At 42.1% G+C, this 72089-nt stretch overlaps 1 protein-coding gene across 2 annotated transcripts; it reads left to right on the top strand.

Annotated features, from left to right (window-relative positions):
* The first annotated feature begins 18770 nt into the window (after positions 1-18770).
* TMX4 (thioredoxin related transmembrane protein 4) lies at positions 18771-71888 on the top strand. Of its 2 annotated transcripts, none has more exons than XM_074989346.1 (8): positions 18771-19011; positions 40236-40351; positions 47338-47383; positions 48157-48285; positions 49626-49671; positions 54335-54436; positions 63629-63692; positions 66976-71888. In XM_074989346.1, exons 1-8 carry the CDS (start codon positions 18809-18811, stop codon positions 67275-67277), a joined length of 1008 nt encoding a protein of 335 aa, XP_074845447.1. In that variant the 5' UTR covers positions 18771-18808; the 3' UTR covers positions 67278-71888. The 2 variants fall into 2 exon arrangements, with proteins under 2 accessions (XP_074845447.1, XP_074845446.1); XM_074989345.1 differs by having other exon boundaries at positions 66973-71888.
* Positions 71889-72089: the final 201 nt, after the last annotated feature.

Below are 72089 nucleotides of genomic sequence, written 5' to 3'. Positions count from 1 at the left end.
TAAATGCTGCTTTTGCTACGCTTCCCTTATCTTTGAGTTTATTTTTGTGGAAGATGAAGCATGAATTTTGTATATGTGAAAAAATCTTCTCACTGTAAAAGCAGAGAGAAAGTGGTGCACATGCTCCTACTGAAATAATGGGGAAAATTCCAGTTCACAGCAAGGGGAGCAGATGGGGCCCTATCCTGATAATTCATTTAAGCTAATGTGGCTATTTGGGTTTATGTCCGAGGTAGGGGAACAACAGCGGCCAGGAGAAATCTACTGAGTTTTCTGCTGAATTGCAGCCAGTTTGGTCTCTGAAATGTTCAACACTGATGCCTTGGAGGTGTAATCTTATTTCCTATCTTTATATGTAACTGAATTCTCCCCAGGGTACAGAAATAAGCCGACTGTCAAAGGACAGGAGCTGCAAAATCCAGACAGGACATTTGCCAGTTCCAGTTTTATTTACCTTGTTTCTAAAATGAGAACACGTAGCAAATGGTGATCTGATTAGGGTCCCCTTTGTCTGACTTTACTTTTACTGGGATTCTCATTTATCTCCTATGTCTGCAGAAAGGTGTGACTATGACACAAATTCATACACAAGACAGTAGTAGAGACATGAACTATTGTTGGTTTGGAGCAATTCTCATTAAGGTCACAGGTAGGTGTTTAAAGGACCCCCTGGACTTCGAAAGCCCCTTCTTCCTATTTGGTTTCAGGAAGAAGGGACTTTCAAAGTCGGGTGGGGGGGTCCTTTCAAAAGGCCCCTGTCTACACGGGCAGCATGCGATTTGAAAGCGGGGCTTCCAGATCACACGTGGTTGCCATTATGTGAATCAGGTGCTGCATATTCATGGCAGTGCCTCATTAGCATCTTCCCAACTCGCTCATTACCATGCCCCTTCTGAAAGGAGGGGACTAGTGTAGACGTGGCCACAGTCTTTCGCCCCCACAACAGCACAGCTGCTGAGTTAAAATGTCCCATCAGATTGGATTCCCTGCCTTTTTCAGTGTTGTAAATACCCTTTTCTGCCTTGCAGTACATTACACCGCTGAATTGTTTGCATCCTCATTATGCAACAGCCATTTTTTTAAATGTTACTTTCAGCATCCAGGAGTCAGTGGTATTTTAACAGGGTTTTTCTTGTATTTGCTAATTGAGGGGAAGGAACAGGGAAGTACTCAGAGAGTTCAAGATTATTATTCCGCTACCCATTCTGCAAACAGAAAATTGAGGCAGTTTTCTTAAGTACGTAAGAGTCTGATGAGCTGAGGGTAAAATCCCAGGCCATTTCAGTAGGTATGAGATACCTAACTACCTATGAGGATCAGGTTCTAAGCCCATATTTAATTTTCTAATTATAGACTTAGGAGTCTCCTCCATTCCTGGAAACCTAAGCAGAGACCCCCTGTTCTATTCCACTAAATCAATGGGGCCAGAGTCACACTGGTGCAGCCCTATTGACTTCTGTCCTGAATGGAAGAACAAGCTAATGGGGGCTATCCTGTGCTGAAGACAGTTTGTGGAAGGTGGGGAGCCCAGAGGCGGTTGATGGAGCCAGTCTTGGGCTGACCTTTGGAAAATGTAGCGGCTGATTGGGTATTTGTGGTGGAGTTTGACAACCCCCAGCCTCTGTATGGGAACCACCACTCACTCCATTGGTGGATGCCACCGCCAGTCAAGTTACTGGGGGTCAGCGGCTGGTTGCAGCATAGCAAACCAAGAGAGAACATTCCTGTAAGTAGATTCAAACTGTGCTACGGTGTCTGTCTTGCCCCCGCTAGAAACATTGTCACCAGGCCGCCCAAGCTGCCCCCGTAGGCACTGCAGTCCTCTGGCTGCGCTATCCTGAGCCGGAGCCTTCTAGGATATTTCAGCTTGAATGACGAGGGGACCTTGGCTTGACCCTGAGGAGTCTTAGCAACAGTCAAGCCTTGGCTCACAGTAAGGTAGGGCAGAAAAAGATTGTTTCACAGAAGGCAAAGGGGGCTTGTAATGGGGTGCAGTTCCCATGCTGGCCCTGAGAGGATAAATTAGGCCCAATTAACCTATAAGTGTTATCTGGAGGAAGAACCAGGGAGCAGGAGTTGATTAGTCAGACATAAAAGGCTCAGCTAGGGGAGAACAGACGAGGTAACAGGCATCAGCAGGGGTAGAGGGGGAGTAGTCTGCAGTCATTCTCTGGGAGGAGGGAGTTGGGAGGCTGGCAAAAAGCTCCAGGGGAAATCAGCAAGACGGGCAGTGACTAGACTTGACTGCTGACGAGAGAGGCCCAAAGCAGGAACATGGAGGATGAGTCTATGTACCCCTACTAGCTACTGAGGGTGTGGCATAGACCAGGCAAAGGGCAGTAGACTGTGCTGTATGATTTATTCTGAAAAGACTTTATTATCCCCCACACACACACACGCACCAGAGAGGGTAACCACAGAGTAACTGGGTCAGAGTGCTGAGTCACAAGTAGGAGGCTGCAGTTACTGTAGTAACTGGGGAATGCAGGGTGTGAAGATGAGGGGAAGGACATACCCATTGGTGGGCACAACGCTTGAGAGAGTGAATGCCCAGAGCAAACAAGAGGATATACCTCCGGCAGTGGGTGGACCCCATGGCAGTGCTGTATTAATTTTACCTGAATTTCCTCTTCTTGTGATGTGGGTTTGTTCACGATCCTGACAGGACACATAGGCCACGGCTATGTCTACACTTGCTCCCTCCAGTGAGAAGCAATGGCTTCATTGTCTTTCAAGAGTTGGATAACGTCCTTTGATCTCAGGGGATTGATTCCACAGTTTCTTGGGCCATAAACAGCTTTGGTAGCATTGAAGAAACGTCTTGTACCATTAATGTCTATGAGATGCTGGAGTTCTTGCCTCTTGAGCTCAGTCAAAACAAAAGTGTAGATGCTTTGCTGCAGACTTCAGCAAGGACTGAACTTATCTGCCTGACAACCCTCATCCTCTCCTGGGGTACATATCTGTCTGGACCACAGGCACTGAAGCATACACCACAGCATCCTCGTTCTACTTTTTAGTGAGATAACGAGAGTGCAGCTAACGTACATACATATACATAAGCCACAAATCACACCCATGGCTGCAGCATAACTGCACCATCACAGTGCACCTGAAATATAGCTGTCACTCCATCATTTATTAGCTTTTTTCTTCCATCATAAATCCCCTCTCCAAAGCTTATTGTCCAGAAATGTGCCAGTGCCTGGAGGAAAGTTTTCAAAAGGCATTACCTTTTCATTTTACATTCCCTTCAGTTTTCCAGACATAAGATGAGTTATTCTGAAACCAGTTTAGAGTCCAAATGATCTGCTAGCACCTTCTTGTTGTTTACTACATTTCAGGTGCACTTTCTCTGTGTCCATTCTTTGCAGAATACACATGGATAAGGGTCCTGGCTGGATGTTCCTTTAGCAGAGGACAAGAGACAAATGAAGGCATAAAGTATCTTAGGGTGTGTCTACACTTGCATTCCTCTTTCAAAAGAGGTATGCAAATGAGGCATAAATTTTGCATATTTGACATTTCATTTGCATATTCTAATTTCGAAAGAGCTTTTTTCGAAAGAAGAAAGCTAGTGTAGACGCTGCTCATTCAAAACTAAGCCCCATATTTTTCCCATTAAATAAAGGGAAGAAGGATTCTTTCAAAGATGGGTTTACTTTCAAAAGAGCAGCATCTACACTGGCTTTCTTCTTTTGAAAGAAGCTCTTTTGAAATTAGAATATGCAAATGAGGTGTCAATATTCAAATTTACACTTCATTTGCATTTTCAATTTACCTCATTTGCATACCTCTTTTGAAAGAGGAATGCAAGCGTAGATGCACTCTGTATGTTCTATCTTTTTCCTAAAGCTGCAGCAAAAACCCTGAGTAACCCTCCAATCTTCATTTTTGCTCCCAATTTGTATTTTAACAAACACTTTTACTTTTTCCACCCCAAAAGTGGGTTGACGCTCAGAGCTGTGAAAGCAGCATGCCAGGGTTATTAAGTGCTCAAGGTTTGCTGTACTGGAGGAAGAGAACACACATCACCCTTTGGAAAGTAGAAAGCTGCACTGCAAAGTGAATGCTTTCCTGAGAAAGATAAGTGTGAATGCTCCTGTGAATTTGAGAGATAAGTGAATAACCTCAAGACTTTTGAAACCAAGCAGGACAAAATACAGACAAATGTAATCAGGAAAGTAACAGAGGTAGCTGTGCTAGTCTATATACTATCAAAACAAAAAAGCAGTCCAGTAGCACTTTAAAGACTAACAAAATAATTTATTAGATGATGAGCTTTCGTGGGACAGACCCACTTCTTCAGATCATAGCCGTACCAGAACAGACTCAATATTTAAGGCACTTTTATATTCAAATTCGACACATTAACACATGGTTTGAACCGGGATGTGAATTTTCTAGATCATTATAGAGGCTCTTTTGCATACTTGGCTTAATCTAATTCTTGACTCCCCCCACCCTTCTGCCCCTCTACTCTCTGATTTGCTCACCTTGATAATTTGGTGATTTAAGAAGATGACAAGTTTGCATTTTATCCTTGTGAAATACTGTGCAACATCTGTCAGTTAAGGAATTTTACTCTCTTACACCCCAGTGGGGATCAGAACCATCACCTATGGGAAACGGTGGCTTTTCCATCACTTCAAGTCTCCAAATATAGACCCAGTGCCTTTCTGGAAGACATACAAAATATGGGGCTTGGTTCAAGAGTCACTGGATAGACATATGGTCTGTGGCTATGTTTACAGTACCAGATAAATTCAATTTTATTAAATTGGATTTTATAACGCTGGGTTTTATAAATTTGATTTTGAGTATCCTCACTTCCCACAAAGTCCACACAAAGTCGAGTTTGTGCTGCCACACTGAATGGCCAAACATCGACAGTTACAGCAGTGCGTTGTGGGAACCTATCCCACAGTTCCCTCAGCCCCACTTTCTGCACCCTCTCCCGGGCCCTGCTGCGCCACCACCATGAGCAGCGCTCACCCTGCTGACTGGTTTCTGAGTCCCCATAGCTGGGGGAACCAGAAAACTCAGAAGTGCTGCCATGCCTGACTCATGGGAGCTGGGAGCCAGGTGCAGCAGGGAGTCAGGTGCAGCAGTGCCAGTCATTTTCCCAGCTCCCATGAGTGACGGAGCCGGGAGCCAAGTGCAGCAGCCCCAGTCAATTTCCTGGCACCCTCGCAGGAGCCGGGAGCCGGGGCAGCAGTGCCAGGCAACATCTAGAGGCTAATGAATTTGATTCAAAGGCATGGCACTTCCACACTGGCCTTCATTCAAACTTTTAAATTCAAACTTGATGATACACCCAGCCATTTCAATAATGTTATGCTATCAATATTAGTGCTCCCTAAATTGAGCTAATGGCAGTTACAGTGAAGACAGTCACTTGGTACAATCACGCTAACAGCCTTAAATTTGACTTTATCTGGTAGCGTAGACGTAGCCGGCATTGCACCGGATATCAGACTAGTTGATCTCTTATTCCCTTTCAGGTTTATAATTTGTCAATATTGTGGACTTTATCTGTTTATTGAAGTGTTTTCCATGAACAGTGGTTCTTGCTTCATGTTGTTTCCCATTTTTAAACGAAAGAAATGCAACTGTGTTTATAGCCTTAGGGATTTTGTGGAGAGTGTTTTTTGTTATTGTCTCCTGCAGCAGCTTTTCTTTCTCACACCCAGAGCTGAAAGCATTCAAAGCCTATTAAAACATCACAGATCTCTTTTGAGCCATGTAAAATTTCTGCAGCTGTGAGAGGCCTGGATGCATGAACCAATGTCTTCTTCAACAACACTGATTTGCTATTATTTAGGTAAATCTGCTAATATCCTGACTTGGCATCCAGTATAGGAAAACAAAAAATGCAGCAACCTGGCTATCAGCTAGCTCACTTACTACATCTCAGGTAGGTGCAGCTGGTAATGTTTTCTTCTGATTTCCTTGTTCAGCTCTCATGAGTCTAGGTATGACCCCTGGGTGCTGGAACCAGGAGTGCTTTGAGTACAGTGGTTTCCGTCATACGGGATATGTTTACACTATGTAATCTGTAGACAGAAGTTACTGTTGGAAGACATCTTCCAACAAAGCTTCTGTTGACAAATTGCCGCCACACGCACAAAAGCAGATCAACAGAATGGCCAACTGGAAGCACAGCAGACAGAGGGGCCCCCAGAGCAACCACACAGCATTTTTGTCCCCATATTCTGTCAAGAAAGGCTTTCTGCCTCATGGGGGAGAGGCAGAAGGCTGTCAGCAAAAGTGCCGAGTTCTGTTGACAGTATGTTGACAGAACTAATTTTTAGTGTAGACGCTCTGCAAGTTTTGTCGTAGACATAGCCATAGAGTTTACACTTTGGTTCAAACGCTCTCAGCGTGCTCACTACACAAATTCTTCCAGCACCCCAGGGCCACTGCTACTGTCCTCTGCAGCCATTTTCCAATCTCAAAATCTTTTCAGTCAGTCTCACAGTGCAGCTGAGAAGTTTTGAGGGCTATCTACGAGCATCTCCAGTGGGATTCATTTTTGTGCAGTGTTCCCAGCACCGGAACAATGACGTGCATCTGGATATTTTTCTCACCAGGTTCATTTGTTGTAGCCTGGCACTGTACCTGAGATGTTTACTGCTGTCAGCACAAATTTGATCAGTTTACGATCCAGGCATGCTCTGAGATGATGTATTTCTGATGTAAAATTGAAGACATAGTGCATCATTTCTACATTTACATGTTAGAATGCCTGTATCTCCATGGTTCGCCTCCAAAACCAGACAATTTTTAGGTAAAGAAAGCTGGGAATTTCAGAACAATAGCAGGTTGTATACATTGGTAGGTGTTACATTATCTTGTAAATAAATGTAAATTTAACCTGGCAGTCTGTCCCCCATTGACTGCAGTATTGCTATCTCTTATGATTTTATTGTGATCCTCTTCATATTCAGTAGGTTTTTTAAAATCCTAGCTCCCAGAATCATGTGAAAATATAAGTCTCTGCTTTCATTATTAAAAAATTGAGTTTCTATACTTCATAGTAACCTAGGAAAGCTTGGAAACTGTGACTCAAGTGCATATTTAATCTGAAAGAAATTATCTATGTCAGTTCATGCAAAGTTATTGGGCAAAAACCCTTCAACTTTTCTATGGGTTCAGTTGGACCTGACACCTTTCAATAAATTTTATTATGTTCAAATGCTGGGTTATCCATTAAAATTACTCAGTTCATCAAAATCTAATATGTTGTTAGTCTTTTTTTCTCTGCTAACATTTATCCAAGTATTAGAAAGCTACCTTTCTCTATAACCCCTTGAACAGGAGAGATTTCTTTCAATTTTAGATTTCATGGGGTCTCTGAAAATGAGTTCTACATGCTACTGGACTTTTTTTTTTTTCCACTTCTCAGAATCTTACTGGGTATTTGGGTAAAGAAACATGTGGGGTTACTTGCCAAGATCAATCATGACTTAATAGCTAGGAAAAGCCTTCCAGATGCAATGTGAGGTCCAGTATTCATGCTCTTTTCCAGAACATTATAAACTCATTCCCCGTGGTGCCTCCTAATGCAGCCTTTGGCAGAAGGAGATTCATTTCAGTAGTACTGATTGTTTCTTATATAAGTTCTAAGATCTGTTATTTCCTCCCTACTTTAAATGTTGGGAGTTGGACTGAGACCATGGCAGGCTAAATTAATCCCGCTGTAACTCTGCTGAAGACTGTGTGCTCAACTGTATCAGCATGAAACTTGTCTAACGTTTTTATTTTTAAAGAAACCTTCCTCTTAAAGTATTTGCTTACTTCTATCACAGTGTTTCTCCTTCTCTCAGTGAGGCTGGATGCTGCAAGCCTTGCACCTATGAAACTCCAAGGGAAGTCAATCGGTGTTATCCACATGGAGAACTTCCAGGATCGGGCCCTTAGTTTGACAATGCACAACTCAATGTATCAAATAGTTCCAATGTGGTTTGTAATGGCTGTAGTATATTTCCTTGCAGAGTGGTACAGTCACTAGATGTCTCTCTGTACCATGCACGTTGTGGCCTGTGGTTATTTTTAAACAAACAAACGAGCCAACCAACCAACCAATTAAGTTCACAGCTAGATGGGAGCTTGCCTGTTTGTGTGACTGGATCAGCTGTCTCCCATGCTCCTCCTCATGGCCTATGGTCATGTGACAGGCAGCTTGCCTCAGCTTCCCCTCTCCAGCTGTTCAACAAACCGAACCCTTTTATTCCCTTCCAATCCCTTTTCAGGTTCTACCTTTAAAAAACTAACAAACATTCAGAAGAAAGTTTCTAAGTACCTCTAAAAGTCCACTCCAAACAAATGTTCTCTTCCTCCTCACAGACCCCCCTGCCTGGGGTCTTTGCTATTTTGGCAGGCTCTACCTGCATGTAGTCTCAGTCCTAAATCCCAGAACTCTCAGCTAGGAGCCAAGCCTATTCTTTCCAGTATGGCAAAATGAAACCTGTTGTCACTATAGGGTAATCACACTGTTCTTTTTCCATGGTGCGGCTTAACGCTCATCTACATGTTCCACTAGGTCAATGTTCTGGAGATCAGTCTCCTGAGTTTGATTAGTGCGTCTAATAGGGACATGCTAAATCAATTGCTGATCATGCTCCCATCAAGCGTGATGGGAAAATTTCTCCCATCAACCCCCACAGTAGGGACACTGCAGTGAGTCAAACTAAGTTACGTTGACTCCAGCTCCGCTATTTACAAAGCTGGATTTGCATGTTAGTTTGACTTTGGCTCCTCGTGTACACCTACCCTTACTCTGAAATCACAGTTGATTGACTCTAGCCCTTCAGGGGTGAGCCAGCCTGTTCCAGGCTGGTTGTAGTTTTTGTTTTCTAGGTACCTTCTATTTGAGAAAATCTATCCTGTGCACCAATATAACAAGCCAGTAGGGAATGCTTTCACAATACAATGTTCTGTGGTCTGATCTGGCAGTAACTATTCAGCCAAAATTCCCCTTGAAGGTAAAGAGAGGTAGCCATGCTAGTCTATTTCAGCAAACAAGCAAACATGGAATCCAGGGCCCCCTTAAAGTTTACCAATTTTCTGATGCCATAAGCTTCCATGAGTAGCAACTACTCACAAAAGCATATGCCGTAATAAAATTGTTAATCTTTAAGGTGCCCCCGGACTTGTTTTTATTGAAGGTAAGGAGTTTTGTCTGAGTAAGGGCTGCAGGGTCATGCCTTTGATTGCTCTTTACTCTTCTGGTGACTATTCGAACAGTGATTGCAAGCTCCAGATGCTAAGTGGCTGAAAAGCTTCTTCCCGCAGCAGCAGCAGCCCTGCCTGGACCCCTGGCAAATATCACGAGCTAACAACCTGTTGGTTATGTCATCAGATTATGAATGGGGTTATCTAGATAAGGGGTGCACAAAGTGGGGAGCGGGTCCTCTTCGGGGAGTCAAATTTCATAAGAGGAGTGCAACACAATTGGCTGCTCAGCCTCAGGCTCATCTGTCTCTAAAAATGTTGAAATATGTTACTGTTTTTATGGATGTGTATTCACATTTATATTCTGATTAATAAATTTTTTACATTCTACAGACTTGTTTTCTTACATGAGCCAAAACGGTTGTGTTTTTTTTTTCCTATGAACATAACCAAAATTTCCATCAGATTGGATTATATTAAAGAGGTTGTGGGGAGGGGACCCTGCTAGTTGCAGGGACAAAAAGTGCGGCCCAGTGTAAAAAGTTTGCTCACCCCGGATGTAGATGGCACATCCCCTTTATACACTGAAGTCCTTGTGATTCTTTTGTCTCCAGTACTCTGAATCTTTTCTGTCCACCCTGAAGTATTTTCTTGCACAAAGCTCTTGAACGATTTGCCCACCATCCCCTTGATGGTGCACAAAGGAACACTTCCATGCCTGCATACATTACTAGGTAACCTAAACACTCTTCTCATTCCATTCTATTTTCCCTCTTGGAGAGAAAATCCAGTCTCTGCCTCTATCAACAGCAATAAAATCCTCTTGTCCTCCTGGCTTGCTGTGGGCTTCTGCGCTCTTTGTGTCTGACTTAGAATCATACCCTCAGCCTGCTTTACATCTCAATGTTAACTGAGCAGGGAGCATTTGGGGCTCGATCTTGTTCATTTTCCTCCCAGGAGTAACCCCCCCGCCTTAAAATCAACAGGGCTAATTGTGTGAGGAAAGAGAACAGGATTTTGCCATTTGATGTTCTGCTCCTCTCTTCTTGTTCTTACACAGAAGTGAGCAGACCTGTCAACGGAGAAGACACTTGGGCTACGTCTACACGTGAAGCCTACATTGAAGTAGCCTATTTCGATGTGGCGACATCGAAATAGGCTATTTCGATGAATAACGTCTACACGTCCTCCAGGGCTGGCAACGTCGATGTTCAACATCGACGTTGCGCAGCACCACATCGAAATAGGCGCTGTGAGGGAACGTCTACACGCCACAGTAGCACACATCGAAATAAGGGTGCCAGGCACAGCTGCAGACAGGGTCACAGGGCGGACTCAACAGCCAGCCGCTCCCTTAAAGGGCCCCTCCCAGACACACTTGCACTAAACAGCACAAGATACACAGAGCCGACAACGAGTTGCAGACCCTGTGCCTGCAGCATGAATCCCCCGCTGCAGCAGCAGCAGCCAGAAGCCCTGGGCTAAAGGCTGCTGCCCACGGTGACCATAGAGCCCCGCACGGGCTGGAGAGACAGCATCTCTCAACCCCCCAGCTGATGGCTGCCATGGAGGACCCCACAATTTCGACGTTGCGGGACGCGGATCGTCTACACGGTCCCTACTTCGACATTGAACGTCGAAGTAGGGCGCTATTCCGATCCCCTCATGAGGTTAGCGACTTCGACGTCTCGCCGCCTAACGTCGAAGTTAACTTCGAAATAGCGCCCGACGCGTGTAGCCGCGACGGGTGCTATTTCGAAGTTAGTGCCGCTACTTCGAAGTAGCGTGCACGTGTAGACACAGCCTTGGTGAGCAAAGTAGTTATTCATTGGGAAGTGACTGTTTCTTCACAGTATTGTTTTTCTTCATGTGAATTCATTTGACTTGTTCCTGTGATGGAGTGGGAGTGGCTCAAAAGATGATGATCACATGAAAGATAAATGGGCTGAAATCTTAATTTGCCATTGTGGTAGCATGGGGTGATGGTATGATAATGAACCCTTGGTGGTCTGGGTATTGGCATCATACTTTTTGAAAGAGGAATTAGATTAGACCTGAGTGTATTGCTGCTGCCAGCACTGATATAAAAGCACTGAACCAGTGCTTACATTGAACAAGACAATTACCTTATTGTAAAATAAAACAGGCCTTTTATTTGAAAGAAATGATTGTAAAGATTCCAAGGGTAAGAAGCAACTGTTGCATCAAATCTGGGGCTTGGCTTCAAAGGGAAATTGACCAGTATGACTATAGCTGTATCATTATGCTATAACAGGGTGAACCTCACTAATCCGGCACCCTTAGGACTGAGAGAATTTGCCAGATCATGGGAGGTCAGCAGCATAACCAACACTTCCCCTGCATCCTGGGCAGTTAGAAGACATTTAGAGGTAAATTAGAACTAAATAACAGCATGGAACACTGAGAGCCAGGATTGGTGGGTGGAAATAAATTTTATGGGACCACGGGGAATTTGGCCACATCCATGATAACTGATTGTTCAGCAAACTAAAATCGTCCCAGATTATGGATGTTTCTGAATGAGAGAGGTCCAGATTAGAGATGTTCTGCCTGTATAGCTAATCCAGTGTAACACCCCTGCCACTGTGGGTACCTTATTCAAGAATAAGTGACCTTACTCCAGTACAGAGTAACTACATGGGAAGTAACATCAGTATAGCCTACTCATACAGCTCTGTTTTTGCCAGTGAGTTTTTCCAGGTGACAATGCCCTTAGGGTCAGATTCTCCACTGCCTTGCACCTCATACAGCCAGTTACCCTAATCGTAAGTGGATGTAAAAGACAACCAGATGAAATCATTGGTGTTATACTCACTTTGGCCTGATGGAAATGCCTATCCAGTATGCAGGGCGATGGAAAATCAGGCTTTTACATTGTTGATGGTAGCAATGTTGAGGATGAGGAAATCATTCCAGTTCATGAAAGTGGACTCTTCAAACAGCTGTTGTCTTAGCAATACTGGCAGGACATCGGCCTGGCCCAGCCCTAAGTGCACAGGAGTGGGTTCCAGGTGTGTTTATTTTCATTGCATGTGGATGGAGGCATACTTTCTTGTTGTGGAACTGACAGAGTGACAAATGGGAATTGGCATGTACACGGGGCTGGGGTATAAGATGGGTTCTTTTTATCTGTTTATCTAGTTCCTTCCTTTCTTGAGCAGCTTCTGGATTTGGGGATTTAATCTGGCCTGTCATACAGGTGAAGGCCTGCAGCAAAGTTTATGAAAGTCTTGACTGGGATTAATTTCTGGAATTCAAGAATGTTTGCTACTGGGGTTTTGGTTCAGGACCATTCTGGGGTTTTGGTTCAGGACCATTCTTTCAGTCTGGATGCAGACTGTGAGCAAGAATATGGCTTGCAATGTATCATTTGCCATTATCATAAACATACAGTTTTTCAGGTGAGCATTTAGCTTTTCTATTAATGTGACATCTCAGAGCATTGGGTGACCTTTTTAAAAAATCTAATTTATACAAGGACAATATGTTGGCTGTATAATGTTGAGAGCACAGCTGACAGCATTCTGCTCTGCAGTGACACCCATGAGATTGTTGAATTTACCATGGATTTACACTAGTGCCACTGAAAAAGTGCATTTTGTCCAGTTTACTTTACTAACGACCTTTTTTAATAGACACAGAAGTACCTTAGGATGTAAATGCATATACAGTTACTATAAAGAAAACTGGCTGTTGCTAGAAACAGTGCAAGGGGTTGGTCTCACCAGCTGATGCAAAGGCACAGTTGTTGTATTTAATATTCAAATGTTCAGCAAGCTTAACAATTTTAATTACAAAGTTTCGTTACTAAACAAAGTAACATCATCAGTGCCTAGTGAGAGAGCCTCTAAAACAGGTCTTTATACAGTCCTTTTACATAGTCCTAATCAATGATTAGTTCTTAATTGGTTACTCATGCCTTCCAATTTAAACTGATTGCCAATGACCACATTCTCATTAGCTGTTCTTCTTCTATTATCGCTCAGTCTCATAGATTCAAACACCTTGTCCAAGTCAATATGCTGGTTAATTGCATCGTTTCCAGAAAACCACGCCTCCAAAAAGCGGAGTGTGAAGCGGAAGAGAAGCACTTTAATTATGTATTTAAGTTGAATGGCTATTCAATGAATTTTATTTGAAGATGTTTATATAAAAATCAAAAACCTATAACCAGGGAATCTCCAGTTAAAAGAATAGGATTACCATACATTAGAAATGTTTCTGAGATGACATTGAAGTTATTAGAGCTGTTTGGGATTAAAGTTGCACACAGACTGACAAATACATTGAGGAACATCTTATCTAAACCAAAAGACTTGGTTGAACATACATGTAAAACTAATGTGATTTATAAGATCCAATGCTCAAATTGTTCCAAACATTATGTTGGACAAACTGGAAGGAGGTTAAGTACACGTATATATGACCATCAAATGGCTGTAAAATGGTGTGATCCCTTATTGATTTCATTGCACGAAGATAACACCGGCCATAAATTTGACTTTAATAATGTGAATGTGGTAGGACAAGTTGGATCTAGGCAGGGAAGAGAATTTTTGGAGGCGTGGTTTTCTGGAAACAATGCAATTAACCGGCATATTGACTTGGACCCGGTGTTTGAACCCATGAAATCAAGAGATAGTAGAAGAAGAACAACTGATGAGAATGTGGTCACTGGCAATTGGTTTAAATTGGAAGACATGAGTAACCAATTAAGAACTAATCATTGATTAGGACTATGTAAAAGGACTGTATAAAGATAGGTTTTAGAGGATATCTCAGTGGGCACTGCTGATGTTACTTTGTTTAGTAACGAAACGTTTACAATTAAAATTGTTAAGCTCGGCGAACATTTGAATACTAAATAATTGTTGTACTTGCAGTGCCCAATTCTACCTTCACATACCTGACCTCTAAGCCCTAAAGTCACCAATTTAAATCTGGGCTCACAGCTGGGTTCACTTACCCTAAACGCAATCTCTCCCCCTCACATTCTCCAGAAGCAGAACATCTCTTTAATGGCACATATTTTAGGCGATTAATACTGTATTTGTAACCCTGATTTATTTTATCACTCAAATTGCAGCTTGATTTCTACAGTAGAACCCCGAGTTACATGAGGTTTGAAATCCTGCGCAGCCTCTCTTAACTCAAATTTAGCACAAGTTAGGGGTGAGAGAGAGCCAGGAACCAGGTGGCAGACTGGATCCTGGCACTCTTAAGCTTGCAGGAGCCAGGAAACTAACCAGTGCACCAGCGCTAGTCAGTTTCCTGGCTCCTGCGAGCCCAGTGGAGCTGGGAGCCAGGTTGCTGCCTGGTTCCCAGCTAGCCGCCACTCTGGGAGCCAGGCACGATTTTGTCTCAGTTTGACCATCCTGACATAACCCTGAAGGGCCTCTGTATATTCTGTGCAGCCTGGATCTGGGACAAGAACCTTATTATCTTCTGATCAGTGCAGCTGGCAAGCTTACAACCTGAACTATTCAAATCAGTAATATTTACCCTCCTTAAATCAGGCTTCACTTGACCTAGGTATGAGATCGGAATCAAACCTTGCTGCTGAGGGTTTGGGTCTGGAATAAAACGTGCTGGAGTTTAATTCTCTGCCACCACACTGATTTCCAGGAAGGCTGCTACTACTGGGGTAAAGAGGAACGGAGTTGTTACTGGATTGGGACAGCTGTAGACGGGCAAAATTTGGTCTGACATATTTGCAGCAGATTTACAGTTTAACAGGCACAGGCAGCAGGTGCTCGCCTCATAATCCACTAAAACTATGTTATCTAGCTCACATAACAACATATTTATCAGGATCCAGAGGTGTCAGATCTACAAAGAGAGAATGGTATCTCTGCCTCAGAGTGTTTTTTTTTAACTGCAGAAAAGAAGCAGATTGCTAGGAACGCTGCCTCAATCGGAAAGAGCACTCCTCCTTTTTGAAAGACTGAAGCAATAAAAATTCTTGTCAGTTCTGTTCTGATCTGATCCACTCAGAGGGGAAAGCTTGCTCTTATACCTCCTGCCATGACATCCTTCATTTCATGCTGGGGAGGCAAGGCAGGCATGCTGAGGGGACTGTGAGAGTGAACAACAGTAGGTGGAAGGACAGGGCCTGAATCCTGCAAAGAGACAGCTGCAGGGCTCTGCCTACGTGCAGACTTCACTCCAGCACAGGAGTTCCCCCACAGAGCTGGCTGCTCAGGAAGGTGTACAGAGCTAGGACTTTTTGGGCCATGCACTTTTATTTACTGTGACCACACTGTCCAATATGTCTGGCACTCTCACATGCAGTGAACAGGACAGTGCGTTGTGGCGAATACGGGGGTGGCTAACCTGCAGCTCTCAAGTCACATGGGACTCTTAGAGCCTTTAAATGCGGCTCCTCCTGAAAGCCACATGTGGGGAGTGCTATCCACCCACTGTATGCATGCGCCCCGCCACTTGGTGGGAGAAGCACCTGGTGACAATGGTGCTGGCTCCAGCGGTGGCTGTGGTGGCGGCCCCAGCAGCAGCCTCAGCAGCGGCTCCGGAGGCTCTGGTGAGTTGCCAGCATTGAATTAAAATGGGGGGGACTAGGGGTGCCTGGCTCTTGGGGAGGACGTTCAATTAGAGGAGTTGGGTGGGGCTGGAGGTGCCTGGCTCTAGGGGAGGGGGAGGTCATTTATTTAGATAATTATTTATTTAATAATATAATGTGGCAAATACGGAAAGATGACAACCACGACTGTGGCAATCTTTGAATTGCTATTGGATACCGCTGTACTACGCAGTCATTTGGTATAGATATGCTGAACAGTGCAAACTGACAGCCTAAATGTGTACCTACCTGTCTGCTAGAGACAGGGCGACGAGGCAGTCCCAAGGGGAGGCTCTGTCAATATGAGAGACACTGCTTTCTCTCCTGCGGGGATTTTATGTTGCTTGTTTCCCTGAAAGTAAGCTATCTAGACCTAAATCCTAGCCAACTGCATCCAAGTCCAAAGCAGGGAGTGGCTGGGAGTGCTGTGAACATTAACAGTCGGTAGTATGCTGGGTGTATAATACAATGGGAAGTAAGCATTGTAGGCTATCTAACCACTAGGCCCACATCACCTAATATCCTGAGCTCTTTTGAAAATATGGCTGCTTATCTGATATTTAAGTGGGAGCTGAAGGTGATTATAAAACCTATGTTTTCGCATAGACAAGGAGTAAAATAATGTACAATGTCATCTTCCCTGATTGGCTGTAGAAGACACGTGCCTTCATGGTGAAGAGGATTATAGTAGAAAAGCCTATTATATTGAACCTGTTGCTCATTACTGAGTACATTGTTAACCTCCAGAGCAACATCCTGCCAGATCACAGGGAAGGGAAGGTAGGACAGAAGGCAGCGCGGGCTGTAGTATGATAGACTGTGGTGATATTAATTTAACAAAATAATAACATTAAAGTTTAAAAATTAAACATTCTGCTTAAATATTACATGTGGCCAGGGCTGGCAACATCCTTTGCTGGGCCCTGGATAATGGGAGGTGGGACCGGGGCAACCAGCCATCAGCATCGTCTGGACCACACCACATCTCTCCAAGCCTGCTCTGAGTGCTTCCTGAACTGCACCTTGCAGGGTTCTGGTGGTGATTTAAAGAACTTAGGGCTCCATCCACCTCTGCTGCCATGGTAGCCCTGCTGGCAGACCAGACCCCCTTTAAATTCTTGGGCTTTGGGGATTAAATTGCACTCCCTTCCCCGCATCGAAGGCCCTGCACATTATGGTTTTCAAATTCCTATTGAAACAGGTTCTAAACACAGTTCCCTGTATGTTGTACAGATGTTATTATTTTCTACCAAAAAGTTTGCCTCCATCACTAGGACTGGAAACATGAATTCTAATTTATAATTTATATAGGATGAAATATTCTATGTTCCCACAAAAGTGGATGTAGCTTTCCTCCAGCAAAGCATCAACATTGCTGTTGTCCATGTGACAAGGGGGCAACTGAGTGGAAGTCACTTTCCTATTAACTAGAACATTGAACCATGACAAGGGAAAATGTCTGCTATTGTACTTTTGCTCCCAGACAGATTTTTCAGATCCGCTTTTGAAAAAGCAAAAACAAAACCCAAAACACCCGTGAAACTTTAGATTCACACCACTGGGAATTCAATATTGACCTGATAAAATTACACAGTTGATGCCATAAGGTGTATTTTAGGAAAATGAGTGTTACAATGATCTATTCTACTCCAAAGCAGTGTCATGAATCTGTCATGACACACAGTGAAAGACGCCATTTTGATTATACCTTACTTACCATGGAACTCCACCCCAGCCTAATAATAAAACACTGTGTAACAATGTAGGAAATAAATTTGACAGAAGGAAAGTTACAGAAGAGAGTTTCCAAACACATGATGTATCACACAGTTATATCTAGAACTGAGTATTCAGTTGACTCTATTTGGCAACAGCCAAGCAAACTTGGGCCCAGAGTTCCAAATCCTGGTTTGCTGAACAAAACATAAGTATGGGAAAGACAGGCGATGTTCTGTGTTAACACAGCTTACAACATACTGGTCCAGATGCATTCTGTTACTTTAAACTGTCTGGGATTTTCTGGGCTTGCAGCATAGCGGGCTCTGTAAGTCTGGGGAAGCATATGACCTGGTTGTGGCAGCAGAGTCAGTCAGCCAGCAGATAGCCCACTGTTTTGTGCCACTCTGTTTTTTAGGGAGCAGTCTGCTTTCTCTTTCTCTGGTTTTGAGTTATTGTGTGTTATCATTCTGAACTGTAAGAGTTAAGTGACGTTACGCTGCAGCCTTTGGGCAAGAGTATTTTCTTCGTATGGAACCTAAACCTCCCCTGGTCCAGTAAAATCTGTTGTTTGGGACTGCTGAGGTCCCAAGTACACCAGACCGGGAAGGTGCAACCCGTAGCTATGCCAGTATAACTATAGCAACAAATCCTCCAAGTAGGAGGATTTGTAACTGATACCAGTAAGAATTATTTTTTTTCCAGTGTGGCTTATACCAGTTCACTGAACGTAAGGCACCAACCCAGCAATAGGACACTTTGCTGGAAAAACTACACTGAGAAGAGGACTACGGCCAGCATAGCCAGATCTGCAGGAGCGAGGGCAGGCTGTGAACGGTGCCTCCCTGCGCCTCGGGGCTAAGGGGCTCTGGTGAACATTTCCGGGATTCAGGGGAGCCAAGGCAGGCAGGGAGCCTGCCCCAGCCCCCGCTGTGCCACCAACCAGGTGCTGAACAGCCCAATGAGCAGTGCCAACCAGAGCCGCCAGGACCCCGCTTTGGCAGGGCACTGGGCTTGCCGGCTGCCCGCACCGCGAGCAGGGCCTGGCGCTGGGCAGGCGTCACCCAGCCACCAAACTCCCGCCTTCTGCCCCTGCCCCGCCCCTATCTAGACCCCGCCCCCTCCTTCCTCCAACCACGCTCCCGCGGAGTGGCGCCCCGCTCAGTCCTTCCAAACCCCGCCCCCCGGCCCAGCCCCGCTGCCCAAAGCCCCGCCTAGTCCCTCTGCAGGCCCCGCCCCCTGCCGTCCCGCGCCGCGAGGCCCCGCCCCAGCCCGCTTCTTGACAGTCTGTGGGGTGGCTGGGTCGGTCGGGGGAATATGGCGGCAGTTGGCGGGCGGCAGCCGAGGCCTGGCGCCGCGGTGACAGCGCTCCTGGCCGCCTGGTTGGTGCTGGGACCAGGCCTGAGCTCCGCCGCGGCCGACTCAGAGCGAGGCAGCCCCGGCCAGCAGCAGAGCCGCGTGCGGGTCCTGAGCGCCGCCAACTGGAGCCTGGTGCTGCAGGGCCAGTGGATGGTGCAATTGTGAGTAACGGGCTCGCCGCCACCCGCCCCCTCCCCCACCCCTCCGGGGCCCCAGCGATCCACCCCTCACCTGCCCTGGGTTGCTCCACCCGACACAGTCCGCTCCCCCGGGGCAGCCTGTGCGCCACAGCCCCCCCCCCCCCCCCCGACACAGTCCGCTCCCCCGGGGCAGCCTGTCCGAAACAGCCCCCCCCCCCACCGACACAGTCCGCTCCCCCGGGGCAGCCTGTCCGCCACAGCCCCTCCTCTCGACACAGTCCGCTCCCCCGGGGCAGCCTGTCCTCCACAGCCCCCCCGCCCCGACACAGTCCGCTCCCCCGGGGCAGCCTGTCCGCCACAGCCCCCCCCCCCCCCCCCGACACAGTCCGCTCCCCCGGGGCAGCCTGTCCGCCACAGCCCCCCCCCCACCGACACAGTCCGCTCCCCCGGGGCAGCCTGTCCGCCACAGCCCCCCCCCCCCCCCGACACAGTCCGCTCCCCCGGGGCAGCCTGTCCGCCACAGCCCCTCCTCTCGACACAGTCCGCTCCCCCGGGGCAGCCTGTCCTCCACAGCCCCCCCTCCCCGACACAGTCCACTCCCCCGGGGCAGCCTGTCCGCCACAGCCCCCCTCCTCTCGACACAGTCCGCTCCCCCGGGGCAGCCTGTCCGCCACAGCCCCTCCTCTCGACACAGTCCGCTCCCCCGGGGCAGCCTGTCCGCCACAGCCCCCCCCCCCCGACACAGTCCGCTCCCCCGGGGCAGCCTGTCCGCCACAGCCCCCCCCCCCCCCCCCGACACAGTCCGCTCCCCCGGGGCAGCCTGTCCGCCACAGCCCCCCCCCCCGACACAGTCCGCTCCCCCGGGGCAGCCTGTCCGCCACAGCCCCCCCCCCCCCAACACAGTCCGCTCCCCCGGGGCAGCCTGTCCGCCACAGCCCCTCCTCTCGACACAGTCCGCTCCCCCGGCGCAGCCTGTCCTCCACAGCCCCCCCCCCCCCCCCGACACAGTCCGCTCCCCCGGGGCAGCCTGTCCGCCACAGCCCCCCCCCCCCCGACACAGTCCGCTCCCCCGGGGCAGCCTGTCCTCCACAGCCCCCCCCCACCCCCGACACAGTCCGCTCCCCCGGGGCAGCCTGTCCTCCACAGCCCCCCCCCCCCCCCGACACAGTCCGCTCCCCCGGGGCAGCCTGTCTGCCATAGCCCCCCCCCTCGACACAGTCCTCCCACCGCAGGGGCAGCCTGTCCTCCACAGCCCCCCGCCCCCGACACAGTCCTCCCACCCCGGGGGCAGCCTGCCCGCCATAGCCCCCCCCCCCGACACAGTCCGCTCTTCCGGGGCAGCCTGCCCGCCATAGCCCCCCCTCCGACACAGTCCGCTCCTCCGGGGCAGCCTGCCCGCCATAGGCCCCCCCCTCCGACACAGTCCGCTCCTCCGGGGCAGCCTGCCCGCCATAGGCCCCCCCCTCCGACACAGTCCGCTCCCCCGGGGCAGCCTGCCCTCCACAGCCCCCCCCCCCCCCCCCCGACACAGTCCTCCCACCCCGGGGCAGCCTGCCCGCCATAGCCCCCCTCCGACACAGTCCTCCCACCCCGGGGCAGCCTGCCCGCCATAGCCCCCCTCCCCCCTCCGACACAGTCCTCCCACCCCGGGGCAGCCTGCCCGCCATAGGCCCCCCCAGAGTCCACTTTCCCTTTGGGGAGCCTGTCATCCATGGCTCTCTGGACACAGTCTGCTCTCCAGCAGGGGCAGCCTATTCTCCATAGCTGCTCCCCCCCTCCCCCGATCACCTGTCTTCTGCTCCATACCTATGGAGAACACCCCTGCTCCAGGACAGTCTGCCCTCCATCACAACCCAGCCCACTCACCCTGCTCTTTGGACCATCTGTTCATTGCCCCCTACCCAGGGACAGTTTGTCCCAGGACAGTTTGTCCTTCTTGCTCCCCGCCCCAGTGACAGCCCTCCATAGTCGTCCCCCGATGTTCCATCCGCTGAAGCCACCACTCCCGCGCAGCTCCCTCCTGGGACACTGTGTCCACCAACCCCACCTCCCCAGACACTGCCTTTCCAGAGTCTGTTTCATGTCACCCCTCCCCCTACAGTCTGTCCTTAGTCACTTGGCCCTTCTCCCAGCAAGAGTCCGTTCTCCATAGCTTCCCTCTACCGTTTGAAACAGTGCATTTCCCCCACCTTGCCTGCATCCAGGGCAGGTTGCCCTCCCCATTAAGAGTCCTGCCAGCGACAGCTCCCCTCATTTTGGCTCAGTTCCTCACTTTATTGCCCTCCCCCCCGCCTTCCTGGAAACAGCCCGCCGTGTCCAGAGACAGTTCATTTCCTTTCACCCGCACCTGCTGGGGACTGTGCATCTTTCTCATGCACAGTCTGTCCCCCTCAACTGCCCCCCTGGGGACTGCTCCCTACCTCTTCCCACAGCCTGTGGCCATTGCCCCGACTTGGGCAGCACTCTGTCTGAGGGAGATGGGATGACCGTACTGTATACTCCCCTGCCCCTCAAACTACTGTAGGCAGTGAAGTTACAACACTGTGCACCCTTTCCGGCCCAAACACCCATCCTGAGGAGGGACAGGTCCGGGGGGGGGGAGAAATACCACAGTGGTCTAAATAACGTTGCCATCCTTAGGCTAACATTTTCCTATACTGCCTTAGAATGAGAAAGGAGTAACTGCGTTACTTGCAACATTTATTTTTGTTCACATAGTAACTAACGCCCCCACCCCCACCCCAAGTATAGTGTGTTTCTTCAGGTAATAGATAAGAACATTCTGTAATATGAGTCTGATCCAGAAAATCCAGGGAGGGTCTTACCAGGCTCCTAGTTTTCTGTTGCTCCCCTCAACTCTGTTATACAAAGGAAAAAATGTTTATGATATGAATATTATGTACTATTACGTCTCTGTCTTCATCAGAGAGGGATGAAATCTACTCAATAATTTTTGCATAATACGGGCCAAAAACACTTAAGAACGTGCTGAATTTGCTGCTTGTGGGTAGTTCCATGGACTTTGGTGAGACTTTGCATTTGGATAATTAAGCATGCGCCCTGAATCTTCTATGCGCTAAAAGCTTTCATTGGAATAAGGAATGCAGAACTGGAACACAGTGTATGTGAGTGTAAGTAGGTTGTTGAACTAGCTTGCACCATAACATCCTCTGGTCCCACTTCTTACTTCCTAGCTGGGTGTGTCCAATTCTTATCTTTGGACGATATGAAGCACAAAGTGCTGTATGAGCCCATTTTTTCTCTCATTGACATGCATTGGTGTTCAGCTATTGACTTTTATGAAAGTGGACCGCACCTCATGTAGGGCAAAGTCCACTAACATCAATGGAAAATGCTCATTGACTGTAGTGGTGATAAGATTTCACCCAGGATATCAGACTATTCATGTTTCTGAAATACAGATATTTCAAACTTCAGGCCAGCCCACCTATATTTGTTTAGAAACAACAAATTTGCATTTCCACAAAGCCTTTTAAAAACAAAAGTTAAGAGGGGATTATAATATCCTATGTTTTTGTGCTCAGGGGGGATGTTGACAAAAGTGGAATTTGTTTCTTGGAATGTTTGCTGCTTTTCTGTAAAAGCATTCTGACAGCTTGACTATCCACGCAGGTAAAAGCAAACCTATTAGTGATACCCTTTGCAATGATGTTATGAGAAGTGTTTGTGTGTGCTTGTTTCTTAAATTCCATTTTCAACGAGAACAAAGAGCTTAGTCCTAAAATGAAGCAGCAAGTTAGTTTAGATGATCTAATTCTGTATGCTTTATTCCTAGAAAGTGTGTGAATGTCTGAACAACATGAGTCAAGGTTGATTGCAGTGGGTGTTAAGTTTCAGTAAATACATGGATAGATTTAGAATGTAAACTACCATTGCATCTGAAAGTTGCATTAATGTTTGGTTTAGAATATTTCCCGAGGCTTTTTTCTACCTTATTTTTCTTTTACAGGGATTGAGTCACCCTGTAATGGGAAGTTAGTCCCTTCCTCTAATATCTAGCTCCACCTAGGAATTCTGGATCTTGGGAGCCTGTTGAATTCTTAGTGATACCAGTTAGTAGTCTGAATAGACATTATGTCCAACCATCTTGAAGTCATTACTTTGGAGACACTCCCTCACTATTGTGAGTAAGGTTTGTAGGATTGGAATTGGATTTTTCATTGGTTTATTTTGTATTATTGTGTGTCTGAAATGCAAAGATGTGATAAGAAAATGAAACAAAAGTTTCTGATAAAATAGAGGAAAACAATAACATAGAGTTGAGGTTATCAAGTAGTTAGAGTCTTGCCTTGTTACTGCCGTATGTCAAATATTCTAGGTCACTGAAAATCAACTAAGTTAATCATATTCTAGGATCTTTTCAGTAACTACAAGTTGGAGACAATCTTAGTCTAGACCTCATGTACGGGATTTAAATAGAAGACATTTTGTGCAATATATAACAAAGCTTTTCACTCACTCAAACCATTTAAGATCTAACACACAGTTTAGATTTTGTCAGTTTGCAAATCATATTTCACACACAACTGTCCTGTTAACTCTGCATTGCAGTAGTGAAAATAGATGATGTAATGAGTTGTGGGGGCGGTACGGTCGGGAACCTGTCAGCCCAGATTTTACCACTACCTGAGTCTGAGGAGCAGGACTTGACTTAGCCAAAGTCTTTTCCCTTATGATGGTTGCATTCTATTTTTACATAGACACTAACTGTATGATACCCTGGGCAGCCACATGAGGCAACGGCTGGAGCGCCAGGGTCCAGCATCCCCCAGTAGCCACGTGGGGTTGCAGAGTCAGGGCTGGAGGGCCAGTGGCTGTGGCCAGGGATTGGGAATTGGGGGAGGCATTAACCTCCCTGGTCTGGCAGAATCCCTCCTTAGGAACCAATCAGGTATTGAGGGTGCTGAACCAGGCATGTGCAACCTGTATAATGCTGCTGTCTAGACCATGTCAATCTACATATCTGAAAAATGCTGTCATTTGTTCAAAGTGATATAATGCAAATACTTAGGGAATAATATAAACTCATTAGCCTAGTGCTGATACTGTTTATAAGCAGCAGATAGAAAAATCTTGAATGTCAGCGTTTCAGATTTAACTTATTCTGCACAATACCAGCTATGAAGGGTCAAATTCTTTTCCAGAATGGTACTGTGTATCATTATAAAACACCCCAATAAAAAATTGCTTACGGATGGCTTATTGTAACTTCACCTGTGCGCAGCTGGCAAAGTTTCAGAATCTGGGATATACTCCAGAACATTTTCGTGGTGGGGTGTGGTCACAGAGCATCCCTGGGGAGTGTTCCCTAATGTGCTGATCAGGCCTCTGACATCCACCTTCTTGCTCTCTGGGACTCCCTGTCTCACACTCCTTCTAGGCCAGATCCTCTGGTCTTGCCACACAAGGCACAGAGTAGGGGATACTGCCTCCTTGCAGAGCAATGCAGACCCTGAAACACTTGGGATCTGGGAGGGTGCAGTTCTAGGGCACATCACCGAGGAAACTAATTCCCAAAACTAACCCCCCCTCCAAATTTATTTTTCTCTGTAAGTTTTATGTAGTGAATCTCATCAGGAGAGACATGCCACAGTAGTTGCCTCCCCCAGGTAGGTTATTTACACTGGGCCTGAAACTAAGCAAAGGTTTTTTTTATTAAGTACAAACAGTAGGATCTAAGTTGTTGCGAGTGAAAACAGACAGATCAAAGTAAGTCACTAAATTAAGTTATGTATGAAATGTGTGGTTCATTCCAAATCACTTCCCGAAATAGCTGTTCTTATTGGAGGTATAAATTTAAAGTCAAAGATGATCTTTTGCTCTGAGTGGGTCTCCAGCCCTACAGAGTTCTATGTTTCTTCTTAGAGCTGAGGAGTCCAATAGTAGATCAAGGATCGCTGCACTTGTGGTTGTCATCCTTGCACTTTTTACCACAGGCCCCCTTCTTACCCTCTCTAAATAAATGCCCCCTCCCCCCGAGCCAGACACCCCCTGTTCACACCTGTATATTCCACATGGGTCACCAGAGTCACCGCCGCTGGAGACGCTGCTGGATCAGGGGCTGCTGGAGTTGCAGGTGCCATGCTGGGCCCTGAGGCCACGCTGGGCTGCAGATGACAGGTCAGCAGGATCCATGCTGGGGCCAAAGAAGTTGCACAGCTCCCAGATGGAGTCGCAAGTACCACACCGGAGGAACTCCTACAGAGGTTGCTTCTGCTGCCACATGCTTATCCCATGATGTGGTGAGGCATGTGCACAGAGTGTCCAGAGGGGCACCCCAGGTGCAGCTCTGCTGAGCTGTGGAGCTTAATTTCTCCACACTCCACTGCCTCATTCACCACACGAGGAGTGTATAGGACACCACCGTCTTAGAGTATCAACAGCTAGATGAAGATAAAGAGCTGGTAGCTTTGCACTGCTGAAATAGACTTCCCCCTCACAGAGTTGGAATCTGTTGTTTGGTATCCCTTCTTCTCATGTTAAAACACCAGATTCAAAATTGATTTCAGTACCAGGTGGTACGGTCACATGTCTTTTTAGCACCAACCACTTTCTAGGCTTACCGCACAAAGCTGTTTGGGTAATCACCACAATGATTTGTAATCATTAGAGTTCTGGGGCACCAATAATGTGTCTCATCCACACATTTAAAACTATAATCAGACTTACACTTCATAATTCTAACTTCATGTACAAGCATGGTACATGCACCAAAATAGGGTATAATAAGATCCAGCAGATTGTAGCTTTTAGAACTGATAGGTTACATGAGATATTTTTTGTAACATGTTTCTGAGTTATGAATATTTATAGTCATAAGCTGATTTTCATAAAGCATGGGGAGAATATCACTGTTTTATCAGTGAAATGCAGGATAACTGTCTTTGGCATAAGAGCTTTACTCCCTGTAGACAAAAGAACACGTTTTACTTGAGGGATGCTGGTTGTTGATATGTAATACCACTCATTTGTCTTCCATGTATAGTGTGGGCAAGTCTACAGTATAAGGTGTTGTGCTAACACTGTGCACAGCAGTAGAATCCAGAGTTAGTGTTTGCTGTTGAGGTTTTAAGTATAGTTAGGGTAAAAACTTATTAAAAATCTATGTCTGGCCCAGGCTTGTGGGACTTGGACTGAGGAGCTGTGTAACTGCAGTCTAGTATCTTGGGCTAGAGCCTGGGCTGTAGACTCTGATGGGTGGGAGGGTCCCATGGATCTAGCTGGAGTCTAAGCCACGTCTACATGACAATCAAATAACCACTTAGCCCATGCTCTGCAAATCAGAGTCAGCTGGCATGGGCCAGCCATGGGTGTTCAGTTGCAGTATAGGCATATCTTCTGCAGCCGTCGTGGACAAATTGATGGAAGTCACCTCTGTCTTTTCTGCTCATGTGAAAAAGCATCAGTATACTTCATTGTGATATGGGTGTTATATGAGTTAATTCCTGGATCTTTATATCGACTGGTCAGATGACATGCATTTGAGACTTACTGAGTTTTGTGAAAGGTGACACTTCTCTCACCTTGTCATAGACATTGGGTCTCTATTCCTGCAGAATCTTGTTGAATCTGCATTCTCCAAAGGAATAAAAGATAATTTGTCTGCCCTGGCTTAATCAATACAGGCTGATGTTGAGGCAGCTGTTATAAAAACAAGATTTGAATTTGAAAGATTTAAGTCCCGAAGAGCAGTGATAACATTACTTGCATTCCTAATGTTTTGTTTTGTGTATTATATATTTGTGATACATATATTGCTTGCCTCTCAGTGCATGGTTTAATGAGGTTAAAAAAAGCCATGTTTTATCAGCCAGAATCTCCATGCTGTCTCTGTGCTGCTGTGCATGTTAAAAAACCTCAGTCAAGGGCTACTCTTTGCAGTGCTTTGCCTCTAAAATAACGGAAGCGGAGGAAAACAGTGGCAGAAAACAGTGCCAGTGCTAGTTGCTGTGGGTAACAAAGTGAACAGTGTATTGATGCCATGAGTCACAGCTTCCTGCTTAAGTGAAATGCTTGATTACTTTATCATATTCAGCTGTAAAAGGGAGGAGATGCTTTTAAGAGCATAATTATGAATTCTTTTTATGTATCTCTGTTTTGGAGTTATTTATATTGAGGAAATCACACCTTAAATCTGAATAAAATGCCACATTTATTAACAGTCATATTCATGGCTAAGAAGTCTTACATGCACACCCTGAGTGGAGATCACTTAAAAAATAGACTATAGGTTCAAGTAAAGAGAAAGTGTGATGCTAATCTGACAAAAATGTGTTAGGGGAATGGGGAGGGTGTTGCAGATGATAGGAGGAAGAGCAATAGAAAGGTTATTGGGGAAATGCAGTCTGGAAAGTTTTGAGGCTGGTGGACAACAGTGATAGATTCTTGTGCATAATAAAATCTGAGGTGAAATCCTGACTCCAGTGAAGTCAATGAAAGTTATTCCATTGATTTCTCCACTGATTTCTCTCTCATAACATCCAAAATCCCTTCTATATCTTCCTGATCAATAGAGCCTGGCTTTTTAGTGTGGCTTTTGGGTTTCATGTGTTCCTCGTTTTAGAAGGTCTCTTTTGTGTATCTCGTGTCAGATTTACATTGCTGCTTATGTTGATCTAACTTATATTGCTCAAGGGTGTGAAAGACACCCTGCCCCGAGGTGGAGCAAGTTACAGTGACGTAAGTACTGTCTGGGTGGGCAAGAGACATTCTGCTGCCAACAGGGTTTCTGCCTCTCATGGAGGTGGAATAATTATGTCAATGAGAGAGCACTCTCTCATTAGCGTGGCACAAGAATGGACAAGCTTTGGCTTGAGGGCCACATCTGGGTATGGAAATTGTATGGTGCCCACAATCAAGTTGCCCCAGGGTGCTATGAAAGTCACCTAAGCCAACAAGTAACAGCCACATGAGTCATGTTTCAGTTGTGTAGCTGGAGTAATGTGTGACCTGATGCCTGTCATGCAGATCTTGAACATGTGGGAATGCTGGGTGAATGGAGCAAGGCAAGTCCCCAATCCTGCTTCCCAGCTGGAGTAGGACATTAGAGCCAGAGGACCAGATCAAAAGGCCTAAGGGACTGGACATGGGCTATGGGCCATAGTTTGTCCACCCAGGGCATAGAGTATTGTCGTCATATGCATTGCATTGGCACTTCTGCACCTGACATGATAACACTTCTCACGAAGACCTGCCATCTGTCTCCCTGAACACCACCAGGTCAACCACTCTGGTCTCAAGAATCTGTACTTGGTGTCTGAGGGCCAGAAACTCCTTGCACCAAGTGCACATGTGCCAGCTGCCCACAAGGCAGATAATCATACATGCTGCCCTCACTGTTATAATCTGGTTAGCCTCCTCCTGCTGCTGGATGTCTTTGTACTCATGAATCACTGTATTAATAAAGCTTTAGAGCAGTGTTTCCCAATTTTACTTGGCCAGGGAACCCTTTTAAATTTGAGAGGATGTTGAGGAACCCCTAATAACAGTCTTATATATGGAGCTGAAAAAGTAGACCACAAATAAGTAAGGATAATAATAAACAAATGCTAAACAAGGTCATGAGATCAACATTTAGTTTTATTGCACATATTTTAAAAAGTCACATTCAGTGTGTACAGAACATAAAGCTCAAAAACTGATATGCATTGTATTGGCAGTTTTCAATGCAAAGAGTGGTTTTTCTTTTCTTGGCAAACTCTTTTTATACTTGGTTTAATACTGGAAAGTTGGATTCGGATATCTGGCACAGTAGTCATTTGACTTCCTTGTTTCATTTTTGTTGCTGTGTAATTTGAGAGCCCAGTTTTGCACAAGTATGTGCTGGCAAAGGGTAACAACTGACAAATTGCACATCTTTTTTGACATGAGCTGCCTCAAAGTGATACATGCTCCCTGAGAGTGTGTGTGGGGATTTATGGTGGTATATACATGTGGCAGTGTCCGGAGCCACAAATGACTCTTTAAAGAGCTGCATGCAGCTACGGAGCCACAGGTTGCTGACCCTGATCGTAGTCAATTTATATTTGTCATGGTTAAATTTTTAAATACAAGAAATCATGCAACTGTACTATGTTCATATTCAGTCACCCATGTGATTCATACTCCCTGAGAATGATTATGGGGATTTATGGTGGTATATAACAGGCAATTGCACCACTGATTGCACGTGCAGCGCTGAGTAGTGACATCATCATCCCCGCTCTTTGGCTTAACTGGCATTACACAGGGACATGTATCATGGCAAATGCAAATGGAAGTTGTTTTTAATAAAATTAATACATGCTCGAATATGATTTTTAAAATAATAAAATGTTATTGTAATGGAATTTTCTTGCAGAACCCTCATTTTCATTTTAGGGTTCTGTGGAACACAATTTGGGAAACAGTGTTTTAGCGACTCGACACAAAGTGCAATCTCTGACAAAGTCTATATAGAGACTTTTTTCCCCTCAAAACTAGGTCTAAAACCAAGGTGAAATAGTCTTGCCCAGGGTACATGAAAGGAGGAGAACCAGAATAGATTGTTCTATTATACATACTTTTTGAAATATTTGAGGCTCTCCGTCAGTCTTGACCTTGAAAGAGTGACAGATTACGTGCAGAATGAGGGAACTGTACTGGTGGTAACAGGCCACAAGAGTTGAGTGTTCCTTCCCCCTCTTTTGAGAGAATCTTTTGCATAAGATCTGGGGCTGCCCTTTGAGATTTGGATTTGAACTTGAAAGGAAAATAACTCATTCTCTTGGCGCTGTAAAAAAGCGTATCAGTTTTGATAGGACAAAATTGAAGGACATTCTGCCTTACCATTGTCACTGAGCTGGATGAGTGAGAGTACAGCAGGGAACTGATGCAGTGTACCTCACCATCGGGCCCTGGCCCTGTGAGTTGCATTGGCTCTTTCTTCCCCACCCAACCACTGAGTATCCTTCCCCTGCATGTCCTGATTTATGCACATCCTATCCGGGGCATTGCAAAATTACGAGACCTCCTTGTTAACTTTCTCTTGGTGCTCTGCCCATCATACCAATAGGAGGAAGTTCAGTTTGGGGGCGGATCTGCAACTGCAGGGCCTGTGTCTGATCCTTCCTCCAGGTGGAGTTGCTCTGGGCCACATCCACTGGCTTTCTGGATGCCTGAGGAGCCTTGGGCACTGTCTGGTGTTCTCTGCTCAGTTTGCCATTGAATCACATCTCATAGAGCTGGAAGGGACCTCAGGAGGCCACTGAGTCCAGTCCCTTACCCTCTTGGCAGGACAAAGCATGATCCCCTTTTTAATCTATTTGCCCCAGATCCCTAAATGGCCCCCTTGTGGATTGAGCTCACAACCCTGGGTTTAGCAGGTCAGTGTTCAAACCACTGAGCTCTCCCTCCCCCCTATAAAACCCCATCCCCAGTTTTTTCCATTTCTTGTCCTCCATAATCTTTTGATGCCTGATCTGGTGGCTCATCCTCTTAGCTATGCCAGGCTGGAGCAGCCCCAGCTGGACCCCAGCTGTGTTGGGGCTGCGGGTGGGGCTGTCTGTGTTGGGCAGGCTGGGTCCTAGCCATGCATTGGGCAGGCATGATTCCGGGCAGCGCCAGGCTGGCTGGCAGGGACCTGGCTGTGACTGTGTCAAGCTGATAGGTAGGGATGCAGCTGTGTCAGACAGAGCCTCAGCCATGTGGAAGGCAGCTGTGTAGCCCCAGCTCCATCTGTGGCAGGTGGGATGGGCCAGAATAGCCCCAGCCATGGCAGGAAGGTAGGACCCCTGCCCTGTAGACCCAGTGGGACTGCAGCCACAGAGGAACCACTGCCCTGCACTAGCCCACCAATGGTTAACCAGTATAATCGTAATTGTTTAACTGGTTAACTGTTTTAACTAATATTTTTATCTCTACAACAAACATCTTTAGTAAAGTTTAACTCACTCTTTTGAAGCTAATTTTGTTTCCGTATTTGGTCCCATATACAGTGTGTTTCTCTGTGGGTATATACTTGCACATAAAGCAGAGAAGAGCATTCTAAGGATATGTTTTCACGAGTGGCCTTTTCGACTCTCACAATGACCTTAATATCTGGTTGTAGTGCAAGGTGATAAAAGTTTAAAGATGTTAAGATTCATGTATAGGGCCTTATTGTGAATAAAGAGTTCTTAACCCAACTATGTCTCAAACCTGTGTTTGGCTGTGGGGTGCTCCTGCAGTATAAATAATGAAAACCATTTCTAATGTTGTTTTTAATAAGGTCAAACCCACAGGAGGATTTTGGCTCCTTGGTGTGGTTTTGCAGGCCTCTTAGAACTTGCTTTTCTATTCAGGGGTTCTGAGAATTGCCGCTTGCTGTGGTTTGTGAAAATCCATCTTGTTTCCTGTGTGCTCAGCAACAAAATAGTTATTTTGATACAATAAAATCAATAATCTTTGTTGTCTGCTATGTGCCCTTCATAGTTGGCGTTCTTTCCCTGCTCTTGTTCTAGTTCAGACATGCTTCCCAATGGCATGATAGAGAAGAACTGTCCATAGTAGTCTCAAGCAATTTGGGTGTTCCCAGAATGCAGTTTATTCTGGATTAATTTTATCAGACTTTTACCTCCCTTATAATGCTGCTGTGGTTAGAAAATTGTTTGGCGAATTTCAGTGCACCGTGTGTGTGTGAACTTCAGAGACCAGCTCTCCTTGGATTGCCTTGTCATTTCTAGATCTTGTGCTGGATCTTGGAAACTGGGATTGGCATAAATAGCTCAAAGTAGTATTGTGGGGCAGTTATTAAAGTCAGGTGTAGGGAGTAAAGAGAAGGGTGCATACGTTTCACAGTAATAGAGGTGATATGCAGACATTAACTATTTTCCTGTAAATAAGCATCTGCAATTATGTTGGTAAAATAATTCCTCCTGTCTTTAGCAAGGTGGTTGATGAGATAGTTGAGGCTGGTGGCAGTGAGGATAGATTGCAAAATGTGAGCCATTGCTTTTTAGGGTAGAGGTAAGATGCCTTCCATTCTTTTGGTTTCTCATCTACTGCAGAGAGAAACTATTATATGGTGCTCATACAGCTTAGCTGGACTAGCGTTACAAGCATTCTTCACAGGCTTTGTGAGCAATGATACAGTCAGTGGTTTTTTAGATGCCCCGGCCTCCTGTTGTGTGGGCACCCAGGACTGTATAGAATAACTTGCAAAGATTGAGCTTATCTGGGATCTTTTTGTCAGTTGCAAGCCAGGCCCAAAAACCTCAGGTACTTTTTCTTGAGTTCTTTCTTTATTGGCACTTCAGTTCTCTCCCCGTGCAGAAATGGCATTACTTCTTTGTGCTCTTCCACAGCAATCCTGCTCTCCCTAACTTAGTGCCTGCAGTCTACTAAAGTGACTCATTTACTCAGTGCTGTTGGGGAGGAAAAAATTAAGGACCTTTGGCTTTTTGGAGCAATGATTTTAATGCCAATCCTACCAGACACTCTGTGGTCTATTGCAAGTACACTTACGATGCAGAAAACTTAATACCAGTGGAGATACGTGTGTGATGGAACTGGAAGGGACCTCAGGAGGTCATTGAGTCTAGTCTCCTGCACTCACAGCAGGACCTGTCACCATCCCAGACAGATATATATATATATTTTTTTATATCTATTTGCCCCTGATTCATACATGGCCCACTCAAGGATTGAACTCACAACCCAGGGTTTAGCAGGCCAATGCTCTTACTTATATTGCTTATGTTCCCTATATTAGATACATCAGGTGGGTATTGCTTGAACATTGCCTCAAAAATATAACATTTTACACTCTGTAGGAATTGCAGTAAGGTTGCAAGTTTGGAGTATGTAAGCAGTTAAATATCCTGGAAAATATTTGGATGAGAGAATTGAAAGATAGACACATGAGGTTGATGGCTCTGCCTACCCAAAAGTGTTGGAGTTTAAGAAAAATGTATTCACATAGCACCAGTGCCCTTGTTATCTGTACATCACAAACTGTTTAGTCATATTTTAAAAAAACTCCATTAAAAGCCAGTGGATCGTGCAGCATATTGTCACTTTGTCATTTTCTTCTAGAGTGTCAGAGGTACTTTGTGATATGTGTTGAAATTCCAGCTGTTTTTGTGAATCCAAACCTACCAGCTTTGTTTGTTGAAGATGAAATATGTTTTACAGTTATGCATGCACTGAGAAGCAGTAAAATAGAAGACTTCAGGTCAGCGGACTAGATAAATAATAGGGCTGGTAAGCTTTGCTGACTTATATCCTCAACTGGAGACAGTCTTTACAGAAGGTCTTGAAGAAGAAATATCAATGATCGAGACAAAACTGTGAATGTATATGCAACATATGTGACAGGTGCATTGGTCAGGTATAGCAAGATGAGGTGGCAGAGACACTTCATGGTAGCACTAACATTTAACTTCATCATACCCACTTCTGCTGATTGGCTCTGTCTGTTCGAGAATGAGAGTTGTGCCCTAATTTTCAGGGATGTGATGCACTCTCAGTCCCCACTGACTTGTGAGCATGTCTACATATTAGGTCTTTTTACCTCTTTGTGGATTAACCTCCATTTTATGAACAGATGTAATTGATCACAGGCTTCTTGTGATGTTTAATGAATATTGCGTAGCTTTGAGAATGTTAAAGGTTTTATCTTTGCAAAGTCTTTTACTCTTGAATCAGCTGGCATTTATGAAATGCCAATATTTGTACAACTTCAGGTTTTTCGTTTCAGATTCTGAGGTGTATAAAATAATTTCTGTGATGGCGAAGTTCTAGGATTAGAGGAATTTTATTATGCTATTTTGTCATAAGATGGCATTCCTGCATTCTTGTCTGATTGTGTGTGCATGTATTTTATGGGCACCCTGGTTTTTGAAACTATGGACACCAGGTTTTCTAGCAAACAGTGGAAATAAATAACAATCGTACTCCAGAGAATTGTCCTTATTTTTTAATACATTTAGTGGTTTAAAAAACATCAGATATAGACAAAACAAATGGTACTGATAGCTTCAGTCTTTTGGGCTCAGTGTTGGTGTGCCAACATGTGGTCTGAGTGACTTGGTTATTAGAGTATTAGATATTCAATATAAATACCTTAATAAAGCATTAATTGATATATCAATAGATGCAAATGAGGACAGTCAAAGAGAAGGATCTCACAGCTGTTATGTAGGCTGGGCTTTGTCCTTTTTTGATATAGGACCATTTCTACCTTGATAATAGATTCACTGCAGCTTCTGACAATTACTTTAATAGCCATACCTTTTTAATTTTCTGAGTATTTTTGCATTTAAAATATCGAGCTTAACTTTGTGTTAAATGTTCTATTTAATTTTCCAGTGGCACAGTTTGTCATGTGGACTCAAACTAAATTATACAGGAGGGTTGAAGGCTAGGTATCCACACTTGATACTTGGACCTAAGTGATTTCACCTTTCTTATCCAAAGAGTGTATTGTAGATAAGGGTTGAAAACATTTTGTTTTTATACTATAGTATGGCCTCTTTTTTTTGTCTTGAGGGACGGTGGTTGGCAGCAGCGGTGAGGACCTATGGTCAGTCTTTAAGTCTTCAGCTTCTCTTGTGGCTTATCCGCCCAATATTGGATTTGCACGGTTGATTGCAATAACTGCATGTCTGTTTCCGAATTCTTGAGTCTGAGAGCTTTTCCTTTTAAGATGAAGTTCTTTTCCGTGGCTTGTACATATCCTATCAAAGGATGATGTGCCCTGTCATGTAGCAGTCCTCACTAGGTATTTCGATCTGTTGATGTAGATTTTCAGGATTTTGGATCTAAGTTGAATTTTTTCATGTCGTTTTTGCATATATCCTTGAATCTTAGCTTTGGTCTTCCCCTTTTTCCCAACCCATATGATGGTTCACTGAAGAGGATTTCTTTGGGAAGACGTTCATCGTGCATTCTTCTCACATGACCAAGCCAACGTAGTCTTCTACTGTTGAGTATTGCTATAAGGCTGGGTATGCTAGATCTTGACAGTTGATATTCATAATTCTGTGGAGGCAGTGAAGATGGACTCTGTTCAGTTTTTTCTCCTGGTTTGGTTAGGTGGTCCAGGCCTCAGAACCATATAGCAGGATACTCAATACACATGTCTGGTAGATTAGTACCTTTGTTTTCACTGTCAGCATCGGATTGTTTCATTCATGTTTCGTAAGTCTGCCAAAAATAACATCTGCCTTCCCAATTCTGATGTTCAGTTCTTTGTCCATGGATAGGTTTGTGGTGACAGATCCAAGGTAACAGAATTCTTGAACCACAACGAATGGGATGTTATCCTGAATGACATCATATTGCAGTGTTGCTTTCATGTTTTCATTAAAGGATGTTATGAGCTTGAGAGTAGGGTCAGTGGGTAGCTAATCTTGGTTAATAGTCTGCATAGTCCTGATCTACTAACTGTGTCATATGCCTTTGTTAAATCCACAAGTGGTATGAATAATGGCTTTCCTTGTTCTCTGCATTTTTCCTGTAGTTGTTGAATAGAGAAAAGCATGTCCATTGTTGATCTGCCAGCCCTGAAGCCACATTACATTTCTGAATAGACTCGATCTGCGATTTTTTTGCAGGTGTTTGTTAATGACGTGGACAAATGCTTTTCCTGCGATGCGCGGTAACGAGATGCCTCTGTAGTTGTTGCAGTCACCCTTGTAGCCTTTGTTTTTGTAGAGAGTGATGATGTTTGCATCCTTCATGTTGTGTGGCACATCTCCTGCTCTCCAACAGAGATTGCAAATGAGTATTTCTTGAGTTGTTAATAACAGTTCTATACTCCTGCATCAGTATGCGTCATAGGCAGTTTTAAAAACATAAACAAATAAATACTCTTCAATCATATCTGTTTGTAACTGCACTAGAATACATGTTTTTGGTTGTGCTAACAATGTACAGATGTCAGTGTGACATTGACCTGTTCTAAAAGGAAAAGACTTCATCTAAGGAATGGTGATCTACAATTATAATCAAAAGCATTCCATTTCCCCCCACCCCCAACCTCTCTTGCTGGCTGGCTGTCACATTTATTGCACTCATCTGAAAAATTATCTACTTGCATTGGAAAACTACTTTGAATATTTTCTGTTTTAGCATCAGTGTAAAAAAGTTGGTTATTTAGCAGTCACCTGTAAATTCAGTAGGCTCACAGGAAACCAGTCATCTGTCATATCTGCAAATGTTTTTGTAGCTTTACTTTTGTAACTGGTAGGCACGGAAACTTCAACATACAGTAATCTTATTTTAAAATCAGATTGTGGCATTTTAGTTTAAACACACACAACTCCTTTGCTGTTATAAATATTGGAAATCTTGTGATTATATACCTAGGTAACACACTACAAATGTGTAGTGCATCTGGGGTTGTAAAACTCCCATCACTACATCCACTTATTAGTTTGTAGGGACATAGGCTGGCTCCAGCTTTTTTATTAATCTGTAACCCATCCCAGTTATATGTAACTTGATAAAACCTAATTCATTCAAGAGCTCTGTCTTTGCTTATCCTTAGTCTTATCTCTTCTGTAATTTTTTTTTTTATTTAAAACCATTGCCATTTTTAAGAAGAAGATATGAAGACAGGAGGAAATAGGAGAAAGAAGAATCAAAATAGCTTTTTTCTTTCCTTCCATCCTTAATGTCCATTCTGCACACACATTCTTAATAGTCCTTTCCTCCAGTTGCCATCCAGTTTAATTCTTGATAGTTTTGTAAATTTCCAGTGCATATTGTTTTTCTCTGTGTTCTTTATTATCACTACATTTTTTGTGATGTCTGATTACAACTCAACTATAGTAGTTTAAGGTCTGTAAGGCCACGTTGGGGAGTGGATTGCAAAGAAATAACTCAAAACCCGTTGTCTTAAGATGCATAAAGATATTCAGTGAAAGTTAAAAGTGGATTGCAGCTTCTCAAAATTGTGTATAGTGCCAGAAGATGATTTCAGCGACTGTAGCTCTTTCTCGCTATTCTCGGAACTTCTGGCAGAAATGCCTGCAGGTGGGCTTGCAGTCCTCTAGCCCACTGGAGGGGAAGAGCTGCTATCGTGTATTGTCTTAGCAGGTCTATGTAATTGGGGCATAAAAGCAGCAGAACTGAGGACAGAGGCTACCCTGAAGCCTGATTCTCACTCAGAATCCCTTGCCCGCTGTTCTTGGTGTGCTCAGTAGTGTCACATTCATAATGCTTGTGACAGGTGAACAATAAACTGCAGAATATAGTAATCATCTCTGTGTCCAGATTGGTAACGGAATAAAAAATGTAAGCACTTTACTGTGAACACAGCCAAGTTACACCTAAAAGTATTTGTTAGACCAGGCAGCACATTTATATCTAAATCTGTAATGTAGCTGAGCTCGGTAGTGAAGTTCCAGCTCTATTTTACTTCCTTTAAAAGGATGGGAGGACTGGTAGCTGAGCCATCTGTGCAAAGTCCCTATCTGGAATATTCCACATTTGTTTGACTTCCTAGGCATGCTGCAAAACCCATGAGAAATTAGGGGGAAGAATAGTTAAGGGATGGTATCTAGGAAAGATGGTGTGTGTGGTTTTTTTTTTTTCTTCTTAAAGTTCTTAGTAAGTTTGCTGCCTAGTAAAGTTTGGCTGCTCGTCAGTAATACTGTGCAACTTCCTTTTAATGTTAAAGGTGCATGTAGAGCCTGTAATAGTCTTTTTCTCCTCTTACAACCCTGTCTATTACTTACTACTGAATAAGAGCACACCATTTACTGTCTCAACATTAACAAAAAGAGTAAACCAGAAACAGTTAATGGATGTAGCCTCTTCAGCCATGGCATGCTATTTCTTTGTTTATTGTCAAACAAACAATAAAGTTATGTGGCCCCTCCATTGGAGTCAGCACTGACCACAAGGAGGATTTGTCTATGTGGATCCCTTATGGGATGGGGTTGTACATGAGAATTAAGGTGATGCAGGATGTTGGACGTTTATGTAAAAGAAAGCTTTTGGGGTACCTTATGTTATAGGACATATGCATTGTGTAGAGTGAGAAACGTATAAGAGATGAGGATTCTCTGGTAGTAAGAACAATTCTCATTGCTCTTGATGCCACTTGCAGATCTTGGGCAGGGTATATTGTTGTGTAATCAAGCTTGTATAAGCCCACTTCAAGAATTGGTGTGAAGTTCTTCTTCTCCCTTTTTATCTAAATAGCTGTATTTTGCCTGTTTTATATTTTTTGTGGTTGACATGAAGACTTCATGTCCTTGCCCCAAACTCGTCTCTCAATAAAATGACTCTCCTTTGCTAAATGTTTTACTTTAAAAGTTATGCTTAGCTTTTTAATATTGTTCTCAATTTAATTTAGACTACAGTGACACAGTCCTGCTTAGCCTTTCCTATAAATTGGGTTGTAGTGTAAGAGTGGGTTTTGCTTATCTTTTACCCTCAAATCAATATAAAATACTTCTGTTTTAGTTTACTATTTCTCATGTATATTTTTTTCTTTCCTGTAGATCTTAAACTTTACATTTTGAAATCTCAGCAAACAGGAGCTTTGATTTATAAAAGGATAGCACATATTTAATTCTCTTACTATTCTGAATGCGGAAAGCTTGAAGAGCGTTCTTAAATCCCAGTTTTGCTTACTTGGATGTAGGCCTATGGATTTTCTTTGTCTTTGTCTTACTTTATTTATCATAGCTCTCACATCAGCTGTCTGCAGTGACTTTATCTCTCACCTTTTGCTTTCTCATTAAATAGTTTTTCTTCTTGCTTTTTGATTTCCGAGTGTACCTCAAGTAATTTATTCTTTTCTTCATAGAGCACAGGGTTAATTTATAGAATTTTTTCTTTTAATATTGTCTGGTCTGTTTGTTAGAGGCCTTTCTCTTGGGAATTTGACTTTTAAAGCACATGTTTTTCTTCTTTGTTAGAAATGCATTTTTACAGTATTACTGTAAATGTTTGTTCTCTCTCAAAGTATATTATACACTTGTGTTTTTAGATGGCCTCACTTTGGCTGACTTAGTAGGTAGGATGCAGTTTGCTCCTCAGAACCTAGTACGTATGCGTGTGTGACTTTGTTTTCCCTTCCCTGAGCTAGGAAAGGAGCCAGGCAGAATTGGAAAAGTCAACTACAAGGACAAGGTGCTCCCCTATTTCTGTCAGGGGAGTGGAGCCAGATGGGCAGCGGGCCAAACGAAGGATAGTCTCTACCTCTACAGCTATGGTTGTAGAGCTCAGCATCTTTTCCTCCCTCCAGTTCTGTGTGAATAATGATGGATGGAGGGCACCACACACAACACACACATTTGTAAAACTGTGTGCACTTGTCTTTAGCTCTCCAGCTGCCCCAGGCAAGCTATAGCTTTATATTCCCCCCTCATTTTCCCTTTAAGACTATAATAGAGGGTTGTGAAATTCCTGAGAGCTCTCAAGAAACAAAGTAATCAAGATTTTGCCACCAGCTGGTTCTGGGGTTTGCCATGTTCTAATGTCCAGGTTGTTCTTCCTTCTGTTATAAGCTTCTGTTGCAGGTTGCCCTGCCCTCTACACTTTCCCAGCTTACTTCCTCTGCCAATTGGCTGTGGAACTCACTGTTTCCTCTTCTGCTATTTCCTACTTTTTCAAATTCCTACATGTAGTTTTTATGGGTTCTTGTTTGCCTTTTTGCTGTGAGATGAACTTTACTTTCCATAGACTCATAGAATCCTAGGGCTGCGAGAGACATCAGGAGGTCATCGAGTCCAGCCCCCTGCCCAAAGCAGGATTGGGGTGTATTTCTAAAAATGTTGTCAAGACAAATATTCCTTGACCATTTAGGTGCTTTGCCTTGGTAATATCACATAACAAATTAGAATAAATGTAATTTAGAGGAAAGCTTTAGGTGTATGAAAGGTGATGTCAAATACTATCTTTAGAGCAAAAATTCTAGAGAAATACCTCTCTTCTGTCACTCTTCACAGCTTCCATAAAACTTATTTCATTTTGTGTGTAAATTGAGTTGTTTGTTCTGGAGTGTTAAAGTTTTGAAAAAGGTGGGCTTTTCAAACTTGTGGATTGTTTAAAAATCCCCAGGGATTTATAGAAAACTGGTTGAGGTTGCATGACATTTTTCTTAATCCAATAGTTTTAATATGAAGAAAATTAGAAAAATTGCTTACTCATCAATGAACAGTAGTTTTACATGTCCTTTATAACAGAGGCGTGTTTTCTTGAAAGCTTGATTTTTTTTTTTAAAGCAAATTGTTTGTATATTAATCTATAATATTTTTATTTGTTCTTAGTTATGCCCCTTGGTGTCCGGCCTGCCAGCAGATTGAAGCAGCATGGGAGAATTTTGCAAAACAAAGTGAACATCTAGATACGACAGTGGGAAAAGTAGATGTCACTCAGGAACCAGGTGCGCTATGAAATGGACACTATAAGTGTTCAAAAGGAACAATCAAAACTATGTAGCTCTTAACTCCTAGGAAAATATTCTATTTTATTAGTGCCCCTGAAAAATTGTCCCACTCAGAAAAATCAGATTTAACCAAAATAAAGGTTATTTCTTTCAATTTCATTGAGTTGATGTCAGTTGTGAATTTAATAGCATAATGTTTCTATCTTCTAAATGAAGGATCAGCTTGGGTCATCTGCTCTAGTGCCCTCTGGGGTGAACATCCCATAAAAGTGTTTCCCCACAGTATTCTCAGCTTTTACTTGACTGAGATATTGCAACTACTTGATAATAATGGAGGGGAGAACATGGAGGTTGAAAACCGTGGATTTTTCTTGGTGGGAAGGCAGAGGGGAGGAAGTCTTGTAGTCTGCTCAAGCTGAGTGGAAATTTTTATAAACTCTTTGTTAGCTGGCTGCTTTATTGCCTTATTGTATTATCTAGCTATAATAATGCTTTTAAGCAGTTTGAAAGGTCCAGTTTAATATCTGTTTCTTGTAAATGAAGTATGTACAGAAAAAAGCTTTTACAAAGTTTGTTCGATAAATTATACTTGCAGCGAGGCTACTTCCTGTCTTCAGTTTGTTTTTTTAACAGGTCTGCCACAGATATGTAACATTTTGAAAAAAAAAAAACACTTTGTTAGATTTATAAGTGTGTGCAGATAAAATAATAAACATCTTGCATTTGTCCTAGCTGCAGAAGGATGAAGTTTATTATAGTTAGGCTTGGAAGGATTAGATTTTTATAGGTTAATGTCAGTAAATGTCAGTTTCACTGTAGACTTATAAATCTGTGGAAAAAATGTTTCCATTGATATTGATTAAACCTTTACAGATGGGCGAAGTAAGGAAAGTGCTGCTTGACAACTTATTAGCATTTGCTTTAATAATGATTTATGATTTAATGGTTATACAGTTTCAACTTTGTGAATCTCAAAAATCTGCTTTTAAATAACTGTCTGATACTGCCCAGTTTCCCACAACTATGTACATTTATATTGATGACAATATAATGCTTTAAATTAAGCATCAGTATCATCCATTGAAATAAAAAGGGTATTCTGCCAAGCATAATTATAGTAGCGATTTGCAATAAAAGTGGGAGGAAATTCCAGTTACAATTAAATTAGAATACTCTAGGGCTAATGATTTTGGTTGTCAAAAAATGGAAATCCATACATACCTTATGGATTTATTTCTGAAGTGCAATTACGTTAACTCCATACTGTAAATTTTAACAAGTTGAGATTTAATTTTCTGTACTTTGTGAAGCTGAGCTCTAATCTCAAGAACAGAGAATACTGACTGTTCCTAGAGGCTCAGTATGTGCTTGTGAGTTGTATTATTAGAAAGATGGAGGAACAACAAAAGCCTCTGAAACTGAAAGGCTACCGATACGAGTTCTTCAGTTAGCAAATGCACAGATCATTACCAGATTAATAAATGGTTCAGTTTGAAAACAGTTCTTCTTTTCTTGTGGGTTAAAGCTTAATTAAAAGGAACGTCTCATTTCTCACTCTAAGGAAACAGAGTGTGTTGAGCTCCAGAAAATTTTTTGCAAGGGGCTTAAGGGTCATTCAGATTTTGGATGTAATTTTGTCAAAATATTTTTCAACCATAGGGGGCAGTCATTCTGGGGCTTTGCCCATTTTAATTGCCCCATGCCATTAGTTCTTGGCTGGAATGTGTATGCTGGGAAAAGATTGTTTAAAGTGTGAACTTGTCGGTAATCAACTGGTGGGGAAAAAATGGTCAGGGTCCCTGTCCTGTCTCTCCCTTCCACCCCCCAAAGTCTCCATTTAGATGAATTGGGTAATAGGATAGGTACAGGAATACTCAGGTATAGTGAAGTAGACTGTCAAAGGCCTAAATCAGTGGTGTCCAAAAGGAAGACACCCGATCGCCACGTTCCCCCTCACCCCAGCTAAGTGCTGCTCATCCCCCAGGCACCCTACCCCTTTGCCTCCATTGACTCGCTGGAGCTGCCCAGCCTCAAGCCACACAGCCCCAAGATCCTTGTGGTGCAGCCCTGAGACCCCGAGCCAGCCACGCAGCACCTGAGGAGCTGCTGTGCCATCATGTGGTGCCCAAGCTCCTGAGCCGCCACTGCTGTTTGGCACCTGAGGAGCCGCCTCACCAGCCTGCTGAGTCGCATTCTCCACAGTACGCTTCTCTTATTGCCAAAAGAGGCAAACAAGGAGCATATTGGACATTGCGGGCCTAAATGGTTTTTAGGTGTCTGACTCCCACTGTTGGTTAATTGGAATTAGGTGCCTAGATCTCAGTTTTGCCTTTGAAAAGTAGACACATTAATGGTCACATCATTCATTACAAAAGTAATAAATTTTACTGCAGGAATGCCTTATGCATATCTCTTGGGAGGGTATGTAGCCTCTATGGACAGTGAAGGATTAATATATGCCACAGAAATTAAATTTAATATATATCCTCAAACATATACCCCACATTAAAATAAGAGGATTAGAAAAATGCCACCGTAGCTAAATAGAGTAAAAGAAATGGTTAGATGCAGAATGGCATCCTTTAAAAATTGGGAGACAAATCTTACAGAGGAAAATGGAAAGGAGCATAAATTCTGGCAAATCATGTGGGGCCACTGGATTACGGTATTGACGTGCTAAAGGAGCACTTAATGAAGAAAAGGCATTGTGGAGGAGCTGTATGAATTCTGTGTGTTGGTCTTCACGTCAGAGAACGTGAGGGAGATTACTACACCCAAGTCATTTTTTTTAGGTGACAGATCTGAGGAGTTGTCCCAGATTGAGGTGTCAGTGGCAGTGATTTTTGAAACAGATTGGTAAACAGTAATTAGCTGCAGGGACCAGATGGTATTCATCCAAGTGCTCTGAAAGAACTTAAATGTGAAAATGAAAAGTTACTAATCTTCTGTGCATATGGTTGGAGGATAGCTAATGTTGGTGTCAATTTTTATAAAAGGCTCCAAAGGCAAACCTCTCAATTACGGGCCAGTAATCCTACCTTCAATACCAGGCAAACTGGTTTCAACTGTACTAAAAGGTAGAATGATCAGACATAGAGATGAACAAGATTCATTGTGGGAGAGTTAACAAAGTTTTTGTAAAGGGAAATCATGTCTAGAGGTAAATAACAGTATGACCCTAGGATCTGTACTGCGACCAGTGTTGTTGAACATATTCATAAATAATCTGGAAAAAGGTGTAAACAGTGAGGTGGCAAAATTTGTGGATGGTACAAAATTACTTAAAATAGCTAAGTCCAAAGCAGACCGGAATGAGTCACGAAGGGCTATCTCACAACTGGGTGATTGGGCAAGAAAATAGCAACTGAAGTTCAGTGTTAACAAGATGAGATAAGGCACCTTGGAAAACATGCAGAATGATGGATTCCTCATTAGCTTTTCCACTCGAGATTTTGGAGTCATTATGGACAGTTTTCTGAAAATGTGAAAATGGTGTCAAAAAAGCTAACAATGTTAGGAACCATTAGGAAAGGAATATTTAATAATAATACCACTATACCAAGCTGCAGTATGCCCACATCTTAAATATTATGTATAGGCCTGATTGCCTCCTTTCTAAAGAGAGTTATTAGAAATGGAAAAGGTACATAAAGGGGCCACCAAACATGGTTAAGGGTATGGAACTGCTTCCATATGAGGAGAGACTAAAAAGTCTGGGACTGTTCATCTTAGAAAAAGAGATGACTAAGGGGGGAGTATGACAGAGGACTATAAAATCATGAATGATGTAGAGAAAGTGACTGAGGAAGTGCTATTTATCTCTTCCTATAACACAAGAAACAGGAGTCCTGTAATGAAATTTAATTAGCAGTAGCTTTAAAACAAATGGAAGTACTTCGTCACACAACAGAGTCAATCTGTGGACCTCCTTCCCAGATATACAGGGCACAAGTGTGTATGGTCCAAAATGAATTAGTACAGTCTACAAAGGTCCATCAGGCCATCATGGCCCTGGATGCAACCCAATGCTCTGCTTGACTCAGCCTCTGAATGCTGGAAGCTGGGACTGGATGAAAAGGGATGAATTATTTAATATTGCCCTTTCATTTTCATTTGCTTGGAAGCATATGGGATTGACCACTGTCAAAAGACAGGATACTGGGCTAGCTGGACCAGCTCTTTGACCCAGTGTGATTGTTCTTTTGTTCTAGAAATTTAAACTACTATAATGGGAACTGTTATGCAGATATAATGAAAATTATGGTGTAGAATAATTTGACATATCAAGGGTTTAATTCATTGTTCTGACTTTGAAAAGTATTTTCTGTAGATCAAATAAAGTCCTGTAGCACTAATCTAAAATGATAAAACAGAATATCTGGCAACTGATGTGAAAAAGTTAATCTGTTTGAGCACCAATTATATTTAAGAAAAAATTGAATTACTAAGTATGAAGGAGAGTTATAGGTTACTTTAAGGATGATGAGGATGATAAAAACACCAAGATTTAACTACTTCTACGTAGAAGTTTCACGCTGATCTAATGGAACGTTTTAAAATCAAGAAATATGCAGTGACTCTAGAAGATGAATTCCTATTTCATCTTCCATTTCAGTAAGTCTATTTTTAAACATTCTGATGTGCTACCGATTGAATTAGATCCACTTATAAAAAGTAATGTATAGCATTGAATCTCACATTGTCTCCTTTTTATTTAATGTAATTGCTTTTCTTTCCTTTGTTCCTCTCCTAACACTTCTCCCTTCTTAACTTTGCATTGCAGAGGTGAAGTAAGCTGCAGGTTCTTTATTTAGTGCCATGTTTTGGCTTTATTAATATGAGAGTACTTTGATTCCCACTTACTGCAGCAATATTCAAGGGCTGTTTGGGTATTTGAACTTTCATGACTGACCCATTTAGCATCTCATTTTTAGCAGACATTTTGGACTAGGATAATGCAAGAGACATAGAAACCTCATTTTAAGCATCATTTAACAAGTCCTAAAGTATCCGTGTTTTAAAATCTTAAGTGCTGGCTAAGTATAAACCAAGCAAAATGCCTCTCTAAATATTTCCTTTGCCAAGATCAGGGAGTTGTGGAGATGCAAAGGTTTTATCCTGGGGTATATACAAGTGAGTTGGCAATTTTACAGAAGGTTCTGTACCTTCTGCCTGGCACTTAGAGCCCCTTGCTAGTCTCCCTGGATTCTTGCCAGTACTGACAGGCTGCTCTTTAGCAAAATTTTATAGACTTGTGTGAAGTTGAACACTTAAATTGAATATATGCATAAATGAATGATAGTTAAGTTTAGCGGGTACAGAACCAGCAATTTCCTGTAGAAGTATTTATCCATGTGGATCCAACTTTTAAGCACATGCACCTCAGGTGCACAACATCTGATTCTGGGAGTGAATAGACATCAAGGGGCTTCACCTATGCTGCACATATCTGAGGGCATGAAGGGCAGAGTGACCACAAATCACATGAAATTCATACTTTCACATAGTCATCTACTCAGCCCATGGGAGGTTCCTCAGGTTCCTCTCTAGTCAAGACCATTACCATTTAGGGAGAACTATTCTAGCTTCATTACCAGTCCAGGAGAACTGGTCTAGCCATAGCACACTGTATTTACAAAGGGGTGTGGGGTTTGTTTTTTTAATAGTGGCAGGTTGGATGAGAAGAGTGTTTTATGGTCTTCCCATAACTTGATGACTGGCTTCTGATGGCAGTTCTTGTGAAGAAGTTTGGAAGGTTAAACATGCTTTGCTCAGCCTTCCCAGGGTGTCTGCATCAATCATAAGAAATCCACAATGATGGCCACTACGTTTATGAATTTTTATAGGAGTGGCATTGGTCTTGACTACAACAAGAGCATATCTACCTCTTGAGGTTTAGACCATAAACACACTTATACATCAGGTCACTGTCAGATCCAGCACCTCAAGACAGAACTGTCATACAGTATCTACTTACCCATAAGTCTTTGGGTCTTGTGCTCATTTCAGCACCTTCCAACTTCCAGTAGATAACTACAGGATTCACTCATCCTGTTACAGCTGGGTTTCTGAAGGGGATTCTCAGATCCTTTCTACCACTGGTGAACTTCACATATCAGTGGGAGCTCAGTTTTGTTTTATCACCACTCAGGAACCCTTCTGTTGGATCTCTAGCTGCAGACTCTGGGCCCTATCTGTGTAGTAGCCATAACGTCATCCAGATGAGTCAGTAAGCTGAGAGTGCCCAGGGCAGGCCCACGATATACTGCTTTCTGAAAAGAAAAGGTCGTCTTGTGGCTCCACCTCAGATTCATGCCTGAATTAGTTTTTGAGTTTTGTATGAATCACCTTTCATCCACTTACCACTGTTTATTCCATGCAACTTGCCTCAGATGAGGAGAGATGGCTGATTCAACTGTTTGTGGTTGTTCCAGCTGTGGGGAGGAGTGGGGATGGGGCACAAATCAGATGAATTGCATGCTCTGAAAGTGCTGGCAGGGCGGGGGAAGATTGAGGAAGTGTGGCGCTCTAGTGTGCCAGAGATATGTTGGGGTGTAGATGTGCAAGTGGAACTCCAGTGGACTGCTAGGACCCTCTGGGGTTGAAGGAGGGACACTCATGTGGCTCACTCACCTTTCCTGGTTAACCATGGCTGTTGTAGGCACAGCTCAATGGATGCTGCTATTCAAAACTTTTAATCTTGCAAGGTGTACACCTAGAGTGAGATCTACACAGACAAAACTTTTCTTATATTTTTAGCTGTTGTGCTAGACAGTATTTTATATTGAATAACATTGTCATGGATTTGCTCCTTTCTTCTCTAGGACAGAACATTTTATTATGATTTGATAATCACGTTGCATGTTCACATTTTGTTCTGAAAAGATAAATGTTTCAAAGCATCTTCAGAAAAGCAAAAGCAAAATTCATTTTTCTGAAGTTGAGCTGGACACATGTGATTTGTATTTTTTTCTCTCTACCAGGTTTGAGTGGCCGTTTCTTTGTCACAACACTTCCTAGTATTTACCAGTAAGTCCAATATCATACATGAATCAAAGCCATAAAGATGACACATCATGCAGAGCCTGTGAACAGATGCAAATTAAAATGATTTCTTACATACTGTTGTTGATAGCCACCACATGTTGAACATAATTCTAGCAGTATATGTTATGTAACATAATTTGCCTCACCTTCCCCAGAGCATTAGCTATTGCAGTTGCTAAGAACAAGACTTGCAGTTTATTTTCTTTGTGGTTAAAGCAGGTGAAAAGTATGGGATAAGGTGGTTATAGCTACAAGTTGTCCTTTTGTATAGCTGTGTTGTGTCTTAATTTATGTGGTTAGCACCAAGGGTACTCCATAGTTAACTATAGTTTTTTAATTGAAGACGTAGGTTTTAAAGCTTAAAATAACTTTTAAAAATCGTTTTTTTCAGATAAAATAGCTTTGATCTGCATATGTAGTTCAGATTAATGTAATGTAAATCAGTTATTTCTTATTCTAAAGATAATTTTAATTGTATTTTCACAAGCTAATACTATAGTTTAAATTTTCTCAAAAGTTTGCCTCTGTTCTTTCTTGCTTTTTGTCTCCGTTGAATTTTATATTTTGAATTGAGAGTTACTGTGACCTTATCATCCCAAAGTGAGAATTTTTTTGGAAAATAACGTGCCATAGCTGGTCTATTGTTGGAGTGCAGTTCAGGTTTTATAAGTGATACTAATACCTTATGATGGGTAATTCACTTTGGATGTAGAGTCAGGACATTACTGTAATTACTGAGTATTTGTGCTTGTTAGTGCGAAGGATGGAGTATTTCGCAGATATCGTGGCTCGAGAACTGCAGAGGACCTTCAAGGCTATATCCTAGAGAGAAAATGGGAAGCTGTGGAGCCCATAGCTGGATGGAAATCCCCGTCTTCTATAACGTAACTACAGTATATTTTTTTAATCTGAAAAGCAACTTTTTTGGATGTTACTAATAAAAGGTGCTTAATTGACGGTATTAAGGGCAAAGTCCTTGTCCTTCGCACAAGCATAGCATAGGTGCTGGCGCCTAAGCTTCTGCAAGTTACTATATTATGGTGCCTCAGCCCTGACCCTTTGGTGTTTGAGCAATGTATTTTCCATGCCTATTCACCCCATGACATCTTTTAAGAGATGTACATTTTAAATACATACTGTTCCTTGAAGGTGAAAAACATAACTGCTCAGCTTTAGTAACAGGAATGGCAGTTTTTATGTCCACTGGTATGAAAGAGCTTTATTGTACAGGTCTGCCATATAGTGACTTCTGGTGACATGGGCCTTTTTGACTCCCTAAAAATCCATCTAGTTAAATGCCTAACAAGGAGAGCAATGTGCAGTTTTCTTTTTTATTGCTGAATGGTTGGAGATAAAGCTTAGTTCTAGATTAAGGTATTTTCCTATAACCTGCCAAATTTGCATAGCTTGTTTTAAGTGAAAAATATACTTTTACAGCCAGAGATGACGTAAAAAAAGAATCCAAGGTTTGTGTTAGACTTTTTTTTATTTTAACTTTAGCATTATAGAGTCTTCTGTCATCGTGAATGAAATTCACATGAGCTGTAGAGAGCTGCAGCATAAGCCCATTTTTGCACTGCTTAAAATTCTACAAGTCGGTGTTCTCTGTAAGCTGTATGCTTGTGGGGCCATTCAGGAGAAATTAGAATGCCACCCAGCTAATTAGCAGAGCACTCAGAGCTAGGTTTTTCATTTTTATTGGTGGCTCTCATTGACACATGCCTTGGTTCACACGAAAAATTTATTCTGCATATGTGCAGTTTTTTTTCCTACTATGAATAGGAAAGATTACAGGGAACATTGCCACAAATATGAGGAGCCTCTCATACTCCAAATTGCCTAGTGTCTGTTTGAGGCTAGGCTAGTGAAGAGCCACAGGATCCATGATTGTACCCTGCTTTGGGGTTACAAAAAGGCGGTAGTGTCTGTTCTGGCCTAATGAGTGAAGTAGTGGGTGTGGACAGCTTTGTCTGTTGGATTTCTTCTCCCAGTCCTCTACTTAATGCCCTGTACAAAGCTTGGCTTTACTCAGGCTAAGTGCAGGAGGGATAAATTTCACCCTGTGTTCACTAACATGCAATATAAATTTCTCTTTGAAGATGTGAACAGCTGGATATGATGAAAATTTTGCACCCATCTCTTACATTAGTTTTCATTCAGTTTATACAACATGCTGTGCGTCTAACTTTTAATTTTCTCTAAAGTGTGTGCCTTTCTTTCTTAGGATGCATGGAATGGCAGGTCTTTTTCATCTCTCTGGATGGATCCGGGTAAATAACGCTAACTACTGTTACATTATTCTCCACTTTAGCATTTGACTTCTGAAAAAGTATATCAAACAGTTGTTAAACACCCATTTGACAACCTTATACATAACTTACATTTTCCTTATTGTGGCTGACAATGTCCTTGAGGTATTTCTATGACCTTGTAACTTAAGGTAGAAATCATGCCTGTCTAGATAATTGTTTGCTAAAAATATCATTTTAAGGTTATAGATGAGACTGATCAGTGCCAAAGGTCACTACTCTCTGTTCAGCATTACCTTAATATTGGTTAGCTGCTCTCATAAATGAGCCAGCCTAAAATGGATTCTGTATTTCTACTGTGAGTTGCTGTACTTTGATTATTACCATACTGGAAAGTATATTTTGCATTCACAATGGAGGCAGGATGCCATCACATTCTGTAGATTGTTCTCTTCTTAATGTTTATATTTTAACTGTGAATAGGTAAGATTTCTCTGGCCTGCAGTGTTCAGGTAAGACTTGATCGTGATGGTCTTTTCTATCCATCAAGTCTGAGTATGAGAGACTGCTTTGTCTTTGGAGAGATTTGTGTTGACCCTGTGTACTATAACAACAAGGAGTCCTGTGGCACCTCTGATACTCATGTGCACTACAGTCAGAAATAATTATTTTATACATGAACTTATTTTACTGTCACATCTTTCTGTAACCGTACAAAACCAAGAATATCACTTCTGTATTTGTGAGAAAAGATCCAGGTGAAATTTAGATTTTCTTGTCCTTTTTCATATTGCAACTTACAGCCAACATTGTCACTACTACCATTTTTGGGGATGTTCAAACTGTAATGTCCCGGATGTAACGGCCAGGGTTGTACTAGGGTATCCTCCATGATGACTTCTCCTCCACTTTGGATTTCATCCTCTCCCCTACATCCTGGGTCATTCTGAAATAGCCTGAATTTGTTAAGGTTCATGTCATGTTGTAAGGTCCATCTGCCTGAGCCTTTGAGGAGAAATTTATATGTATCAAATGTGTAGGGGTAGGATTTAGGGCAAAGCAAGGAATCTAGCATCTTGGGTCTAGCATCTGTTATATGCTGTGGATAAATGAAAATGAAGAAAGGGCTAGTGCTTTTTATTTATTTATTTATTTATTTATTTTTTAAATTTAGACTTGTTTGAACATAATCTTGGGTAATAGAAATGCATGATAGAAAACTGCACAGATCATTCATAGTCCTTCCCACAGCCATCCCCATATCTCAGCTATGTTCTTTATTTGCCTTTCTGAGCAGTCGCTCGTCACCAGAGGACACATCTTTAGTTTTTCCTTCTGTCCACTGGCATCTACCTAAATAGTGCTTTCACCAGAAGGGACAGTAGGATGGAATCTTCATACTACAGCATGGGCCTTTCCCCTCCCCCACCAGTTTGGTAGGTGGGCAGGTTAGGTGGCAAATTCTTAACCTTGTGCATGGGTGGGTAGGCAGGTGATGGCAAACGGGAACGTGGCTGAATGAACACCCTTTAAACAATGGGATGGCAGAATCCAGTGTACAACTATATATACATCCAGCACTGAGAAACACATGAGCCTCTTTTCTCCCTATGAGCCTCATGCATGTGGCACTGTGAACAAACCAGGCTTGTTGTGAAAGGCTGAAGATAACAGAATCCTTGATTTTCCCCAAGTCCCATAAAACTCCCTTTCTTTTAATAAGTCAAAACTAGGTTGATCAGAATGCTCTCTCAAGCATGCAATTGTAATGAAATACAGAGCTGCTCATAAGTGCATCATGAGAGCAGAGACAGTTGACTTCCGAATTCATAGACCAGAATGATTTGCAACCCTTAAAGGGTAAAGAAATGAATACAAATGAGCTTTTGCTGTAAATTGAAAGTGCAAACTGAAGGGATGGAAGGCTGAGCAACTGAATTTCAGGAAGGTGGGTTGAGTTACTCTTCAGTTGTGCCATTAGAGGTGATAGTGAACAGCATAACATATTGCTCCTTCTAATTCCTTTCCCAGTGAGTGCAGATCTTTTTCTATGCCATTTTACAATCAGACACTTAAGATTCAGTAGTTAAATGGTAGGTGCTCACCAGAGTTCACTGTAAACTGAATTTGTGGATGGGCACCCAGGACAGATTCATGTGCTGCCCAGCTGATTAGCAGAGCACACACAGCCAGCAGCTTGTGTTTCTGTTGGTGGTGTACATCTGCACATGCCTTGATGCACATAACAAAATTTATTTCAGACATAGATGGAAAAAAAATAGAGGGAACACCAGTTCACACTTCTTGTGCATTGGGCAAATGGAATTGGACACTTATTTGCATAACAAGAATATCCAGAGGTATAAAACTGAATATTTGAAAAGAGGGATATGTAGAAGTAATATAAAATCTTTTACGTCATGCTTTAAAGTTAATTTAAACTATTAGGGATTTAGGAGGAGACTTTCTGTTGAAGGCAATAGATTAGGCTGTATCTATACACAAGAGGATTTTTTTGTATCTTCTCGTGAAGTACCTGCTGCTGGCCACTGTTTGAGACAGAGTAATGAGTATGGATCTGAAGCTGTATGGCAGTTATGTTGACTAGAAATTATGGTGGAAGTCCACTGAATTATACATTTCCTTGTGAGACTAATTGAACTATCACATAATAAAGTTGAGTTATTTCACTGGGGCCCCTAACATCACTAACACTAATTGTTCTGAATGATAGTCCTGAGCACAGGTATCAGACCACTAAGATGATAATACATTTATTAATGTTGTCCTCTTTTGCTACCCAGTTTCTGACCATAATTAGATGCCACAGCATTACATTACATTAATTACAAGACCAAGGAAAAGAGAGTGAGAAGGATTCAAGTCAGTAATGTGGGGATTATTCTACGTAATTGTTTCCTTAAAATATGACTTTTCTTTAATATAAAGAATTAAGTTTATACCTTAAAAGTGCACATAGAATTTGAGAACATATTTATAAGCATGTGCCTCTTAAAAATGTAGGCCCAATCTCTCTCCCTTCCAGTAGGATGACTGGCATGTGGGAATTGCATTATAAATTAGTGATGGAGAGAATATGAAATTCAGTTAAGGAAGATTTGATACAGTGCTAGTAGTCACTGAGAGTATTTCGGGAAGAAAAAATGTACTTTCCTTCCTAAACAAAGCTTTTACATGTTGAATTGAATCATTAAATAAAGAGAAGAAATGGTTTGACTTTATCACTATTCTGTGTCTTATAAGAATTACAGTATCGGAAGGAAAATAAAGAAAGCTCATTACCTAATAAATAGATAAAATTGTTAGTCTTTAAGGTACTACAGGACTGCTTGATTTGTTTTGCCAAGATACAGACTAACGGGGCTACCTCTCAGAGGGCTTGTCTACACTACCTTCCTACTTCGAAGGGAGGATGGTAAGCAGGGTGTCGGGAGATTATTAATGAAGTGCGGCGCTGCATATGCAGCACTTCATTAAGCTAATTCTCCCCCGCAGCAACTCCAAAGTGTTAAACTTTGAAGTACCGGCTCGCATGTTGCCGTGGCTCACCCGCTGGTATTTCAAAGTCCCTGGGCAACTTCGAAGTCCCTTTACTCCTCAAGTACTGGCGGGTTAGCCGCAGCTACACATAAGCTGGCACTTCGAAGTTCAACGCTTTGGAGTTGACGTGGGGGAGAATTAGCTTAATGAAGTGCTGCATATGCAGCACAGATCTTCATTAATAATCTCCTGACACCATACTTACCATCATCCCTTTGAAGTAGGGAGGTAGTGTAGACAAGCCCAGAGTGTGAGAAGGCTAAATATGGTGTGGGAGAGCATGAGGGCAGACGGCAAAGATCCCTTTGATATAAATAGTAACAGAGAGTAAGCCGTGCTAGTCTATACACTATCAAAACAAAAAGCAGTCAAGTAGCACTTTAAAGACTAGCAAAATAGTTTATTAGGTGAGCTTTCGTGGGACAGACCCACTTCTTCAGACCATGGCCAGACCAGAAGAGACTCAATATTTAAGACACAGAGAACCAAAAACAGTAAGCAAGGAGGACAAATCAGAAAAAGATAATCAAGGTGAGCAAATCAGAGAGTGGAGGGGTGGGGGGGAAGATCAAGAATTAGATTGAGCCAAGTATGCAGACGAGCCCCTATAGTGACTCAAAGTTCCCATCACGATTTAAACCATGTGTTAATGTGCTGAATTTGAATATAAATGTCAGATCGTCCACTTCTCTTTCTAAAACGGAACGATAATTTCTCTTCAGTAACACACATACCTTGAGGTCATTGACAGAATGCCCCATTCCATTAAAATGTTGACTAACTGGTTTGTGGATCTGGAGTGTTTTGATATCTGTTTTGTGACCCTTGACCCTTTGTCTAAGGGAGTTAGAAGTCTCTTCTGGTCTGGCTATGGTCTGAAGAAGTGGGTCTGTCCCACGAAAGCTCACCTAATAAACTCTTTTGCTAGTCGTTAAAATGCTACTTGATTGCTTTTTGTTTTGATGTAAATAGTGGCTGTTGAATGAAAGGTCTCTATGGGGAATTAACTTGAGAAGAGCACTATAATCATAGTAGGTAATTTAGCCTTCTCGCCTTAAAGCCAAGAGTATAAAGTATGTGTAATGCAAGCTTGTAATAAATCTGTTTCTTTTCCTATTTGCAGCAAATTCACAGCTACTTCACAGGCACTCTTGGAATTCCTGTCTGGGGTTCTTACGCAATCTTCATTTTAGCCACCCTGTTGATTGGCCTAATCCTAGGTTTGGTAAGATGGCATGTTACATTTTAATTTTGCTCTTTTCAGCCATATGTAAAGGGAATAGCAAAGGTATTTTGTTTCTAAGAAAGGGCTATAAGGGGACTCTTTTTTTTTCTGCTACTTGAAATAAATGTTTCAGTGTCCACATAGTATCTTCAAAGGGATGCAAGAGAGAAACATGTCCCATTAAGGGCTGCATCTGCTGTAAGTCAGATCTTGTTATTAAATAACACCTGTTTTCGTACCCATTTAATCATTCCTTGATTAGTGAGACCTTTCCCTGCTCTCCCCCTTTGTTGCTGCACTAATTTCACATGTACACACTGTACATTCTTGAAGGGGTTGTTCTGAGCTACTTTATTTACTTATCTCATCAGTGAACACCAAAGTATTTCGCAAGCTTCTAAGGTTCTTCTTTAAGTTACAGAATGGATGTGAGCTGAAAGTTTATCACTTAAAAGTATAACGAAACAGCAGAAATGTAGCACTTGAAAGACTAACAAAATGATTTATTCAGTGATGAGCTTTCGTGAGACAGACCCACTTTATGTATGGCAGTTGTTATATTGACTAGAAATTGGGGTGGAAGTGGGTCTGTCCCACAAAAGCCCATCACCGAATAAATCATTCTGTTAGCTTTTATGTGCTACATTTCTGCTGTTTTGTTTTGTTAGCATACAGACTAACACGGTTCCCTCTCTGTTACAGCTTACAAGTGTGAATAGTGACAGAGTTAGCTGTGTTTGCCTGTATTTTATCAACACAAAAAAGCAGTCATGTAGCACTTTAACAAAATAATTTAGTAGGTGATGAGCTTTTGTGGGACAGACCCACTTCTTCTGATCTGAAGAAATGTGTCTGTCCCACAAAAGCTCATCACCTACTAAATTATTTTGTTAGTCTTTAAAGTGCTACATGGCTGCTTTTTTGTTTTGACACTTACAAATATATTTATCTTTTAAACTAAAAGCCTTGAATTCTAGCTGCAGTATTCTGAATTCATTTACCATGCTGATAACATCACGCACATTAGAAAACTGTATTGTAGGGAGTTCTTTCTTAATGCATATCCACAATTCTCCTTGTCCACAAATACAAAAATCTGCATCAGCAAGTCTGAGAGAGGGTCTTCAAACTTGGGTTCCTGCTACATTAGTGAAAATAGCAATGTAGACATTCCCATTCAGACTCTTAGAGTGCTGCCCACCCCACCGTGTTATGGAGCCCAAAGCAGCAATGTTCTATGCAGCCGTGGTCAGAACTGTAGTGTGAATCTGAGTCTGTGGTCAAGGCATCTGATACTGGCTGCCCTGCTGAGTATTCCTTACTGAAACTATGCTCTAGCTGTGGCCCTGTGGGACTGCTGGGATTGCAGCTCAAGACCTGATGGCTTCCCAGTCCCGCAGGTCTCATGGAGAATCTGGCACTGGCTCTAGTCCCATGAGGCTGCCCTGGACACAGCTCCAGTTGTGCATGGCTGCCCTCAGCTCTGGCCCCAGGGGCCTGCCTGGGAACACTGGCCCAGGCCCTGTGTTGGGGGATGCAAGCTCCTGCCTGCCCAACTGCCCCATGGGTGGGGCTGCCAAGGATGCTGGCTCCAGCCCTCAGAGCTGCTGGGGGGACATGGGCTGCAGCTTGCCCTCTTGCCTGGCTCTCTTGTGATAGACAACTTCTAATTTCCTTTAGCTCTCCTGATACTGTTTAAAAAGGTAATAAGCTCATAACTAGCTGTTTTATTAAATAATCAAGCTCTTAAATTCTGTAGATTTTATAGTGTTATCACACACTTTTTCCCTGTTTCAAGGAGGAGTCACTGATCTTGTGGGTTCCCATTTTGCAACACCTGTAGAATTTGCAGACACTCTCCTCTTTTACAAATCTTGTATGGGTTTAAATACTATCCATTCTACAGCAGATCCTTCTTTTGACATCAGTAATTTATCTTAGGAAGAGGTCAGGGCTCATTGGTTCAGTTAGGTTAGGTTTTTCTTTAAACTTTTTTTGCCTTAAAGGATGAAGTAACAATATTCTTTTAAATTGATTTAAACTAAATAATAGTAAAAAATGTCACAAGATGTAAACATGAAAAATTTCAATATTATGGTACAAGTACGTTCTTTGATTTTTTACATATCTGATTGATTTTTTATGAAAGCACAATCGCTGTACAAAAGATTGAGCATGGTAGGAAGAATGGAGATCGGCATAGCATTGTTGGGCTTGCAGAGGGAATGTCTACCTATACTGTTGCTCAAAAATCAAAAACTGAAAAATAATCTTCTACTAAGGATCAGTGTTAGAGAAAGTATAAGATCACTTTTATTCACTCTTATGATTTTTTATATTTTAAGGCTTGTCTTTTGGTCTTTGTGGGTGGATGTGGAGAAGGAACACAGATTTGAAGGATGTTCTCTAATTTCATTATATATTTAAGGCATTTTCTTTTAATAGTGAGTGGTTCATAATTCCTCTGCTTTGATATTTTAGTCTATAGTAATACTTTGTCCACTGTTTACTCCATGTGCTCCATTCTGGTTTGAGTCCACTTTAGTGAATCAAAATCAAGCATCTGTGACATTGCCATCTGTTGTCACTGAGCAAAATTGACACTCCAGAGAGATCTGAAATCCCCAGATAGTCACAGAGCTATAGTTGCTGAGAAGGCTAGTTGTAGTAGAGACTTGTACAACATTGGTGATATAGCAGTATGCTGAGGACTGGATTCTGGAGCCTCTTGTGACAAATGGGTCATCAAATTTACCTAAATTGTGAGCTCAACTGTAAAAAAGTACGTGACAGTTCATAAGATATCACAATAAGCAATAATGACAAATGTTGCGAGCAAAAGGTACAAAAGGGAGACATTAGTCCAAACAAAAAGACCAATTGGTACAGCTCAGAACTGTGTGAAGATCAAGCCAGGAAATGAGAATATGCAGGACTAGAAATTAATCAATCAAAATTGCTGTGTTGGATAACTAGGCCTAATTGGTGGGCAAAGAATGTGGGGGATGGGCTGTTCCACCCACCCTCCCTTCTAGGGTATCTCCTGGGACCAATGAGGGCCTTGCATCATCCTTGTCCTGAGAGGTGTCTTGCACACAACAGGCCGGAGAGGAACCCAGGTGACAATGGCTCCTTCACTGGCTCCATTTGAATCCCAAACACCAGCTAAGATGGAATGGGATTGGATTTTAACAGCAGCAGCTCTAAACCATCTTAACTAGTCTCATTTTTCTCCAAAAGGACAGTTATTTTGCCATCTTTAGTATCGTGTAATCCTGAATCCTGTTTAACGCTGTTCAGTGTCAGATAGTGACTGGGTTATGTTACATCATTCGTTCATATCTTCAGTCTAAATTAACACAAATCCTCTTGGCAGTGTTTCAGCAATGTAATGGTGCCATATAAAACTGCCTTAACTGGATGGCTGAGGAATCATTTGTCATTCTCCAGGTGGTGTAGCAAGTATCCTAAATACTCACTTCACAACCCCTGTCTTGTGGAGTATGGCTGTAGCAGGAGGCATGAATATAACGTTGTTGTATTCCAGTGATCCACTGGTACATTAAGCTTCATGAACTGGTGGCCAAGGAGTGCCAGAGCTGCTGTAACTTGTAGCAGGGGCTAAACTAGACCCCTTTTTGGCATAAGCGAAGGTTTAATGCGACCTTTGTAGCATTCCGCTTACGTACAGAGCACAAATTGCTGTGCTTGGGTTAAGGGTTCTGAGAATTTAAATTAGACAGGGCAGAAATTGTATCAAAGCACTGTCTAGATTGTGTTTTTCTATCCTTTCATGTATGCAGCATATTGTGGTACCAGTGTAAAATCTGTTCAGAGATGAATGTCCTGTACTATAAATGTTATAACATTTATATGTCTGCATGTTCTTCTGAATAGTAAATATATCCTTGCTAAACTGGTGTAAATCAAATGGGTGTAGTAAAGTTCACATTTAAAAAGAAACAGAATACATTTATTATCCGAAAATGGACAAAGCTGAGAAGTTTCAGTGGGTGGATTTGTTTGCCATTAGTTCTAGGAAAAACCTACATTTTATCATCAAAACAAAAAGCAGTCAAGTAGCAATTTAAAGACTAGCAAAATAGTTTATTCGTGGGACAGACCCACTTCTTCAGACCAGAAGTGGGTCTGTCCCACGAAAGCTCACCTAATAAACTATTTTGCTAGTCTTTAAAGTGCTACTTGACTGCTTTTTGTTTTGATAGTGTATAGACTAGCACGGCTTCCTCTCTGTTACTATTCTACATTTTATCTTATAACCATAGAATCACAGACCTGGAAGGGACCTAAAGAGGTCATCGAGTCCAGCCCCCTGCCCCAAGCAGGATCAACCCCAACTAAGTCATCCCAGCCATGACTATGTCAAGCCAGAACTTAAAAACCTCCAGGGATGTCTAGGGATGGAGATTCCACCACCTCCCTCAGCAATGCGTTCCAGTGCTTCACCACCCTCCTGGTGAAGCAGTTTTTCCTAATATCCAACCTACACCTCTCCTTCTGTAACTTCAGACCATTATCCCTTGTTTCGCTGTCTGTCACCACTGAGAAGAGTTTCTCTCCATTCTCTTTAGAGCACCCCTTCAGGAAGTTGAAGGCTGCTATTAAATCGCCCCTCAGTCTTCTCTTTTGCAAACTAAATAAGCCCAAATTCCTCAGCCTCTCCTCATAGGTCATGTGTTCCAGCCGCTTAGTCATTTTCGTTGCCCTCTGCTGAACCTGCTCCAGAGCATCCACATCCTTTTTATGCTGGGGGGCGGGGTGCAAAACTGGATGCAGTACTCCAGATGCGGCCTCACCAGTGCTGAATAGAAGGGAACAACCACCTCTCTAGATCTGTTTGAAATGCTCCTCCTAATGCAGCCCGATATGCCATTGGCCTTCTTGGGTACAAGGGCACACTGTTTACTCGTATCCAGCCTTTCATCTACTATAGACCCTAGGTCCCTTTCTGCTGTACTGCTGCTTAGCCAGTCAGTCCCCAGCCTATAACAATACTTGGGATTCTTCTGTTCCAGGTGCAGGGCTCTACACTTCTCCTTGTTGAACCACATGAGATTTCTTTTAGTCCAGTCCTCCAATTTATCCAGGTCACTCTAGATCCTATCTCTACCCTCCAACGCATCTACCTCTCCCCCTAGCTTGGTGCCATCTGCAAACTTGCTGAGAGTGAAATCCAGTCCCTCATCCAGGTCATTAATAAAGATGTTGAACAACACTGGCCCCAGAACCAAGCCTTTGGGCACTCCACTTGACAACAACAGCTGTCTAGATATTGAGCCACTGACCACTACCGGTTGGGCCTAACCCTCAAGCCAACTTTCTGTCCATCTTAAAGTCCATGTATCCAATCCATACTTCCTTAACTTATGGGCAAGAATGTTGTGGGAGCTTGTATCAAAAGCTTTAGTGAAGACAAGGTATATCACATCCACTGACTTGCCAATGTCCAAAGAGTCAGTTACCTCATCATAGAAGCTACTCAGATTGGTCAGACAGGACTTGCCCTTGGTGAATCCATGTTAGTTACTTTTGATCACTTTCCCTCTTCCAAGTGCTCCAAAATTGATTTCTTGAGGATCCCTTCTATTATTTTCCCAGGTACTGAGGTAAGGCTGACTGGTCCATAGTTCCCTGGATTGTCCTTCTTTCGTTTTTTAAAGATGGACACTACATTTGCCTTTTTCCAGTCAATTTCATGACTAGAAGGTCTGTTTCTTGAAATTTTTGGTACCTTTTCCTTTTTCTTGGCTTAATCTAATTCTTGACCTTCCCCCCTGCCACCCCTCCACTCTGATTTGCTCACCTTGATGATTTTTTTTTCTGATTTGTCCTCCTTGATTACCGTCTTTGGTTCTCTGTGTCTTAAATATTGAGTTTGTTCTGGTATGGCTATGGTCTGAAGAAGTGGGTCTGTCCCATGAAAGCTCACGTAATAAATTATTTTGCTAGTCTTTAAAGTGCTACTGGGCTGCTTTTTGTTTTGATCTGTCAATGGAAGTTACTGTCAACAGAGAAATCTCGACAGTATTCTGTCGATGGATTGCATCTACATGCAACTTGCTCTGTCGACTGAGAACTGGCAGGCTGCACTGCCATCTGGTGCCAGAAAATGGAATGGCAGCTCTGCAAAGAGGGCTGCCCAGCAAGCGGAAGCCCTCTCTGTTGACAGAAGTGTCTACGCTGCATTTTTGTTGACAGTACTATGTCCAGAGAGTGTTATGCCTCAAATTTTTGAGGGGTAATACTGTTGAGGAAAATGCAGAGTTCTGTGGGGGAATGCTTTAAGTGCGTGGATGTTCCCTGAGTCCTTCTGTCGACCAAACTGTAGTGTAGACCCAGCCTTAGTGTGTTCAGTGTGCTACTCAAACCTCTTTGAGGAAAAAGGACCATTAAGCACTGCCCTCTGTAGCACATTGGGTGTGTCTACACTTGCTTTCCTCTTTTGAAAGAGGCATGCAAATGAGGCAAATTGAAAATGCAAACGAGGCATACATTTGCATATTTGACACCTCATTTGCATATTCTCGTTTTGAAACAGGTTCTTTCGGAAGAAGAAAGCCAGTGTAGACGCTTCTCTTTTGAAAGTAAAGCTATCTTTTGAAAGAATCCTTCTTCCCTTTATTTAGTGGGATGTAAATGAGGGACACCAAAAATGGAAATAAAGCACAGATTTAGATATTTTGTACCTCATTTGCATAGTCTCACGTTATTGTGCTTCCAAGTGAGGCTTTTTCAGGAAGCTAAATCAGCTGTGTAGATGGGGTTCCTTTGAAAACATGCCCAGCTTTCAAAAGAACCCTCCTTCCTGAAACATAATAGGAAGAGTGGTTCTTTCAAAAATGGGCTTTGCTTTTGAAGGAACCCTGTCTGCACGGCTGCTTTGGCTTCCAGAAAAGCCTATTCCAGAACTGCAATTGCGTGAGAATATGCAAGTGAGCACAAGATATGTAAATCTGCACTTCATTTGCATTTTCAATCTTGCTCATTTGCATTCTACTTCTGAAAGCAGAATACAGTGTAGATGTAGCCTGTGTATTTTGGGCTTATCACTAATTGTTCACCCCCTACTATTTCTGCTGTTTGGCATTTCTGAGAGGAATATGCCTGTGGTTCACGCCATTTTCCAGTTGATTTTTTTTCCCCAGAACATAATGATTTGCACAGTTCAATAAGTACATTCATGTTTCCATCAGTGGGACCAGCTTTTTGTGCAGATGTGGTATTTTATGGGTTGTCTCTTTTGGACTCTGGTAAAGATAATATTTTATTTTCTTTATATCCCGATAGCCTTCTTAAGTAGAGCTGGTCATTTTCCACAATGTTTTTTCTGTTGTAAGGCAAAATTGTCAAAACCAAACTCTTACACCAAAATATTTTTACAAGTTTCAGAATGGTCAAAACATCCTCTTTGGTATTTTCTAAATGAAAAGGCTACTACTTTGGTTTGAAATGACCTGTTATTTCCGATTGCAAGTTAATATGTAATAAAATATTTAACCAGTTAAAATTAAAAAAAAAAAATCAAAATAGTTGAAACAAAATGTTTGGATTGACCCAAACTGAATTTTTTTTTCTAGATTATCCATTCACAAACATTTGAACTTTTGACTGTCTTGACTTGGAACAAGAAAAATTTTTGAAATCTCAAGTGTTCTTGCTACAGGAAAATTGTTTTCTGTTCTATGTAAGTTATGATATCTGTTGGAAGTAGGGAGATAATAGTATTGGACCACCTCACCTATAAATGTTTTGAATGAACTTTAGGTTTCTTGCACACTTTTCAATGTTGGCAGCACACAAGTTTTTGATTTCTTTCTGAATCATTTACTTCAGTGCACATAAGAAATTTTGAAGCTTAGATGTTACAGTTAAATTAGATTAAGCATGGATAAAGCTTCTCTGTAAGTCTCTAAATTTTTTCCCATGGAAATGTTTTTAATTAGGTTTTTGAAAGCCATTGTTGTTCAGGCCTGTAAATAAAAATTCAGAAAAGATGATGGTTTTTAAGAAGGCAGGATCCACTTTAGCACTTGACACTTGGCCTCTCTGCTAGTTCTCTGTTCAGCCCTGTACTGTGAACTCCTGCACTTGCTGTTGTCTTTTGAGGTCATGCTGTCTGTCTGTCTACTGGAATTATTGTAGAGTGAGAGAAGCTGAGCATACATCCGTGGAGAGCTAGTAACATTGTCATTACTGTTTCCTCTTCTGCCTCCTCCCTTCGTGTGTATTTAATATTAAGGTTTCTCAGTCTTTGTCCTCTTAATAAATAAAGATAAAGGGCTTAAGCCTTGATATTTATGCAACCAATCTGTGGTAACTTTTTCTTCTCTTCTTCTTGGTAAGTGAGGCTGTTGCAATTCTTATTGTAAGATAGGAGAAGAGGCAAATGAGCCAGAGAATTATTTGTGAGTACAGTTTGAAATTCTCTAATCCAGCACCTTCAGAACTCGACTGGTGCCAGATGAGAGAGTTTGCCAGACCATGGGAGGTCAATATTGTCTAGTACATTACCAACACTTCCACTCCTTACTGGGATCTTAGAAGACATTTAGGGATAAATTACAGGTAAATAACAGGACAGAACACTGAGAGTCACTAGTAGCTGGAAACAGACTTTATGGGACATGGGAAAGTTGGCCACATCCATGGTAAATTGTCATCCAGCTACCTAAAATCATGCCGGGCTATAGATGTTGCTGGAAAAGAGAGCTCTGGATTAGAGAGGTTGAACCTGTAGTAGTATCTTTTGAAAGTGGCTCCATTTTATGGTAGATGCTGTTCAACCCATCTGTGCTTTTCCACTGCCATTCTGGTTTTCTCTGTCTTAGAAGACATTCATCTGCTGCATTTGCCATTTTACTTTTGTGTAGATACTTGATAAAAATAGTAAGTTTATTAAAATTGACTAATAGGTTTTAACCTTTTTATTAACATTCTTAATACAAACTGTGACCCCTTTCACAATGTAAGATTAGTTATATGCAAGAAAAGTTAGAGCTTTTGACACCCTTTCATTCTTGATGACCATTGCAGTAAATGCCATCCTATGTCATTACTGTAAGCTCATAAACCCAGCTCACTAGTGCAAATTAACAGATATTGCAGATACTGTGAGATAAGAAATGTCTATTGGTTAAGTCACTGAATTTCATTTTTTCTTCTTCTACTCAGATTCTGGTTTTGATTTCAGACTGCCTGTGTCCTCCCAAGGCTAAGAATAGAGCAGAAACATCTGGTAAGCATTCTGTATAAATGCAAGAATATTAAGCATTCTGTATAAATGCAAGAATATTATACTTTTAAATTATTGATGACAACTAACGTAAAGTTTTTCATGATAAAGTTTCTCTAAAATTCATTGATGACTGATTAATTCCAACAAGTGAGTTCTGCTTGAATGTCTGAATGCTACAAATGTCTTGAATGCTATGATCCTTCCATGTGAGTGCCTCAAAGCATTTTATAGACATGAAAGAGTTCAGTCTTGTAACAGGGTAAATAATAGCAATTAAACAGTAATCTTAATAGTAATCCTGTTTTACAGACATAGAAACTGAGGTACATAGAGGCTAAAAACAATCCAAAATAAAGCAGAAAATCCACAACAGAGTCAGCAATAGAAATAGTTCTCCCAATTTCCAGTTTTATGGGTATCTACAAAATCTTCTAATTCAAATGTAAAGTGTTGCCTCCCACAGGATTTTTCTAGGTCTTAACATTACATTGCAGACAGACATTACACAGATATTTTGGAAGCCTGTTTACTTCCTTCAGCCACACTTATGTGAATGTTATGTTCACATCTGGACTGTGGGTTTGTGTACTGTGATGCCTGAAGTCACAAAGGGTATTAAAATGTTGGTATAATGCAATTTTATTGTAATTAATTACTTCAGTATCCAGTATTCCCAGTTTACAAGGTGGGAAGATTTCTGTCTCTTACCTTGCTACCAGAACTAAATATTTTGCTATCATATCTTAGCTTACGCTTTTTATTGATGCTTAGTAGAGTTCAGTTCAATCTTCCATAGCTGTATATACTTTTTCCTGCTAAAATAGAATGAGAGTGCTTTTTTTGTCTGTAAGATATGCATGTATACCCCAAAGCACACTTGGAGCAGATTTACTGTGTTAGATTTTGTGAAAGGCATACATCGAATCTATGGCAGAAGGACAAGTTTGTGGCTTCGAGTCTTCTGGACAATCTAGTAAACCGAGATGCTTCTTATGGCACAGAATGCACCTTTAATAATCTAATACTATTTCATGATCTTTGTCTGTAGTCTCAGCATATTTAAGGCTAAAATATCCCCTCCAGTATATTTAGATGCTGCCATTACTTCACTGGAAGTGGTATTGCATCTGAGGGTTGAAACTGCCTTTCAGAAAGGTCTGTAAACTTTTGTATGGCAGATTCTGCTTAATAACAGCCCACTTATTACTTTCTGGTTAACAGCAAGATTTTGCTGGGAACCAATCCTGTCTCGGTGACCTGAATGTTAATGGGATTCAGCTATTGACAAAAGCGTGCTGCTTAAGAACATTGAGCTGGAAAAAAGGCCCCAGGTGCAGGCAGCCTTGCAGGATTGCAGCCAGGGAAGGAGCTGCTGTGACATGCAACCCTGGTTTGCTGGGCTTTCCTGGTTGCAACCCTGTGACCTTGTCTGTTTTTGGTGTTCAATGCTTCCTTTGAGGCTGCAGCCCCACAAATGCACCCGTGCACAGGGACTCCACTAGGGATGTTAAATCCTGTTTAATTGGTTAACTGGTTAAGTAGGTGGGGAGGTTGGGGCGGACAGGGATTTTCCAGACACTCTGGGACACCCCTGACTGCAGGGGCCCCAGGGGGCTGGAGCAGTCTCCTGCCTGCAATGGGCAGGGGGCTGCTCCAGCCTGTATCACTTAACTGTAACCAGTAAATCTCCTCTGTTCTGGATGAGGTTTGCTGTTAATTTCCCTAGCCCCCACAGGAGGTAAGCTTGGAGGGAGGTTGTGTGAGCAGGGCAATAGCATGCGGGGGGCAGCTGCTTGTATGGTGCCTCTCCCTGGGCTCTCTGGCTGTGCAATGCCAGAGAGTTGCACCTAGGAAGGGACTCCATTCTCTAAGGAATGCAGCAAGGAGGTACCATGCAGTGTGTGAGTTCGCAGGCCCCAGCATCTGGGATGCAGCCCCTCGCTCTTCTGCTTCTCTGCCCAGCATTTCCTTCCCTTGTGGCAGTCTTGCAAACCTGCTTTCCACTTATAGACAAATGCCAGATAACAGCAACTTTTTGCTGGCAGCTGAGGGGTTTCTAATATGCAGAATCTACTGTATATGATTTATAAAGGAAACAGTCCTGCCACTTGTCAGTGTGAAGACTGTCTTACAGGAAGAGTTCTATTTTTAACAGCAGTGGTGGTATCAATGGGTGAAGAGCAAGGATCCCAGTCCCCAGTGGATATTTAACCATTAATGGTGTCTAGGTTTAGGTTTGATTCTGGATCACCATATTTCATCAGTCTTGTCTTGACAGAGTTGAACTGACACCTGGAGGTAAAGGAATTTTTATATATGTTTATGGAATCATAAATATCTCTAATGTTTGCTGGTACGTCTTTGGGTTTCATTCAGTAGTATTAAAAATAATGAACGTAGTGTCTTAAATATATAATTTAAAGTGATTTAAAGCCAAGTAATTAGGCCCCTCTTAGTTCAGATTTAAAACTTGTAGAGAACATATGCCATATAATAATAAGACATCCATCCCTCTGAGAAACAACGAGCACAGTGTATTTATGAAGGATTTGCACAAATAAGTGCTTTTTTGTGTTTGCTGGATTGCCTCTGTTGCTGCAATTATCTAACAAAAAGCATTCCCAGAGCTGCTTATGTTCCTGCTAACACTTCTAAGATGATGGAGGACATTCAAAGAACTAAATAAAAATGAGTTCCTATTCCCAATCTATAAGGAATAAAAGAAAAACAGCATTTTCCTAATAGTAAGACAGATAAATTATAAGAAGGTGGACGTTTTACCTAGGTTTGAGAGAACAAAGAAAGTAAAAAGATAAAATTAGAAGGTGATAATTAGGATCAGGCCAAGGACTTTAGTAATTTTTGCACTTGTGCAATTGTGTAGTAAGTTAGAATATGTTAGCAGATGAGCTGCCCTTATGATTTAAACCAGGAGTCAGCAAACCCTGGCACGTGGGCAAAGGGTGGTATGCCAGCCGATTTTCATCATCATGTGAGGCAGGAGCTCAACTCTGCCCCTTCTTTTACGTGCACCTGGGAGCTTGCTCAACACCATGCTGCCTGTGGATTAACAAAAGACCAGCTAAACCACCACCTCAGTGGTAAAGTTCTGGATCTTTCTTTATTTATTAATGAAGCTGGTGTAAGTAGGTCTATTAGTGATATAAAAAGTATCACCAGCACTCAGACCACACGCAGAGATCAAAAGGTCAAATTTCGGCACTCCGCCTCAGAAAAATTGCTCACTCTGATTTAAACATTTTTAATCTTTTTGTCCCAGTAGAGATGATTGAAAAGGAGAATGTAGAGCTTACAGCGCTGGAAGAGGTGGAGGAAGCTGAAGAGTTTGCAACAAATGAGTTAGAAGAGGCTGTAGAGGAAAAGGACATTTCAGATGATGAAGATGGAGCCAAATCAAGTGAAGAAGCCAATTCAAGTGAAGATGGATCAGAAGAGGACTCTGCAGTTGATGAAGGATCGGGCGCAGGAGAGACAGAGGACATTGGTGAACAACTTCCAATTGATTCTGAGACCCAAAGCTTAGTAAGGCAACGTAAAAGCCAGGTGGCTGACAGTGGACTATAGTTTCTTTGATATTTTTTCCATAAACTCGGACCAAAGAACTGTCTGGGGACCTTCTGGCCTGCAGCTGAAGCCAAACACTTGATATGTAGTTTGTGTTTACGTAAAGCAAAACCTCTGCTCTGCATCAGCTGGCTTCTTTCCCTTTTTTAAGCCAATGTTTACTCATAGACTTTCATTTTTATAAGCAACCTTTATATATTATATTAGCCATGACAATCAAAAAACATGGTTTGATCTGTAAAGAGATTTGAGGGGAAAGGGACATGATCACTGGGATGAAAGACTTGGTACTGAGATGCTTGTGCTCCTTTATAGATGTCGCTTTCAGCAAGATAAGACAAAAATTTTGAATTAACAAGCCTGCATTAACAAGAAGTAGCTTAGCAGGAATCTGACGTCCTTAATATGTTCCTTAAATTCAATAAGACTATCAGGCACATGATAAAGCAGCAGATGGAGGCACCTTAATTGTCCTCCATTAAAAACTACTTGTTTTTTGGTGTTCTGCTTTCATCAACTAAACCGGAGCACCTTTGTTAATGTTGCTTTTTTCTTCCTCCCCCACCTCCCCCCGCCATACTGAACAGTTATGTTAAAACTATACCATAATGTTATAACAGAGATTAGTTTTGTTCTGTGCTTAAAGTGCACCCAAAACTGCTCAACTGTTGATTATCCAAAGGCATAATGTACAAATCAGGCTTAAATCAGTCAGCAGGTGATTTTCATCATTTAAGGAGTTTAGGTCATCAGAAACCTTGGGCTAGGGAACATAGAGAGATGCTAAAAATGACATGTTTGAACCTGAGAGGTTGAAAAGGAAATGATTTAGTGAGAGGAGAGTTTTTTTGCCAAATTGTAGCCTTTTTCCTTTAAGATGCTGCAGTGAGTATTATTCATTTTAGCCAATAAATGCCAGCTTTGTATCCTGTACAAGCTAGTCATCTACAGAGAACTACGATAATACTTTTTTGCTGCTTCCAGCCAAGAGTAGTCAGCAGCCAGAACTGTTTTAGTAATAATTGAAAAAACACTTATGGTTTCACCTCTAATGTGCTGGCATTCATGACAGTAGTAGTGGAAAAAACATACCAGGAAATGAAAGCAATAAGTGTTTTGTTTTTTTTTTTTGGTGTTTTTTTTTTTTTTGGTTTTACACTGCTGACTTTTTTTATCATCATAGACATGCATCTTCCGAATTGCATAGAGTGGAAATGACTCACTAGCTAATCTGTTGACAGCACCCCATGCTGTAAAGTTTATTCAAAAAATCAGCATTTTATTCATTTTATTCATTCAAGTTGGCATGGCTTACATTAAAATAACCGAATCACATTAAATGAATGAATATCTGAAGGAGAATCCTGTACTTTCCCACTTCGGCAGCATGCTGATCCAGATGGCATAATAAGAAGCAGAAAGGTTGTTTACACCACTTGTATTGCATTTTTAATTACTACTTTGCATAAACCTGGCCATCTAGTGTCAGTATCTTCATTTTGTCTTGTGAAGGAAAAAAAGAGTATTCTGTGAGATTTAAGAAGCTTGCCCTCTTGTGTTAGAAAAATGATGTTACCAGTGCACAAAGGTAATTTCTTGTGAGACACAATCATTCTTGACAGGACCAGTTTATGTGTGTGTCAGAAGTTGTTTATTGTTAATACAGATATTTTATTTAGCAGAAAACAATCTAACTATGTCTAACTGTTTTTAAATGTTGCCAAGCGTAGAACATTTGCTCATCAAGTATAAATTCTACAAGCGTAGGGCCTGATTCTGGTTTGTTGTGCAAGTGTAATGTCAGTGAATTGTTGAACACAAAGGAGGTCAGAATTGGGGCTGTACTTAAATTCTTTGAGAATATTCTCTGATATTTACACTGCCCCTACAGCTATGAAGATTAGATTTTTTTTCTCCAGCTGTCTAGGTTTGTAAATAGATGAAGAGAAAAAATTAAATAGTTATGACAGATATACAGTTGTTAAAATGCATTAAAATGAGAGCAGATGGCTTGGCTTGCTTGGACACAGTTCTCGTATGCTTTCAGAAGTGCCAGTAAGGGCTATAATTGTGCAGCTGAGGTCTGAATGCAGAGATTCTGAAATGTTTAAAACTACTTTTTGCCTAACTGTGTTGCAAGATTACTGTAAATGGAAGAGCATTGGATTGGAGGTGTGGGGGATGGCAATTGTCATGCATTTAACAGAATTGTTTATAATCTAGTTTCTCTAGTTCCTTTATATAGTCAGTTTTCCTTGTTTGTGTGGGTAATTTCCACAGCAAGAGAGGAAAATATTTTGAGACTAGGAAAATATAAAATAAAAATAAAAAACTGACTAGGGCTTGCAGACCAAATGTCATATCTTCAGTGACTTGACTTCTTTTTCACCTGACTAGGATTCAAGCTGGTAACTTCTCTTCAGTGAGTCATAGAACTAGACTACTCTTGCTTGGCCCTGAAAATACAGGCGATTATGTTCATCATGAGCTCATTGAAAATGCAGACATGTCATATAAAAAGAAAAGGGCATTTCCAATAGAGTAAGTTCCCAAGTTATTCCAAAAAATGGGGAGAGAAATGTGCATATTAAAAATGTCAAAAAGTGATGGAAGAGATTTTAAAAGCCAAGAGCTTAAAGTCGGCCTTAAAGTCATCGTGAGGCACCCAGATTAGAGGCCTATTTTCAAAAGTACCAGTGTCTAGCACCTCCTAATGACTTCAGTGTAAGATGATAGGTGCATAGTCTTTTAAAAAATCTTCCTTTAGTTTAGATGCAGAAGAATTAAGTGAAAAGTAACTTTAAAGACACCTATTTTTTTGAAGTCTTGGCATACTGGTGTTGAAAAATGTGTTAATCTTACAGAGAGTTATGCTTCTGTCTGCATTAACTAAAAGATTTTAAAAAGTGACATGACATAAGCTTATTGATGTACAAGAGGCAGCGATTAGATGTCCTGAAGAAAAAACACTTTAATTGAATAAACTATTTACTGGAGCCCTTATATTCAGGCAACTCCCACTGAAGTCAAGAAGCATGACACATTTCGTGTTTGAGCTGTTTAAAGCATTCACTGAATACCAAATTTTAAAGAAGACATGAAATCTCCGTCTCTACAACAGAGCTATAAAGCGCATGGGTTTCATTCCCGAACAGCAAACCTTTAGGTACATGGCAAAGACAGCTGTTTGTATGTCCCTAGTTACGTTTCATGTGACTCTGACATTGACTGATGCTAGACTCATTTTAAAGTGTCTCAAACATCAAACCCCATATATGGTGCCTCCTTTATTTCCATAGTTCCTGTAGCAGGGAAGATTAGTGGTCCCTTTGATTTGACATTTGTTCTCTTCAATTGAAAACGGAGTTTGATTATTGTATTTACAGAACATTTCTCAAAGTGCTATACAGACATTAATAACACCTCAGCTTTAAGACTGTCATTTTTCTTTGTCAAATAGACTGTTGTAAGAAAACAGCAGTGACTGTTGGCTTGTGGAGGAAATCTGTTGTTCAGGTTAAGAAGCAGGTGGTATTAAAAGGTCATTAGAGGTTAGATTTTTCTTTGTTTAATGTAGTAAGTGTACAATAATAGCAGAGTTAGTCCTGAATAATATATGGAGGACTTCATACTTTTCAGTGAAAAGGTTTTTGTCTTAACCATAAATCAGATTTACAGCAGTATTAGCCTTGCAATTTTAGCATTCTCTGTTTTTGGGTTATTTAAATTAGTACCTCTAATTTGTGCCAACTGAGAAGACCATTTGTCATCTCATCTCCGTCCTCTGTTTTGATTCACTTTAAAGAAGTAGACAGTGTTCTTGCTTGTGGAATACAGACAAAATGTCTTTGAAAAGAAGTTAAGGTGAAATTTCTTGAGTAAATGTAGCACCATTAACTCTATTCAGGCCTGCTGATGGGGATTGCAAGCTTTCAAAGGATGACTAGTGGTTTTGGGTTCCCAGCTTAGGCCTGGTCTACACTAGGGAACAAAGGCGATCCCAGATACCGTTAGCATAGCTAGAATCAACATATCATAATTGACTTCTGTCATAGTGTACATTGGGACTCTGCGGGCTCATGCTGATGTTGTTTGCTTCACACAATAGTATGGAATACCGGGGTTGATGGCTGAACCCAGAAAAATCAGTTTTGCTGTGTCTTGACACACGGCAAAATCAAACATTGTAAGATCGATTGCAGCGTGTCAAAATGCCCGTGAAATATAGAAATACCCATAGAGACTTAACTTTTCAGTCTGATGCTCAGCACATTGTGTAAATGAGACCTTCTGAAGTTGTCACAGTACAAAAATCCAGAAAGTGAGGCATCCACAAATGTATAGGTCACCCTTGATATGTTAAGCCTGTGTTTCTAAAGAGGGCCCAAATGGAGCTTTGCCTTTTCTACTTGTGCTTCCAATAAATTTCCAAGTGAAATATGTAGACTGTAGACTACTGTGTATAGATTGTAATAACCATGTTGTACATTTTTTGATACATGGAATTTTCATGGAAGTGTTCTGCAAAATTGCTATTTTATGCTAAAAATTCTGCAAATTGAAGCCATGGGTATTTGTACTGGAATTCCATATAAATTTTTTTATTCATAATCTGGTTGTGGCTTATTTTTATTTTTCAGCATGATTATATTTGATTGAAGAGTCAAACTATATAAAAGTTGCATTTGTATATTCAGATGTTTTAACACCTGTTTAATCAGTTATTAGCCTTACAATGTAATACTCATCAGTTACACACATTTATACCTGTAACATGTTTGTAACATTTATACACTATTTTTGGCCCTTTGT

The sequence above is a fragment of the Carettochelys insculpta genome, chromosome 3 (assembly GCF_033958435.1).
Source record: "Carettochelys insculpta isolate YL-2023 chromosome 3, ASM3395843v1, whole genome shotgun sequence".
NCBI lineage: Eukaryota > Metazoa > Chordata > Testudines > Carettochelyidae > Carettochelys > Carettochelys insculpta.
Note: the sequence above shows the minus strand (reverse complement) of the source record. Positions and strands in the feature narration are given on the sequence as shown.

What these genes read in the sequence shown, in the direction of transcription:
- TMX4 (XM_074989345.1), top strand. Translation starts at nt 18,809, where the DNA reads ATGGCGGCAGTTGGCGGGCGGCAGCCGAGGCCTGGCGCCGCGGTGACA. An exon ending in AAATCCCCGTCTTCTATAAC is followed by an intron (nt 48,286 to 49,625) that starts GTAACTACAGTA and finishes TTTCTTTCTTAG; the next exon opens with GATGCATGGAATGGCAGGTC. An exon ending in ATCTCTCTGGATGGATCCGG is followed by an intron (nt 49,672 to 54,334) that starts GTAAATAACGCT and finishes TCCTATTTGCAG; the next exon opens with CAAATTCACAGCTACTTCAC.